Source organism: Bidens hawaiensis, unplaced genomic scaffold (genome assembly GCF_021521415.1).
Source record: "Bidens hawaiensis isolate Kalapana, Puna unplaced genomic scaffold, B.hawaiensis_p1.1 tig00022666_1, whole genome shotgun sequence".
In the NCBI taxonomy this organism is placed as follows: Eukaryota; Viridiplantae; Streptophyta; class Magnoliopsida; order Asterales; family Asteraceae; genus Bidens; species Bidens hawaiensis.
The window spans coordinates 202899-263846 of NW_027493533.1; the positions used below are offsets into that span (position 1 = coordinate 202899).

General features: G+C 35.2%; 1 pseudogene across 1 annotated transcript; it reads right to left on the bottom strand.

Annotated features, from left to right (window-relative positions):
• Positions 1-30981: 30981 nt before the first annotated feature.
• Positions 30982-57087, bottom strand: LOC143565950 (putative linoleate 9S-lipoxygenase 5; annotated as a pseudogene). The gene is made up of 9 exons (XR_013141157.1): positions 56880-57087; positions 34192-34481; positions 33880-34120; positions 33467-33805; positions 33263-33348; positions 33071-33178; positions 32673-32977; positions 32319-32582; positions 30982-31796 (listed from the first exon to the last, which is right to left on the bottom strand). The product of XR_013141157.1 is annotated as a putative linoleate 9S-lipoxygenase 5 (transcript).
• Positions 57088-60948: the final 3861 nt, after the last annotated feature.

The following is a 60948-nucleotide window of genomic DNA, read 5'->3' on the forward strand; positions in this document are numbered from 1 at the left end:
AAGATTCTTGATAGTATTGTTTGGGAAATGATATGAATTTTTGTGCTAACGATGGGTCAACACACGTAAGGTACCGTAGCTAATGTGACTATCAGGATAGTAGAGACATCAGATAATGACACAGTCAGGGTAATAAAGACATTAATAATGTCCTTGTTAAAGTTGATGGGAAAATAAGACCTAATGGAAGTTGGTGACAGTTCTTGCAAAACTAGTTAGGTGACAGTCGATGGCACTGTTCAAGGCTTTAGCATAGATGCGAGATAGGCCCTGTTAGTTCTGGTTAGCTCTCTAAAAGTTAATAGCTAATTATTTAACAACAGTTGGAAGGGTTGAATAATCAGAGAAGGATTCAGACCGTTATAGTCAGCAATGTTATAAGATCAGGTGAGTTTCTAGACCCTTTCATTTAATGTGTTTGGCATGTGTGCATACTCACGAGAGACCATCATGGTAATATTTTAAGCTTAGGCCCATAAGTTTATAAATGAGTAATGATAATGCACGGCAATGCTTTAAGTAAAGTTGGGACTATATTAGCTAACGTATTCTATACTTAGTTGTTAAGGAATATGTATGTGAACGTATGCGTATAGACAAGGACTACGAACCTTGAATGTACCGTGTGCATATAATGTGTGTGCATGATGTGTACATAGTAAAGGATTGTGAGTTCTAGTCCCTTTCAATGTTAACGTTTTTGGGTCTGCATGTGTATTTCTTTAATTAGTAATATGTGAGTGGTAAAATGTATGCATGCATTGTGTAAAGATATGAACGTTTAGAAATGTGTAGATATGTTTACATAGATGTGTGTATGGCATGTGTGTCTTATGTAAGACTTGGTAAGTTAGAATAGAAAATCCCTCTAACTTACTATATGAGGTCCAGCTATAGATACCATACAATGTTCAGTTATGGATACTACACGAGGTCCATTTATGGATACTATATGAGGTCCAGTATGGATACTATACGAGGTCCAGGTATGGATACTATACGAGATATAGTTAAGGATACTACACGGGGTACAATTATATATACTATATGAGGTCTAGTTATTGATACTACATGAGGTCCAGCTATGGATACTTTAAGAGGTCTAGTTATAGATCCAATATGCAGTCCACTTAGGGATACTTAATAGACTATTGAAGTGAGTATTATTGTATGTGCGTACGTACGTGTGTATGTATGTTTGAATATTGAATCGGTGAAGAATTGCATGTGTATCTTGGGATTCTAATGAGTGTGAATGTGTAACTATAACAAGTTATCTATTAAATTAAAACTCGCTCGCGTAGTTGACTTTTAGTATGCACTCACGTTAAGAGATACATGCATTTGGCTTGAGAGACACACATGGATGAAGAATCTAGCTAAAATCCAAAAAAGAATAATTGTTAATTGTTTTCGAAACTTCAAGATAAGAACTGTGTTCTGCTTTAATTAACATGAATGGTTAAGATTAAAGATGTTTTCTAAATTGAATGTTTTTCCATGAAAGTTTATATTATCTCTAATTAATTATGCTGTGTTTATAAGTAAATCCAACGCGATGTAAGGTGCTTGGGGTCGGGACTTTACAATGGTTCGCACTAAACTTCAAGTTTTGAATTAATTCTTTCATAACTAGGTTCATGCAATCTATGAGATATCACACAACAAGTTCACGCAAAACCTGGTGGTTATCGCAATGGACTAGATCTCGTACAAAGAGATCACACATAGTGGACTTTTTCTATTGTGCCCAATGTATCTGACATAATTGTTTTATAGGATTTGTAATATACCCGATTATCCAACCTGATTACCCGATACCATTAACCTATTCACTCAATTATATACCAGATGTACTTGAAATAATTTTTTTACAAGTTTGTTTTAAAAATACAAATATCTTTCCTCTGCCTTTTAGCTTTAAACATCGAGCAAAGACCACATTATTAAAATAATATGATCACATTTCGATAGATAATAACTTTGAAAAAAAAAAGGTTAGCAATTTTGTTCGATTTGGATATAATAACTTAAGTATGCTATTGCAATTTTTAGGATAACTATGCCATTTAGAGAGGACTCTCAAAAAGAAAGAGAAAACAGTAAAACTAGTCCTTTATGCTTGTATGTTTTTCAATAGTTGTCCTTTTGCAAACTTAATGACAGAAAACATTCTTTATGCTTAAAAACCATATCACGTTACGTCTTTTGGCACTAACCCCGGTAATTTTTCTCGTTAAATCTGGTCATGTGCAAGACACATGAGGGTAGTTTGGTAATTTTACGACTTATTTAATCATTAAAACTAAAATATATTTATAAAAAACATACACACACACTCTCTCTCTCCCTCTCCCGTACACTTCATCCATGGCTAACGGCTCAACCCCACGTCACTCCGGTAGCCACCGCCACCGACGAGAGATCTGAGTTTGACCGGCAACATTAAATCTTGTTTCAGATCTAGCCTTCAAATTGACAGTCGCAAACCAAAACTCCCCAACAAAACCAATTTGAGGCGAATCCATACCTGAGTTGGATCTTTGCTTGTGGGTTTTGACCATAACACCATAAAATGGTTGATAGGTTTCTGAGGCTGAACTTTCCGGCTCGTTTTTCAGATCTAATTAGGCGGCGGCGGTAGCGGCCATCAAGGGATGTGGAGCAGTGGAAGGGATGGCGATGATGAAGATGATGTGGTTGATAGATTGAATGGTTGATTCAGATCTAGCCTTCAAAGGGACGGCGGCGGTAGCGGACGGTGGATTTGAAGGACGGAAACAAGTTTGGTGCTGCCGACTTGTTTAATTGACCAAATAAATATATTTTAATTGACACGAAGGACGGAAACAAGTTTGGTGCTGACCGACAGCATTAATCTTTGCACTTACTTAAAACCGTAGCGGCGGCGGCGGTTGATAGGGGACGGCTGCGGTAGCGGCCATCAGCCGGAAAGTCCACCATCGTGACGGTAGCGGCGGTGGTGGTGATACATTGAATGGCGATGATGAAGATGATGTGGAGCAGTGGAAGTTGTAAAATTACCAAACTACCCTCATCTGTCTTGCAAATGACCAGATTTAACGAGAAAGATTAATAGATTTAGTGCCAAAGGACGTAGCGTGATATAAGTTTTAAGCATAAAGGATGTTTTATGTTATTATGTTTGCGAAAGAACAACTATTGAAAAAACGTACAAGCATGAAGACGAGTTTTGCCATTTTATCAAAGAGAAAAGTGCAGTTAGCAATATTTATAGGAGAAAATACCCAATGGGAATTTTGTCTAAAACTTGATGGGTATCCTTGAAACTCGACAGATAATTACTCAATAAATACTTAACTGGTTTTGAAGGGCTTCGATAATTAGATGAGTTTAGAAATAACTAAACATGTTTCAAACTTGACCCATGGCCATCCCATAACCCATTTATTCGAGATCCATTGGACCCAAATAGGAATTCTAGTTCTAGCTAGTTCGTTTTAAAAATCATTTTCTTAAACATACTGTGAAGATTGACTTTTTAAGGTTTTCATAACTCGTGAGTTTTCATGGACTATTCCCAAAAAGAAAGTATTTTTATTTGATCATTATCGCATACATATAACTAAACAAATGAACTACTTCACACATCCTGCATGTATTACATCAAATACTTTCACACCTAGGTCGTGGGGTGTGAATTTCATTTTACTTTCTAATTAAGCTTGTTATAAATTGATGTTCTTTCATTATTAGTCATATATTACATAGGTGAAAAAGTCGTTCATGACTAACCTGGTTGTGCTTACTCTTTTTCTTATATTTACTTCTGTGGTTATGAATACCGGTACCCTATTAATAACTTTACTAGTTTTATCTTTATATATCAAAGTTTATACATATAGGGAGGAAGTTCAAAACAAAATCAAGAAGTTACGGCCAATCGAGAAAAATAATACCAACCAATCTAGTTTTTCTAATTATTTTTTTTACTTCTTTTAACGATAAGATTTGGTAAGAAAAATATGCATTGAAGAAAAAAAAAACATGTGCTAACTTATTAAGTCAATTAGATGTAGCTTATGAAGTTACGTATATGTATCTCACACGAGATAAATGTATGTAGCGTATAATTACATATATGTAACTTTCTGAGCCATGTGTATTTTTTTTCCCACAATTCTAACCATATTATAATGATAAATGAGAAAAATAAATGTATAATTTGATAGTAATGGGTTTCTTGATTGCTATTTAAATTATAACAACTAAAAATATTTCAAAAATTGGTTGAATTTAGGTTAATTTTTGTAATAGATTTTTTATGATAAATTTTTTGTTTTAATATTTTTGTGTTGAAATTTTATACTAAATTTTTCCGTCTGAATTATTATTATTTTTTTCGCGTTGTATTTTCAATAAATAAAAGGGTAAAAGTTTATGTTTTAAAAAAAAAAAGATGTTACTTAACCCTACTTAAGAGGAGTCTCATATATTTATCTTATAGTCATTCGTTGTTACTATCATTCTTAAATGATGTAGGTGAAAATACAATTTTTAAGGGTTCCTAACTCTCTCTCTCTCTATATATAGAGAGAACTAATAAAGAATTATTTCTAACTTTTTTAAAATATTTTATATTTTATTCTTTTATTCTTTTAATAAGCTGATATTTTTTCTAAAAAAATAAATTAAAATATAATAAAACTATCAATGTAGTGCATATGTGCATGTGTATTGCATAATACAATAGTATTTTATCGTATATAATACAACACAATTGCATTATACAATTCATACTATTAAATATATGCAAATACAACGCTATTGCATGTATGCAATACATAATGTTACATATATATAATACAACACTAATGCATATATGCACTATATATATTTTTTATTTTTTTATATACTATAACAATATTGCACATATACAATATAAGTAATTGCATATATGTTATTCAAAACTATTGCACATATAAAATACACACAATAGCACATACGCAATATAAAAAAAAAAGCCGATGTATTCCTAAAAAATTAAATTAAAATAAAATAAAACTATCAATGTAATATGTGCATGTGTATTGCTTAATACAATAGTGTTTTATCGCATATAATACAACACAATTGCATTATACAATTCACACTATTAAATATATGCAAATACAACGCTATTGCCTGTATGCAATACACAATGTTGCATATATATAATACAACACTAATGTACATATGCACTACATATATTTTTTTATTTTTGTATATACTATAACAATATTGCACATATACAATATAAGTAATTGCATATATGTTATTCAAAACTATTGCACATATAAAATACACATAACATCACATACGTAATAAAAAAAGTTGATGTATTCTATATGTGCACTACGAGTTTTTTTATTATTTTTTTATTTTTATATCTTTTTATGGTGAAGAGTAACAACATATAAGAAGGATGAAAGAAAAAATATTAATTTTTTAGTTCTCTAGTTCACTCTCTAAAAATAAGTTCTCTCTTAAATCTTTCTATATATATATATATGGTTGATTTCTTTTGAGAACAACTTTGAGTTTTAAGAACTCGAAAGAATTCAACGTAACAATTTTTTTTGAATTTTTTACATATATGTAATGTGCGTAGGTTACATGTACGTAGAAAAATTACAACATTTTTACCCACCGAATCTACTTTTACATATGTGTAACGGACGTTTAAATTAATGTAATCATTGTACATATTTATTCTCTCTCCTACTTAATTTTTTAATCAGATTTAATCTCAATCACATAATCTAACATGTTTAATTAAATGTATGGTTATGAATGAGGTTTTTAACGTTCTTAAGAGTCAACCAAGTTCTCAAATTATCCCTCCCCTAAATATATGTGTGTGTGTGTGTGTGTGTGTGTGTGGAAAAGGGTTCAAATAAAAATAAAGAGTTTCCAAGGAATGGTAAGAACCATTAGGTTTTTGACATGTGACATTACAACGTATGGTGAAAGGACAATTCTAGGAAACTATGTTGGTCATAATTGTGAAGAGTAATTTTATGAAACTATGTCGGTTTTTGACAATTTTAAATCTCAACCATTGATTAACATGATCCAATAGCCATGATTTATTTCTAGTCTCCATAGGAAACTACTTGTTTTTAGGATAACCCTCCCATATATATATATATATATATATATATATATATATATATATATATATATATATAATTGGGATCATGTGAGACCCATTTTTAAGTTGAAAACTTTGAGAACCATTTGGACCACACAAAAAACTCTATTTAAGAAAAATTATAAATAGAAAAAACGCGAAAATAAAAAAAGTAAAAAAACAAAAAAATTTATCTTTCATCTCAGTTTCATAAAAAATAAAAAGAAATTAAAAAAATATCGATTTAGCAAAATTATTCATATCTATTATAATACTTATTTTTTAATTTTATATATGTTATTCTTTATACACATGTATAATTAAGATAAATGATAATGTATATATGTGTAAAATATGTAAATGAAGATTAAATAAAATATACGTACGTGTAAAATTACGTTTTTTTTAATCAAATTGGGATGAAGAATAAAATTTTTGGTACTTTTTTAAAATTTTCAATTTTTTTTTCGTTTCATAACTTTTTTTGAATATTTTTGTAAGACCCCGAATCCCGGAAATCCTACAGTTGGTAATCACATCCATAATTTCACAAAAATTTAAAAACCCAACAATACTTTGTATTTAAAACCAGTTCAGAGTAAATAACAGCGGAAAAATTTAAGTACTAAAAATCCCAAAACACGGGTACAGGTGTCCAAAATCAATTGTAAATAAAATATTCGTTTTATTTGAAATCTTTATCTCATTAAAATCGTTTCAAAGTAGTAAACAGCGGAATAGATAACATCAAAATTCCCAAAACCAGGGAAAGTGACCAAAATTAAAATTTAAATACTTATGGTAATAATTTAAAAGAAACAGTTTGCGTTATTAATTATTCGACTAGATGTGCCTTCAACCGTCCGAGTAGTATCTAGCACGTCCAAGCGGAAATCTCTAATCCTCAACCTGAAAGTCAATCTAACATACACACAAAGTCAGCTTGAGCTGAGTGAGTTCAAGTTTTCATAAACAATAATTCATACTTTATTTCAAAGCTATAGTTATAAACAATAGAGAAGGTATAAATAAAATAAATTATATATAATTCACCAAGTAATACAATCATCGTCGAACACACGTACACGGGCCTCTCCACCACGAGTCAAGACTCGAGTAATATATTTGACCCGGGCGCGATAAGACCTCAGCATGTGTTGCATAGAATATAACACTACTGCACATATTTGATACATACTATTGTATATATGCAAGATAAGGCTAATACAGACATCGAATGCATGTTAGTACGTCTGTGTAATACAACATTAATGCATATATACTCTACATTGACTTTTATTTTTATTTTATTTTTTTGCATATAATACAACACTACTGCACATATGCAATACATAAATATTGAATATATGTAATTAAACACTGCTAAACATAAAAATACATAGTAATACACATGTAATACAACTGTATCACAGTAATATGTATGTGCATATAACGTTTTTTTTTGTTCTTTTTTCGATTTTTTTGTGTGAATGGTAACAAAATATAAGAATAATGGCAAAAAACAGAAATTTGAAAATGTTTTTTATTTTTAATTAAAAATAATCATTTAAGAGTTTTTAAATTTTCTCTCTAATAATGAGTTTTCTCTTTATCTTCTCCTTATATATATATAGGGTGAGGATCAAGAGAAAACTCATCTTTAAAGAGAAAACATAAAAACTCCTAAATAATTATTTTTAATTAAAAACAAAAAAATATTTTTCATTTGTGTTTTTGCTATTATTCTTATATTTTCTTACCATTAACTCAAAAAAATTAAAAAAATAACCTGCTGTAATGCACATACGTATTACTTTGCGAAACCGTTGTATTACATATGTGTAGTAGTGTTGTATTATATGCACAAAAAAAATGATAGTAAAATAAAAGTCGACGCACATGTTGTATTACACATACGTATTAATGTATATTCGATATGCGTATTAGTCTTATATTGCATATATATATATATACAATAGTGTGTATCAAATATGTGCAATAGTGTTGTATTCTTTGCAATACAACACTTTTGCATATATGCAATGCACACTATTACACATGTATACTACACCGATGAGGTTACCGACAAGATTTTTTTTTTTTTGAACCGATAACAACATATAAGAATAATGGAAAAAAAGAAACTTCAAAAAAAAAATTTTTTAAGTTAAAAATAATTTTTAGGAGTTTTTAAGTTTTCTGTTTAGTAGGAGTTTTCACTTAATCCCACCCCTATATATATATGTATCTAATCTAACTATACTAATATAAGAAAATAATGAGGATGATGTGTCAATCTCACATTTATTTTTGGTTTAATCCTTATTCTCATTCACCCAACATGTCCATGGGTTATGGGGCAAATACCATTTTGACAAACGGGTTATAATTTCCTCTCCAATTCCTTAATCTCTCATCTTATTTATCCTCTCTATCCATGGGTCATGGGTCAAAATAATTTTGACAAATGGGTTATAATTTTCTTTCTAACTCTTAAATTTCTCATCTAATTTATCCTAATCTATCTAATCTAATTTAATCTAATGTAACTATACTAATAATAGAAAATAATGAGGATGATGTGTCAATCTCACATTTATTTTTGGTCTAATCTCTATTCTCATTCATCCTACCTATCCATGGGTTATGGGGCAAAAACCGTTTTGACAAATGGGTTATAATTTTCTCTCCAATTCCTTAATCTCCCATCTTATTTATCCTCTCTATCCATGGGTCATGGGTCAAATAATTTTGGCAAATAAGTTATAATTTTTTTTCTAACTCTTTAATTTCTCATCTAATTTATTCTAATCTATTGGTTATGAGTCAAAACAATTTTGAAAAATGGATTATAATTCCCTTCTAATTCTCTAATTTATCATCTCATTCATCATAGCTATCAATGGGTAATTAGTCATAACAATATTGACAAATGTTATATATAAAAAGATTTTTTTGAATTTGTAAATTTGAGACTCTACACTTCTTATTATTTGTACTATATATTTTATTTTCTTTTTATTTTTAATTTTGTTCATTTCTTTTAAATAACATGCCTTATTTATTTTTATTATTTGACAAATCCCGTGTAATACACGGGTTCAAAAGCTAGTATATATATATATATATAGGGAGAGGATCAAGAGAAAACTCATCTTTAAGGAGAAAACTTAAAAACTCCTAAAGAATTATTTTTAATTAAATATAAAAAAAATATTTTTAAATTTTCGTTTTAGCCATTATTCTTATATTTTGGTCCCCTTCACTCGAAAAAATAAAAAAAACAAAAAAAAAAAACCGTTGTAATGCACATACGTATTACTGTGCGAAACCGTTGTATTACACATGTGTATTACTATGTATTTTTAAGTTCAATAGTGTTTAGTTGTATATATTCAATATTTGTGTATTGTATATGTGTAGTAGTGTTGTATTATATGAAAAAAAGTAATAATAAAATAAAAGTCGATGTAGTGCACATGTGCGTTAATGTTGTATTTAACAAACGTACTAATGTGTAATTGATGTTTGTATTAGTCTTATATTGCATATATACAATAGTGTGTATCAAATATGTGCAATAGTGTTGTATACTATGCAATACAAACACTTTTACATGCATGCAATGCACACCATTACACATGTGCACTACACCGACGAGGTTACCACCAAGGTTTTTTTTTTTGAACCAATAACAAAATATAAGAATAATGGAAAAAACAGAAACTTCAAAACAAATTTTAAAAAAAAAGTTAAAAAAAAGTTTTTAGGTGCTTTTAGGAGTTTTTAAATTTTCTCTTTAAGAGGAGTTTTTACTGGATCCCACCCCTATATATATATATATATTTATATATATATGTATAGGGGAAGTATAGAATGAAAACCCATTTGAGTTGTGAAAACCCGCGAAAACCCTATGTAACATTGTTTTTTTTTTTGCACTCGTAATATATGTTGTAACATTTAATACAAAACATCAAAACATAAAAAAAATTGTTTTGCTATTTTTTAACATTTTTTTACTAATTTTTTATATGTTTTCAGGAGAGAGAAAAATTTATATTTATATTTACATTTTTTATTAACTTTAATTGTGGACCACATAATTCAAACTTTAATTAAAAACATGTGGTTGAAAATGAGTTTCTAGAGTTTTCACAACTCAAGTGGATTTTTATTTTAACCTAACCATATATATATATATATATATATATATATATGAGAAGTATAGTTTGAAAACCCTCTTGAGTTGAGAAAACCCGTGAACACCCTATGTAACATTGTTTTTTTTTTATTACATGTAATATATGTTGTTACATTTAATACAAAACATTGAAAACATAAAAAAAAAATGTTTTGCTATTTTTTTATATTTTTTTAGTAATTTTTATATATGTTTTCAAGAGAGAGAAAATGTAAATAAACTTTAACATTTTTTATTAACTTTAATTGTGAACCACAAGATTTAATCTTTAATTAAAAACATGTGCTTGAGAATGAGTTTCTAAAGTTTTCTAAACTCAAGTGGGTTTTTATTCTAACTTAACCCTATATATATATATATATATATATAGGGAAGGGTTATAGTAAAAAGAAATAGTTTTTTAGGAAGACTAAGAATAAATCATAGTTATTGGATCATGTTATCAATGGTTGAGATTTAAAATTACCAAAAACCGACATAGTTTCCTAGACTTATTCTTTTATCATAGGTTTTAATACCAAATGTCAAAAATCTATTGGTTCTTACCATTTTTAGGAAACTCTTTATTTTTATTTGAACCTTTATATTTGCGGTTTTTGCATAGAAAATTTTAAATTGATAAGAACCAATGTGATTATCATTTACTTAGTAAACCAAAAAAAAATAAAAAAGAAAGATATCATATATGCGAAATGATTAAGTGTTTCTTTCTTTCTATTTTTTTATTTCTTAAACTTTAGGTGCTGACAGTCAATCCGATAAACCAATTTGTATGCGAAGACAAGGATGTGAAGGACGCGTATTTGCGTGGTGTTGTAACGATTGGGCGATTGTCCTAAGTGTATGGATACCTATGAAGAATGTCGTGCAAGATGCAAATAAGATTCTAACAGTATGTAATTATATAAAAATTAAATATAATTTATTATAAGTTTGTCCTTAAATCTTATGCCTTTTTTTTTCTAACAGAGTGTTATGTGAAGTTTATATGTTTTTCTTTTTTTGGTTGTATTTCAATCTGGCACCGATAATAATTTGGCCCAATGATTTGAACGAACGTTATAATTTAGTAGTGTAGTTCTGTTTCGAAAAAATAATAAAAATAAAACAACTTTAAATAGTAAAATGTCGTGACTTTTAATTTCTATACGGGAAATTTGTTATTTGTTCAAACTGTTGTTTTTCTTATTCATTTACCAAAATAAGCAACAACCAAAATAGACAACTGGAGAAAATTATTTATCAAAATGGATAATTTAAAAATTATTTATTAGAATAGATTTTCCTTATCTTTTCTAAAGAACGGAATCCCTTCATCAGTACTATAACACATATCAGGGTACTCCTCAGCGTTACGTCTTCCATCTTAACATTATCAAAATTAGTATTCCGAGATGGAACACTCGAGTCAAATCTAACTTCTTCGGTATCCTCTACCTCCACATCCTCCTGTTTCTTTAACTCTTCCACATCTTCTTTATTTAAATTTAACAGAATGGCGATATGTTCTTTTGTTAAACTATGGTCAACAAACTTGTCTTCTTCAATATCAGCAGCATCAACCATGCTCATAACAGCCCCTTCTTCATCAGCAAACAATACCATTTTTACCTTTAATGTGTTCACGGGTTGAACCTCAGTCGAGTCATGATAATAACCAACGCTTGCCCACTCGACTCCCCCTCAGTAAGTACATGACCAAATGATGAAACACCCGGTTGCTGATCAAATCCACCTGCTTCAGGATCCTTGTCGTGATGTGGTCCTTCAGTTTCTTCAGGGCTCTTAGCACTCGATTCTTCCTTTGTAAAAACTGTAAACCTCTCATCATCTGCCTCTGATCAGCGCTCACAGTCTCTTGATATTGACGATCAGCATCCATCTGATTCTCTTGTAAGGGCACCAGATTCATCAACTGAAACATCTGATGTTTCACCGACAAATTATAAAAATTAGGATGAATCAGCTTCGTCGGCCCTTGAGGTCTATTGAAAGACATAAACGAGTAATCTGGCCTCTACATAGGTCTAAGGTGCTGTTTGTTTTTTTGAAAAAGGTCTACACGGGTTCTTTTGTCTGCGCCGTGCAGACCACGCGCAGACATTGCCATCTGCAGACTGTTTGTTTTCTCGAAGACGTTTCACTAAAAAAAACGTCTGCGCAAGCTCTTCTTGGTGCAGATTTGGCTCATCCACTTTTGAGATCTTCGAAGGTCGGTAGAGGGTTAAAACACCACGCCCTACCAACACCCACTGTCCACCACCACCACCGCCCACCGTTCGCCGCCACCACCATCCACCACCCGGCCACCGTCCACCACCGACTGTTCGCCACCACCGTCCACCCCCACCACCACCACCACAGTCAACCACCCACCACCACCGTTCGCCATTACCATCGTCCACCCCCACCACCCACCGTCCGCTGCCACCACCACCGTCCACCACCCACCACCACCGTTTACCACCCGTCGTCCGTCACCACCATCATCTACCACTATCGACAACCATCATCACCTTCTACCACTGTACACCACCACCACCCACGTTTACCACTTTCACCATCCAACACTACCACCACCCACTACCACAGTTTGTACACCACTACTAGTTTATTTTAGTAATCTACAGACGTTAAAAAATAAATAGTCTTCTTCTTGCAGACTGTAGAGTTTTGGTCCACCTCTTCTTCTACAGAGTTCTACAGATGTGGTCCGCAGACTGTAGACATTTTACCTCTGAAACAACAAATTGCACCTAACAGACACTGTTAAACTCGTAGCAATAGTCTATTGTGGAGAAGATGTAGGCATCAGAGAGTGAACAGATTGTAACACCGATCTTGGAATAGACAAGAAACGAGGATCGGTAGATGCCACTCTCATCAAAGTTACAATCGGTGTACTAAGAGAAGTAGTAACACCCGATCCCCTCATAATTCGTTTAGATTCCGGCCTATCAATAGCTATAGCCTTACCCTTCGCTTTCCGTTTCCGTGCCGTAGCACCATCATCACCACCCTGACCACCATCATCACCACCATCACCATTCCCGCCATGATCTTCACCACCTTCACGTTCAAAATCTGAATCGTCGTGAGACCAACAATCATTAGGTGGAGCTTGGTATAACTCTCTCGCCAGATGACCAATTAATCTCTTGTACTTTGGCCTTGTGTGTTCAGTCTGACCCCGATACACTTGTATTCTCCTAATAGTATATTCATTCATGTGTTTAAGGGGAATAATATCTGTATGATTCTTTGGGTCTTTAACCAAATCCGGCTGTAGATGATTGAGATCATTTGAAAAAACCTCGGATACATTAGAAACTTTTGTGTCTTAGTGGTGCAGTTTTCTTTAAGATGATAGAAAACCATCTCAAAGAAATTAAACGGTTTGTTAAGCACCAACACTATGAATGCAGATTGCAACATGATCCTGCATTGATCGAAACCTCCACGATGACCTCCCAAACAATGAATAAGCACATGTAAAAGATACTTGTATTGCTCACAAAGATGTTCTTTGTTGTATTGAGACTTGTTAAGATCACCGTTATACTTTACTTGTCGGAATAAGCCCTTGATCAGCTATTCATCAAACTCGTAGACATAATCATCATTTTCTCCAAATCCTAACACTTCCCGAATAATATCAACATCAACGATAATCTTATTTCCCTGGACCTCAGCAACAATATGGTTCACCCCCCGCAACATATCTAGCTGTCTCCCAAAATGGTCTTATAATACTAAAATATACCGGGAGATTTGTAGAGATAGCTCGATATATCCTTGATCTTCTCAAAAACATAATCACATCACCGAACATCCCTTGACCGAAGACATTCTGACCTAGGAAAGCTACGATATTGTGCTTCTCGTCAGCTACCCACGGATTACCAGCCGGTTCTTCTTCTTGTTGTTCTTATTGGGGCTCGGGATTAACAACGGGTTGCTCAACTTGCTGTCCTTGGATTATTTGAACCTCTTGAATCACGGGCTGATCTTGTACACCATTGGGAAGATTAACCTGTTGATTTTCAGCCATATCTGTACAAATGAGCATGTTAATACTTGCAATAGTTTTTAAAATGACCACAAAATCCTCATTCTCTATAACACTTATATTATAGCGAATGGAGAAATGTTCATTCGCTAAAGATAATTAGTGAATGGCTCATTCGCTACAAAAATCACATTCGCATCACAATCGCTACATAAGATGAATCCTCATTTGTTAGAAACACTAAGGAATGAGGTCATTCGTTAATCAAAGATAACGAATGGGTTTCATTCGTTACATATTTAACCAATGAATTAAAAATGATAGCGATGAACATGTATGTGTTTCATAACGATGTATTCATTGACTTGTAGGTCAAAGTCAAAAACAATTCGAACACAGAATGTCAAACATGTCATATGAAATATGAAAATCACCAAATCATAACTAATAACCTCAAAACTAGGATCATTACCATCGAAACAATATCGATAATACCCTAATAACGTCTAATTTGATTTTAATATCTGTTTTGAAGGTTAATTAGTCAAAATTAGTTCCGTAAAGGTTTAAGCATCAAAACCCTATGAAATCAATCCAATAAACAAATTGAAGAATTGATAAAGATCGGTTTCTACCTCTATAAACGATGATATTCCAAATGATTCTTATTCAAAATCTAATTTTGGAAAATTTTGCAAGGGTTTGAGTAGAGAGAGGGAATATCAAGAGAAACAGTGCTGAGACGAATGAGCTGCCATTCGCTCTCTTGAAATTTATATACTCCATACAATCTTGCACAGTTCCCAATAAACACGAATGGCTCATTCGCTAAAGGATAAGCGAATGACCACTCATTCGCTCTCATTCGTTAACCTAATGACGAATTGGCTCTCATTCGCTAAGTATATAAGATTTATAGCGGAACCGAATGAAAATTATAACGAATGAAGCATATTCGCAAAAGCTAACTAGCGAATGGCCACTCGTTCGTTACAAATTAATAGCGAATGAAGGCCAAATGTAGCGAATGAATGAATTACCATTCAAACCCTTGTAAAATCATTAAGTTACCCTTCAAAAACCTTATTTTGAAGCCAATTTTATAAATATTAACTTAAACACGTGGGTAAAACCATTATCAAGACGGTAAAATCCAAAAATTTTTTATCAATGTTTTCAATATGCATAGCTTGGTAATCGAAAATAAAGCAAAAAAAAAAAATCTTTTTGGATTTTCAAATTTTCAAGATCAAACACACTTAAAATCTTTTTGGCTTTTCAAAGTTTATATCAAAACACAATGAAAATATTATTGTAATATTTCAAATATTCAAACAAAAATAAAACGAAAAAAAATTAGATAACCAGTGCATATTTTGTGAGAAAGAACGTGACATGGGATCATATTAACTAATAACGTCCTAATCGACACTTCAATTTCGACATTATTATGCACATAATCCAATATTGATTGCATATAAAATTGTCCACTTTAAACTTTTCATATCTTTATATAGTAAATTTTCATATCTTTATATAGTAAATTATATATTTTTCCTTCTTAACATGATTAGCTGTGATCCATGCAAAAATAACAAATAAATAATATGTTAGCACATGAAATATGACGAGTGTTGAGAGTTAATTCTGACTGGTCATTAGGTCTTGATATGTTGATCATTCGTTAAAACATGCAAACTTAGGATGGTGTATGGCACGTGGTTAGCGAATAAACATGGAACATAGCGTTTGAGGGGCATGCAGGGGTAGCGAATGAGCATAGGATGAAAGCAAGATAGAAAATGAGCATGCATGTAAAGAATGTGCATGTCAAGGTCAAGCATAACAAGTTGGAGGCGATTGAGGAGCATTAGTAGCGAATGGGATGCATTGGTTAACAAATGAGTGTTGTAGTATAAATAGGTTTAGTTAGTTTCATTTTCAAAACAGTTCACTTTTGTGAGACAATAATTTGTACCATTACTCTGCCAAAAATTTTAACGAGCTTCAACGAGTTATTCTCTACATTTTATGTACGTGCTCAGTCGTTTTCGTTTACCAATTAGTACCAAAACGCAGCGAAACAAACAACGTGCGTTTTCGGTTTCTTATATCAATATCGAGTTCATTGATTCTGGACAGGAAAAACAAGTGGCATCGGAGCTTTCAGTGCTCGATTCTACGTCTAATCGCTGAATGTCATGTGAAACGGATCGCTCTAAGTGCTTCACTTTTGATTCCGAGTGTTCGACTTCTTCGGATTGAATTTCAATCTTATATGCATAAATCATTATTAAATTTGTGTTTGAATTTGTTTAGAATCAACATACGATCGATTTCGTCTTTAAATTTGTATTCAGTTTGATGTTCAGTGAAGTTTTTGAAGATTCTGACGAATTTCCGGCGAAATAACCATTTTTCCGGCGGGTGTAACAACTTTTTCCGGTGGTTTCCGTTTTTCCGATCACTTTAACAGAATCTTCCGGCGGCACTAAACTATTCCGACGAGCCTTAACTAACCTTTCTGGCTGCTTCTTGTTATGTTTCGTTTCGATTTAATATCGTTTCAGTTCAGATTCAATTGAGACTTAGATTCAATTCAATTAATTTTCGTTTTATAACAGATCTTGATATCGAAGTTCACGTGTGGAAAATTTAGTGTATATCCATCAGAATTGATAAATTGTTCATTCGTCTCAAACAAATCAGATCCGCATCAATTGAAATCAATCATAGCAATTCAACGATCATTATCCTATCATCTGATCAGTGTTTTTGTTATGATCCTCTTGTACGGTATTCGCTTTAACTCCAGCTTCGTGTTCGTGTTATTCAAGCATTCGTTGTTCATTTGCGTTTGGTGTTCATACGAGTGCTCTGATACGGATTCAGACTACGACTTTAACCATTAATTTGTGTTCATCTGCACGTTGTTTCTGATTCATACACTAATACACAAAATAATTGTGTTCATACGCTAAGTGTATCTAATTTGTAGACTCCCAGTTGTGGTTTTGGAACTCATATAAGTACATCAAAAGTTAATTGCAATTAGTTTTTGTGCGCATTTTTGGAAATTCGCCACAAAGGGGCAGGTACGAGTACAAGTTATAGTTTCCAGTCATTGTTCGGTTCAGATATGTGTGAAGTTAAAGATAATTTTGAGAAGTTTGACACAAGTTTGGGAAGTGACAACTCAGTGGTAGTTTGGTCGTTTGCGAAAATTGAATTTTAAACGAGTATTGGTTAAAGTTCAAGTTCAAATTATTCCTTTGGTTCGTCCGTTCGCTGTTGAATATGCTGTTAAAAGGTGCTGTTAAATGTGCTTAATGCTGCTGTTGATGCTGAAATGTGCTGCTGTTGCCGAAACACGTTGTTTTGTTACTAAAACGTGCCGAAACTGTTGTTTTTCTGATAAACGTGCTGAACGGCTGATAAACGAACTATTTTGTTGCTGAGACGCATTGAAAACTGCTGTTTTTGCTAATAAACGTGCCGAACTGTGTTAAAACGAGCTGATTAACGTGCTAACACATACCGAACTTCTGAGACGAACTAATAAATGTCCTATTTTTGCACTGATTTTACTGAATTTGCTGTTAATGAACTGCAGTTTGCTGTTAACATACTGATTTTCTAGTTTGAAAGTTGTTTAAAGTTTGTCGGTTGCTTGTCTTTGACAAATTAAACCCTTGAACTTTTAATCATGACAAGCTATTATTCCTTGGCTTCTCAAAATGCTTTTATGCTATAGATGTTAAACTATGATTCTAAGATCTGGTCTCATACAAACTGCCTGAAGCTTAATAATCTTTGTGATTTTCCGAGATGGAGTTTGAGATTTAGATCTTATTTGGAGGCAATTGATCCGGATTGTTTAACATGTTGGACAAGACATATGTGGGACCAATTGTTGATACACCTAACATTTAGAATATTATCAAAGATCATGAGGATATGTGTGTTTCTGAGTATAAAGCTTATGATCTTGAAGTAAAGACATATTCAACTTTGAAAAGGACATTACCAGAACGTATCTTTTATCAATTTAACCATATCAAAATTGCTGCTCCATTGTATCAATATTTAAAATCAAGAAGCATGGGTAATACCCAAGAGAGCAAGAAGTCTATGCTGAAGTTTCAGTATAAGAATTTCCACAGAATGCTAAATGAGACTGTTGAAGAAATGTTGACCGGATATTGTCTCTTATTGACCGTGATGGATCAGTATGAATTGCATGGGGATAAAATGGATAGGATTGATACTTTGAATGTTACTCTTCCAAAGTCATTCTCAACCTATGTGCTTAGGTTAATTGAAATTGGGTATTTCGAAACGTCGGATCTCAAATGCATCAATTTTGTAGAAAAATTGAGGGAGTGTGAACTAAAATGTAAAAGTTCATCTAAGCTAACCAAGAGCCTTCCTTATATGATTAGTCAAAGGCGTTGGAACAAACAGAGCTAGAAGCCAATATTCTTGATAACATAAAACCTGAAGCTACATCAACAATGACTGATGAGTTTTCCATTTCTTTAGTGGGATCTTTTGATTTTTGATGTGTTGTAAAACACTCGTATTTTCCGCACGTTTTATCTACGTATTATATTAGATTTTATAAGTTTTAACTCGTTTTAGATAGGTTTTACATACATTTATTAATCTTGTAGGTTTTGGGTGAAAGAAAGAAGAAAACCAGGACTTTTCGAGCATTTTACGAGCCTTTTACGCATACAAGTTCAAGACAAAGCTCAAGGCCCGACCCGTATGCATCATGGAGGCCCAAGACCATATTATATTATATTATATTATATAAAAAAATTAAAACCCTAATTAGCCTATAGGGCTGCTGATCGGATTTAGCAGCAACAACAGCAAGCAATAGCAGCACAACAGCATCAACAGCAGCACAACAACAGCACAACAGCAGCCAACAGCAGCACAACAGCTGCTGATCGGAATTTCCAGCAAGAAAAAAGAAAGAAAAAGCTTTTGTGTGCTAGGGTTTTGATCGTGTGACGGCTAGGGAAGGAAGAACAAGCAAGAATCAAGCCTCGGGATCGATTTACATCAGTTGTTACAGCAAAGAGCAGCCCGGAAACAACCAATATCCTTACATCTTTTTCATTGTTCATACACTTTTAGTTTCTTGCTTAATTGTTGAATTGTTTTGCAATTACTTGAGAGATTGAATTGTTTATGATTAGGATTGACTATTGGACAATTGTTAAGATGATTGGTATGAGTTTTATGGTGTTTTTATTGAGTGTTTGCTGCTGTCCAAAAATTATGCTCGGCTAAACTTATTAGTTCTACCTAGGAATGACGATTATTGTTAGTGTTTGATAGGTTTTATGGATTGTTTGATTAATGGACTTGAATTGCTATTGTAAAGTTTGATTTAGACATGAAATAGGTTGTGTTTAAGGGCTGGAAATTTTGGTGATTCATTGCATAAACCCCGTGTGTTGATTGATTAGTTTTGTATTGATTGATCGGTGCATTGTTTGATTCTAGACTTTGTGTTTAGGGTTTGTTTGCGGTAGGTACCACCGTAGGGTTTTGTTGCGTGATTATTTGGATTAATTACAGCGGTTAAACACCTTCTTTGAGACCGAGAGGTGATAAGAAGTTAGGGTTGTCTCATTGCCTTTGCATGCTAGAATAAGGATTGCGCGAGAGCGAGTTTGTTTCTTGTCAGGTTTAGGTGTTTGAGCGACTAGTTGATCTATTTTGGTTTAAGTTGAATTGTTCCTCTATCCTTGGTTGTGTAGTATTCATTACCATTAGGGTCGAGTGTTGGTGAGACCGAGAGGTGATCTAGCATTAGAACACGTTAGCAATTGTTTCCCGGTTTGGTCGTTTTAGCCGATTTTGAGTAGTTAGGGTTTGTTGTGTGAGACCGAGAGGTAATCCAGTGAGCCCGAGCGATCCTTAGTCGTGTCATCTTTAGGAACCGGTGTCTATATATCATTCAATCCATTAGCTTGTTAGGCCTACAATTTGATTCAGACCTAGGTAGACGTTTTTCTCCATCTTAAGTCAACACAGTTAGTTTTCCGTTAAGTTTTCTATTTTTGGTAAGTTTTGTTAGTTAATCCAGTTAGTTAAGTTAAAAGAAATCAAAAATCAATATAATATTATTTTAAGGTAGGTCTTGTCTAGGGTTAGTGATTTTTAGCGTTCTAACGTGTCCACGTGTTCGATACTCGGACTTCCTAAGTCTATACTACTTGCGATCGGTACACTTGCCGGTTGTGTGTGGTTTTAAGATTTTTGTTTTAATATTAAAGCTTAGTTGTGAGGGTCATTATTATAGGGTTATTAGACACACATCAAGTTTTTGGCGCCGTTGCCGGGGACACGGTTTTAGGCATTTTGAGAGCAATCCGAGTTAGGACTTATCTTTTGTGCTACTTGTAATTATTTTTTGTTTTATTTTACTTATTTGTTAGAATAGTTTAGATAATATTATTTATAATTATAGTTTTTATGCGACAGACTCCAATGGCGGGTTGGCGAAGATGGTAAATGACATGCAGACGAAGAGCAAGTTGTGTGAGATCTGCAGAGGGGAGCATGATACCGTTCAGTGCCCAGTCAGTTCGCAGGAGGAGGTCGTAGACTTCATAGGAAATCCAAACCGAAATCCAAATTCTTCCAATTCTTATAATTCGGGATGGAGAGGCAATAAGAACTCCAACTGGAGGAGCGGCAGCCAGTCCGGTTTTCAGCAGCGTCAGAGCCTATTTCAGGATGCCGGTGAGGGAGCGAGCAGTGGGGAGAAGAAGCCCACATTGGAGGAGATGATGGCGCAGCAAACACAGATGTTGTCACAGCTCATGGCACGAGGGGATTCCCGACACAAGGAGACGCAGGAGAAGTTCCGCGACCACGAGCAATTCATGAGGAATCAGGCAGCGTCAATTCAGAATCTCAAGCGGCAGATGGGGGAGATTGCCAGTCGGTTAAATGAGAGGCCGCAGGGTACGCTACCGAGTAATACCGAGCAGAACCTAAGGATATTCTTTCAAATAAGGAGAAGTTAGCTGAGGTAGCTTCCCTCCCTCTGAGTGCTAGTTGTTCTGCTATCTTACAAAGGAAGCTACCAGAGAAGAGAGCCGATCCAGGGAGTTTCACTGGAATAGACACATATACAAAAGATTATACAAATAATATACAGACGATCATGTGACTCGAGGCTTGAGTATGACCCGGCTTTTCATTCCAGTCCTGTCACGAGCTTAGTTAAACAAACAAAACCCCTAAGATGTTTCCCACTATAATCAGGCCATTTAAAAGGTTCAATTAGGTCAACAACCAAACCGCTCTTTCATTCTCAAAGGCTGAGCCTACCGACACACGATTACTGAGTCTAAACCGTTCGGTTACTATACATTACGTACGGGTTTAACGGGCACTGTTTTTATTTATTATATATATATTTTTGAACCCACCAAGAATTTATGAAACAAACACTACTCGGTAATAATATCATTTCCTGTTTAACGTAGAGAAAACATATTTCAAGGGACAATTTTTCAATTTTGAAGTGGACGAAGGGTGGTTAATGAATTTAAGAAAGCTTATGTTAATGATGGTTGGTCTATACTTGCAGACAAGATATGCAAGACCACCTCCTCAATAAATGTTGATAAAGATCCAAATGCAATGGAGATTATCATGCCTACCCAGGTGATTTTTCCTGATAAGCTTTATGAATCTTATGATTCTGTGCAAACGTCACCTGAGGTATCTTCTAAACCATCTAATTCATTTGTTTATGAAACTTGTGCTGAGAATTTAAATTCATCTGCTGTTAATGAAACTCAGAAAATTGAGTGTTCTCATTGTGGTGAATACAAGTCTAAAGTTGAATTAATTCGTCACCACAATGAGCAATTAGCATGTGATTTGACTATCATTCGTGATAACTATCGGCAAGTAGTTGAAATTGATCAAAAATCTAAAGATAAGATTGATGCCTTGTCCGTTAGTATTCATGATTTGAAAGCTGAAGTTTCCACTAAATTAAGCATTATTGAAAATCAGTTTCAAGGGATTTTGAGATTAAGAGCCAAAATCACCAAGCTTGAAAATAAGGTGATGGAGTTGAAGAATAAATTGAGAAAATTTAGAAATTCATCATTTTTAGTAAATGAAATCATTGAAGTTAATAGTAATCACCAAAAAAGTGGGAAAGCTGGTTTAGGGTTTGTTGAAATCCTTCCTCCTTTTCAAAATGATTACACCATACGACCAGACACGGTACATCTAAAAGAAGTGGACGGTAACTATCCACTGACAGTAGATCCACCTGTGACTGTGAGTGAGGTTAACGTTATCAGAAAGGAGAAGGCTAAACCAGTGGAACCAATAAAAATTGTTGAGAAAAGGTCAACTCCAAAATCTCATGTTCAAATTAATCTGGTTTTTCCTCAAACATATGATGATATTCTTATTGAAGATGTGGTTGAACCAATGGTGGTTCACAAGAATGAAAATATACCTATTGAAAAACATATTCTTTGTGAATCACAAACTCCTGAGAAATCAAAAACTGGTAAACCAAAATTGGTTCTTACACCAAAGGCATGTGAGAAGAAGGTTGTTTCTGAAAAGATATTAAAATAATTTTCAAAACCGAGTGTTTAGGGTAGAAACAAAAAGGTTTACAAATTAAAAGGTGTTGATAAGATGTTTGCTGATGAGCTATTTCGTTAGCTCGTATTAAACCTGAATGTGTTGAAAAAGTTTATGATTGTGGTAAACTTGTTTCTTTTGATTGTAATGTATCAGTGATGTTTATTGGGGAAAGGAACAAGATAAAATCAAAACCCCAAAAAGAATCTAAACCAGTGTTGTTTCAACAAAATAAATTTGTCAAATCTACTGGTTTTGATGCATTGAATAATTTTGCAGAGTGTTCAAATCTTGAATTTTTCCGAAAAAAATCAAGAGAAAATCCAACCCTCCACATATAAGCTTTTAACAGAGTCATCTTCGGCCCGAGTTTTTATGAGAAAGTGTTTTTATTGAAATGTTAAAAGGCATTTGATTGTTGATTGTCAAATTGCCAGATGAGTTTAACAAGATTTCATTAACTTTTGGGCAATTTGAGACGCTTAGACAAAAAGCTAAACAACAAAGAGTTTATTAATTCATTGTTAACATCTCCTGAAAAGTCTTATGGTGTATCTGATTTTAATTTTTTGAGACAGCAAGCTGATAATCCGTTACCATCTTGGAAACCAAAGATTCAATCTGCATGTACTAATCATCTTGAGGATAGTGGTCGACCTATGACTATGGTGTGGGTTCCAATTTCTCATTAATCATCTAGTTTTTATGCAGAGATATCCAAGAAGATCTATCAACATCATATGGATTGTTGCTAAATCAAATTTGTTGATAGTTGATTATCTCAGCATATTGGTTTAGTTTGATCTTATTGTTACTTGCAAAGATTTAAAATTCATAAAAAAAATTTTCCTACAAATTTGTTCATCCTTCAAACTTTTTAAATAAAATTTTTCTTTTTGGTGAACAAGATCTTAAAGAGATTTATCCATGTTGGAATATCGCTTTTTGTTTTTTTCATTATTTTTTCCCCAAATTTTTGTTATTGTTTATATTTTTAGGGGGGGGATTTAAAAATCCAAAAATAGTGTGTTTTAGAATAATCCAAAAATATTGTGTTTTTGTCTAAAAAATATAAAAATACAAAATTATGTTGTTAATTTTGAAAAATATAAAATTTGATAAATGTGATCCGATATATATGGGAAATGATAGTGCATTGACTTAGCAGGCCTAACACATGAATTAATAAGACTTAAAGTTGCCTTAAGCTCAAATATATGATGTGTATGATAGGCTTAAAAGATTGTATAAGTGCTAAAAAGATATAAACCAAAATTTTTGCCAAATCTAGTGGTATAACATCTTGATGCATAGTTAATATCTTGTTTTAAGTATCAAAAGGTTTAAATATTGTTGTGTGTACATGCGTTCATTTTGCAAAGAAATTCAGCTTATTTTTTTTTAATTTACAAAGAAATTCCACTTGATTTTTTCTTTATTTTTTCATAGGTCTTGGATCCTCTCTGCATGTAGTAATACCGATCTGAGAGTTAAGATATAAGTATTCTGCTTTATTTTCTTTGTGTTTCGTATAAAACTGTGTACTCTCTCCGCCCGATAATGCGGTATTATCCGAATTGATTGTTAAGGCCTTATACAATTTCAACTTATTTTATCTTTTTATTTTGTTAAAATGGAACCTTATCTACGTGTACAAATACCGATCTTAAGAAAAAATTTTAACCTTCTACTTTATTTTCTTTTTGTTATTTTTGCATTAGTCACAGCTAATCATGTTAAGATATGAAAAATGTATACATGTGAAAAATCACTGTATGAGATATAAGAATTGTGTTTGATAGATGGGGTACACATAAGATTTGTGCTTAATTGAACCTGTATCATAAAGTTACCGAAGGATCTGCATAAAGTTTAAAGTGGACAATTATATCTACAATCATTGTTGGATTATGTGAATAATAATGTCGCAATTGAAGTGTATTTAGGACGTTACTAGTCAATGTTCCCATGTCGTGATCTTTCTCACAAAAATATCAACTGCTTATCGAATTTTGATTATTGTTTGATTTTTGTTGAATTGTTTTTAGAAAAATACAAAATGATTTTAGGTGTGCTTTGATATAAACTTTGAAAAATCAAAAATATTTTGGGTGTGTTTTAGCATAAACTTGGTAAAACCCAAAAAGATTTTCTTTTCAATTTATTTTTGATCTTCTGACAAGTGATATACATATCCAAATTGTTTTGTCGTATTACATAAATTTTTCACCGTTACACATTCCTGTTCATACTATTTTGTTCTCAAATGCTAGATCAAGATAAAGCTTTACAACTTATTAATGAAAAGTGTTGATTGACTGGAGTTTTGACAGAATGGTGATATTCAATTCTTGTATATTCTCAATATGGTGATTATAAGTTAGGGCAGAGTATTCAAGTTAATGGGAAATGAAGATGCTGATCGTGTGTACAAGTTTGGTGCCTGATAAAGATTGGAGACGTACAGCTAATGCCAATGGGGAGTTTGTTAGTGCATTTTCTTCTGCATGGAATTACCTGTGTAAAGATACACGTGAAGATCAACTGAAAGCAACAAATACTAAAGCTTAAACGAACACCAGCAATTGTCAAGAGGGAGTTTGTTAGTACATGAAATGTGACAAGTGCTGAGAGTTAATTCTGACTAGTCATTTGGACTTGATATGTGGCTCATTCATTAAAACATGCAAGCTTAGGATGGTGCACGGCATGTGGTTAGCGAATGAGCATGCAACACAATCGTATGAGGAGCATGCATGGGTAGAGAATGAGCATAGGATGTCAAGGTAAAGCATTACGAATGGGAGGTGATTGTGGAGCATTGGTAACGAATGGGATGCATTGGTTAACGAATGAGTGTTGTAGTATAAATAGGTTTAGTTAGTTTAATTTTCAAAAGAGTTCACTTTTACGAGACACCGATTTGTACCATTACTCTGCCGAAATTTCTAATGAGATTCAACGAGTTATTATTTGTATCTTATGTACGTGGTCGGTCGTTTTTGTTCACCAATTAGTACCGAAACGCACCGAAAAAAAAACACCATGCGTTTTCGGTTTCGTAAATCAATATCGGGTTCATCGATCCTCGACGGGAAAAATAAATTAAAGCAGAAAGTTAAAATTTTCCCTTAAGATCGGTATTACTACACGCAGATAGGGTTCCATTTTAACAAAATAAAGAGATAAAATAAGTTGAAATTGTATAAGGCCTTAACAATTAATTCAGATAATCACGTATTATTGCGCGGAAAAGTCCAAGGCTTTATACGAAACACTAAGAAAATAAAGCATAATACTTAAGCCTTAACCCTCATATCGGTATTCCTACACGCGTAGAGGGTACAAGACTTAAGCGAAAATAAAGAAAAAATAAATTTAAATTTCTTTGCAAAATAAAAAGAAAAATATAAGCTGAATTTCTTTGCAAAAAGAACGCATGTACACAAAGCAATCTTTAAGCCTTTTGGAAATTCAAAACAGATATTAACTATGCATCAAGATGTTGTACCACTAGATTTGGCAAGCATTTATGTTTATATCTTTTCAGCGCTTATACGATCTGTCAAGCCTATCATACACATCCTTCAATTGAACTTACGACACATTTTAGTCTAGTTTATCCATGTGTTAGGTCTGCTAAGTCAATGCACCCTCATTTCCCACATTGGTCGGATCAATTTCTCAAATTTTATATTTTTCAATGTTTTTGTATATTTATATATTCAAACATAAATCACAATCTTTTTATATTTTCTCATATATTCTCCCCCAAAAATTAAAAAAATATAATGAAAGAAAATAAACGAAACACTGTACAAAGAAATAAAATGATTAACCGAGCTTTTGAATTTTAGACAAAGTTTTCAAACCATTTAGACCAAACAAATATGTAAATCTGGTTTTATCAAACGCTTTGGTAAAAATGTCAGCTTTCTAAAAATATGTGTGTATCTTTTTAAGATTAATTAATTTCTTTTCATAACCGTCGTGGATAAAATGGTAACGAATTTCAATATGTTTCGTTTTAGAGTGATGAACGCGTTAGTAATACATATCGCAGTAGAATTATCAATAAAGATGGGAGTATTAAGAAACTTCAAACCTTAATCCCGCAAGTGTTTTTGGATCCATAAAACATGTTAACAGCAACTCGAGGCTGCCGTGTATTCGGTTTTGGTGGTTGAAGTGGAGACCGTTGTCTGCTTCTTACACTACCGGGAAACAAGCCGGTTTTCTGAAAATTGACATCCTGCCGTGGTAGACTTGAAGTTAACCTTGCACCCACCATAGTCCGAATCTATATAAGTAGTAAGTTCAAAACTATCGTCCTTGAGATACCTTAACCAGATGTTATGATTACCCCTCAAATAGTGGAAAATACGCTTAACAGCCTCCAAATGAGTGACTCAGGGACTCGATTGATACCTAGCACACAAATAGACAGCGAACATTATATCAGGGTGAGTAGTAATTAAATACACTAACGAACCGATCATCGCACGAAATAGGGTCGGATCGACAATCTCCTCCAATTCGTCCGGTGACAAATTGTGACTCACGGGGAGAGGAGTTGAGGGGACTTTTTCGGCAGTAATCTTGAATTGGCCCAAGGCATCATTCACATACTTAGTTTGATGAATAAAGATTCCTGAATTCATCTCTCCCATCGAGCTCATCTCGAATTTCGTTTGCATAATCTTCTCGAATTCCTTGCATAACTTGCCATTTGTAGAGCCAAAAATGATATCACCGACGTATATCCGGACAAGGAGAAGATCGTCCTCCATCGTCTTTTAGAAAATAGTAGAATCCACATTCTCTCGCTTGAATCCACTATCAATAAGATGGTCAGCCAACGTGCTGTACCAAGCTCTCGGGGCTTGGTGAAGACCATAAAGATCCTTGTTCAAACGATAATCACTCTCGGGATTCTCAGGATCTTCAAAACCAGGAGGCTACTTCACATACACCTCTTCATGAATTTCCCCATTCAGAAAATCACTCTTAACGTCCATTTGATAGACCTTGAAATTCTTGAAAGCTACATAGGCCAAGAATATTCGTATAGCCTCCAGTCTTGCAACCGGAGTATACACTTCAGTGTAATCTATGCCTTCTTGTTGATTCAATCCTTGGATTACCAGTCTTGCCTTATTACGCACAATTAACCCATGGTCATCTTTCTTACACTTAAATACACAATTTTCAGGATCGCCTTCTTTACCCGAGCCGGTTTGTCTCTGAGATCCCAAACACCAAGTTTAACAAATTTTTGCAGTTCTTCTTGCATTGCTTCTACCCATGATGGTTCCTGAAGTGTCATAGAAACACTCGTCGGTTCAGTTTGTGAAAGAAAGCAAGTGTATTTGGCGATACTCATAATTCCTAATGCTTCTATATTGGCATAAACACACAATAATTGATCATCAACGACATTAAAAACTTGGTGTCTTGTACGAACTCCCTCATTCACATTACCTGTTATGTTGTCTTGGGGATGATATTAATGAATCTGAAGAGTCGGACGCTCAGGAACTTCAATATTTTCTTGTAAAATGATGAAATTTTCTTCAGCCGTTTCAGCATTCAAAGATTGGGAAGATTCTCCAGATTGTATCTCAGGAGCATCATGAGATTCAACAAACGGTTCAAAGGTATAATCTTCAAAGTCAGCATCTTCAGATGAAATAGAAACATCATCTAACACTTCTGGTTGATCATGTACAAGTAAATGTTAATGAGAAGAAGATCTAGGAACAGATAGAATTTCATCTTCCAGATAATCACGAACCAAATCTTCAGTTTGTACATCAACCGAGGGGGAGAAATAATTGAATAGACCATCATAAACAAACATCCAATCATGTCCCCTGTCAGCAAGTGGTGTGATGTACCTTTGACAATCTACATGGTACCATTCTTCAACGTACGTAGAAGAAAAATTAAAAACATGTTTCTTAGGAGACGTATACCCAAGAAAGTAACCTTCTATCGACTTCTCTTCAAATTTACTCGCATCTTTCTTTAGCATTGTACAAGGACACCCGAATAAAGATTGAAGGTTCGGGTTACGGTTATTAAGCAACTCATAACTTGTATTTTTCAGCTTCTTCACCGTGAGAACGTGATTCAATGTAAAACAAGCAGTGTTCACAGCCTTGTTTCAGAATTAAACGTGAAGCTTAGGATATGTTTGGTTGGAGGTAATGGAATGAAGGGGGAATGAAATGAGAGAAGGAATGGAATGGACAAGGGAATGAAATTGATCATTACCATTCCTTTGTCTTGTTTGGTTAACCTATAGGAATGGAATAAATTATTACTTTTTGTTGTTTGGTATAAAAAAAAAACTTGTAGGAATGAATTAGAAATAATAAAAGCACTCTAATCTAAAAATATTTTTTTACAAAAAAAAAAAGATTTGTAACGACGATGGTGGTGGTAGCTCAGGCGACGAATATGGTGGTATCGGTGGCGACAGTGGTGGTAGGCGGTGATGGAGGTGGGGGTGGGGTGGCGGTGGTAGCATTGGTAGTGATGGCGATGGTAGGGCAGCGGCGACGGTGTGGTGGCGGCGGTGACGGCGGCGGCGGTGACATAGGTGGTGGTGGCAGCAACGACGGTGGCGGTCAGGTGGTGGTGGCAGCAATGGCAGTGGTGGTGGTCGTTGTTAGGTAATGGTGTTGTTGAGAAAGTAGAGTGAAGGAGAAATTGAATGAAAAAAAAGAAGGGGGTGGAAAGGAATGGTTTTGATGGAATGGGATTCCATGTGTAATGGATTATTTCATTCCATTGAGCAACCAAACATCACATTTTTCATTCCCATGTAATGAATCATTTCATTCCCACTGTCATTCCCACATACCAAACGCTACCTTATAGTCTGCTAACATAGTTTAGCCGCCTCAATTATGGTTCGATTCTTCCTTTCAGCAACCCCGTTCTGCTGTGGCAAATAAGGAGCACTATATTCATTATGGATACCCCTTTGCATACAGAATAAATCCATCAGGCTGTTTTTAAACTCGGTTCCATTATCATTTCGAATACGCCTCACTTTTAACTTGTAAAGTGATTCGATCTTGGTGATCAAAGTTTGCACAAAGATGGTTGTATGTTCCTTCGTTCTCATAAATAACACCCACGAAAGTCTAGGATAGTCATCTGTAACGACTAAACAGTATAAATCTCCAGCAATACTCGCTCTATTCGTAGGATCAAAAAACTCCATGTGTAGACGTTCCAAAGGAGTATTGATAGAGTTGATTAGTTTCAATGGATGTGACTTCTTCTTTTGTTTCCCTTTCTTGCACGCAACACAGTGATTGGTCATTTTAAGGTTCTTCTTTTGTTTCCCTTTGAAATGTCTAAACATGGTTTGTTCAATGAGATGGGCTTGGAATCCGGCTGGACTTGAGTTCGGTTTGTTTATCAATTGATTAGGCATCTTTGGTTTTTAATAATGAGATTGGAATATTCAATTGAGAAGATAGTTTATATAAGAAAATTGTCGACAAAACAAAGGAGAATAGGTTATACACACGGTACAGTTTTTCTCACATCTTCAGCATCCAAATTTGTTCTTCACCAAATTCTTGGTCTTATCCGATTAAGCATTGAGTGTACCCTCAAATATTTTAATCTGAAAATGTTCTACACTATCCAAAAAAAAAAAATTAAGTTTCAATATTCAATTTATCATAACAGTGTTCACACGCGGTATGCTTCATCTTCGGGTATGTTTATTTATTCACATATTCATGACCAATAACCATGTTTTGAATTATTAGCGCAAACAAATAGCAGGCAAGTGATATTATTCAAACTGTTAAAAACCAGATGTTATTCATACTCAAATAAATATAAGAAATTGATATCATTTATTATATAAAATAAGCTACAAGAATCGGGTACTCGAAACCAGCCAAATCAAGTCTTGAGAGACAAGAATTCCTAGATATTTTTTATTATATAATCAAGCTTAGAGAGTTAAGAGGCATAATGGTAATTAAACTTTATTATATGATCACATCGTCGTACTGTTTGGAATTCCCTTCCCAGTAATTCCTTCTTCGCTAGTGGGGTAGAGTAGAGTGTAAGGTACTTTCGCTGGTCCAACCCGATTCTTCAGCTTTTCTTCATTGTTCATTGCTACAATTTTCTGCTCAATCTCTTTCAGCTTCTTCCCAAATCTCTGGAACGCGTTCAAAGGTTCTGCATCTAGTGTCCAGTCAGGACACTCCCTTTGTCCAAGATACACCTCATCCGATGAATGTCTTGACAATAACTCAATCAGCGCGATACCAAGAAGCATTTGTAGTTGAGGAGTGATGGTTTTCAAGAAAACATTATCAGGATTTGCTTTAAGTTCATCATACTCTGGAGTGTTTGGCTCAGGCATAAATCTTCGACTAATGGTTGGACGATTAGGGGCATAACCTGCATAAGGATATTGCCCGTAGTTTACAGCTGCATGAAATGCAGATGCAATCCATATGAATGTAGTGCAAATGTCAATCAGCTCTTGACGAGAATTCATTTCCGGCCACCATGCTTCGTGTTTCTTGTCACCATGTCCCTCTTCTCGTAGTTCCTTCCACCATGATTGAAGTTCCCTGTCGTTTTTAATCATATCATCACTGGTGTAGTAGAATTTACAGTAGTCTTCTACCCAAGATTTTATTGCTGACCAAATCTCTAGCCCGTCAACCGCGTATGGATAATCCTCAATTAGTAGTCTAAGTCCATGAGGTGAATCTGAATCCTCAACAGCCATGCCCCTGTGTGTCAAATATACAATTAAGTTCAAACATTAATATAAGAATATCAAAGTATGTTCACTAACTAAAATTATAATAAGTGACTTTTAGATTTCATGTAGTTGATTCAAAAGTAGCATATTCTTATACGCACCAACTAGGTAATGACTTTTAGTTTTCATGTATTTAGATATTAAGTTAGGGAGCACAACCAATGTAATACTTTGCTAAATTCACATTTTTACTTTTATGATTTTTTGCTAATTTTGTCACTTCTATTTTTATTCTAAAACATGAGAATGAGATATGTTAATAATTTTACAAGCTTCTGCTCTTTAAGTGATTAACTTAATATCTATTAAGTCAATTAGCAATTTCAAGATTTGATGTTACCGTTTACAAAAAATAAGATGAAAGGCAAAAATATGCAGAAATTAGTATTGATTACTTCCTAAAGATGTGTATAAACTTCTAAATAATGAACTACTACAAGTAGAAATATATTGTAACTCTTAAGTACTATGTTTTTCGAAAGATAAATACCTCTTCACAAGATCCACTGGGAGTGCTTGATCAGGGAACGTCCAATCCTTATAAAACACAGAAGACAATTCAATAGAATATTTTCCAGGAAACACAGTTTTCTCTAGAATACCTCCACCATTGATCAGAATCTGCCTCGCCAAAGCGTTGATATTCATCGTGTCACGGAAATGAGGATAGAGAAGCTTATAGATCGGATGGAGTATGCTTAGTTGCCTATTTGCTGCAATCACAAATGGCTCAGCAACTGCATGTGTGTTCAACCTGTGAACCATATTTGTTAAAATTAAAAAATATGAATATGACTAATAGTGTATCCTAAAGCGGTGTGTATATGTGATTTAGAAATTGTACCAGTGACTAACGAGCTGGTGAACCCCAGAATCGTTAACAGCTACATATGCTTTGGCCAACTGCCAAACTGCACCTTCCACTCCATTTTCAGCAGGGGTGTATACATTACTAACCGCGCCCAAAGTATCTGCTTCAGGATGTGGCAAGCTTAACTCGATCGCTAATGGTTTTAACGTTCCATCATTTTGTAGGAAGAGCAATGTTCGTGAAGCGTTAATCTTGCTTTTAGTTTCATTTATTCGCCTCAAGTTCGGCATCAAGGAATCATGATGATCCAGTATAAACAACCTATTGGCTATCAGTGCCTGTATGGCAGGAATTTGAAGCCAATGATGATTCAGTTTACCTCTTTAACAAATGCATAAGATTAAAATTCATGTATTTGTGAGTGATGGTACCTCATCTACTTCTAAACCATGTAGGTTTTCCTTAATGTGGTGTGATTTTATTGAACTGTTTTGGTTTCCATAGACTTGCACATCCAGCTTGCTTGTAGGCGGGAACTCCTGCCAAAAGAAAGAACACATATAAACATGTTTTAATGGATGTTTGGATCAAAATACTTAAGTAACGCAAAGGACGAATGTTACTTTTAGAAGACAAATTTTAACAGGGTTCACTCCAGCCAGCATTTCTCTTGCAAATTCCTTATCGGTCCTCCAAGCAGACTTATCCTCTGAGAAAACAAGAAAATTTAGTCCTTTGTTTATTAGAAATCTTGAAAAATAGTAGGCAATTATATTAATCTCTCTCAATGTGAGAACTGTATACTTTCTTAATTTAGAATGGGTTACCTTTGATTACTTGTGGTTTTGGAAATTTGGCAACTCCTGTATTATCTGTTTCTAGAAATTTTTTTAGCAATTCCAACGGAATGTTTTTTCGAATGCGATCTAAAGGGCCTTCTGGCAGCTTGAATCACCCTTCGTAAATATTCATGACATCTTCAAATGAGTCGAATTCATCACGGGTACTATCAAACAGTGCCTCAAACTCAGGGACAAAGAATTGAACGATAGATTTTAGTCCATAACCAAGAAAATCAGACAACTTCAAGTGTCCAAATCGCTCGTCTCTTGGAACATAAATGTTTAAGCTCCTAACAAGCGGCAACCTGCTCTCCGTTCTAGGATCTAAGCCATTGATCAAAGGTTAATATCAGTTTACAAAACAAACCGAGTATCATGACTAGTAATTCCATAATTACCTGATTTGGTTGGTGGTCTACCAGTTCTACCCCTACGGGGATACGGGTACTCTGAAGACCCTCCGAGAACTGGGCGAGCATCGTCAATGTCCTTATCAGGATCTCCCAAATCATTATAAAAAGCATAATCATAAACTCTGTCCCATTCGTCAAGCATCCCAGTCCCATCTCCTCGCAAGATTTCAAGCTCCTCTTCTCTATATGAACGTAGAATCTCGGGTGTCTCGCTAGGAAGATACGCCTGCCAGATCAATGTGATACAAATTAAGAACATATGTAATATTATGGCACACCTAATATTACGTAATGTACCTTATTGGTGAAGAAAACACGGTCTTTTTTGTAACGTTTCGCTGGGTAAACCCATGAATTACACACAAAATGGACTTCACCATGACTAGGAACATCTTCAAGTGTGAGGGTCTTGAGGTAAAATTCACTGTGGTGATGATTTTGGACAAGAAATGCCCCTGGCACTCCCATTTCTTCATCCCATTCAAATGATACTTTATATGATGATTCTCCAACTGTCAAAGGGGATATAGTGGTAATCCAGTCTTCCAGTATCGCCGGATTCCCTACCTTTCCTCTCAACAATCCTTCTGCAAAAGTAATTATATTATACATATATATAACTAGGTTGTTACCATCCGCGTTACTCCGGGCTGTTCTGTTGGTCGGGCGCTGCTTCCGTAAGCAGGCCCAGCTCCGAGAAAGCAAAAAAAAAATTTGGCCGAAGGCGAAAAATTTTTTGGGCCTTAAATAAAATGAGTATTTTGTTGGGTTTTAACAATTTAATTTTAATATGGGCTTCATTGGTTATAGTTTAGGTTGTGTAAAATACTTTTATATAAAAAAAGATTAAACATGTCTCAAATGAGAGTAGAACCCATAACCTTTTGGTTATGAGTAACACCTCTTTGTCACCAGACCAAGCTAATGTTTATGCTAATGAGTTTAAACACTAAATATACATATTGTTTTAATAAAAATACATATAATTTAAAAAAAAATTCGGGCCTAGCGGGGTGTCGAGCCTGTGGCCGTCGACCACCCAGCCCCCTATGGGCCGGCCATGTCCGTAAGTTGGCCCAAATTCGGTTGATATCGGCTACGTTCTTTTCAGTACCAAAACTAAACCTAAAAAATAGTTCCTCAAAATTTAAAACAAATTAAAAACAAAACATCATACCACCTTATTTTTTCGTTGCTTGATTTTGTATGAAATCTATTTAAAAAACAAAAAACAAAAAACAAAAAACAAAAGAAAACACAAATACAAAAAAAAAACGGCTTATGCAAGACTCGAACTTAGGACCATCCAACAACACCACCACAGCAACCTACCTTTTTGTTACTTTTGCTACTTTCAAAGGAATAAATACTTAAACAGGTTTCAAAATATTTAAAAAAAAAAGAAACTTAGTGGCTACCACATGACAGCCACTGATTGGACTTCACTCCCCAGCACTGTAGTAGCCTTTCTCCTTTAATATATAGTATAATTTATAACTTTGGTGCCGCTAAGCCTTTATTGGGTCAGGTAGCGGCACCAAAGTGATTCATATAATTTTGTTTTTGTTTTAATTTGATAATTAAACGGTTATTTGCCTCAAATCACTGATGAAACGCCTAGGATGGACAACTTTAGGTTTTCACTGACGCCCGGATTTTATCGACCTTTTAGTTTACTTAGAGTATCGTAACAAACGTAACCGAAACCGACCGCATTTACGTCCACTCACCGTCGCAATGCCCGGTAATAGTTAGGTTTTACCAACACCCGAGTTTTACCGACTCATTGTTGCAGCGCCCGATATTGACAATGCTAAACTCAACAAATGTCATTTTTTATATCTTAATCAATCGGGCCCACAGTAATGCACAGCTGCAACGTGACATAAACATATTCGACCTAGCTGATGCGTTCGGGTAAAAAAAAACTAGTTCATCATATTTAACAGGTTCTAAAAAACCATTTTGATTGTCACAAAAGACAGGGAATATGCAAAACATGATTCGAATGATAAACTGAGTTATGTTCTTTCAATATACACTAGGGCTGTAAACGAACCAAGCGAACACGAACAAGACCTTGTTCATGTTTGTTCGTTAAGAAAATAATTTGTTTACGAACATTCACGAACACTTACCGAACGAGATTTAATGTTAGTGTCCGTTCGTTAAGGAAATTAATGTGTTTATGAACGGTTCACGAACACAAACGAACACAAATAAAATTGGTAGGGCCTAGAGTTTGAGACCGGTGTATTCATCAATGTGAATAGTGAAAACCTGTAAACGAATCAAATGAACATGAATAAGGGCATGCTCGTGTTCGTTCATTTAACTTTAAAAGAACACGAACACTTAATCAAACAAATATTTATGTTCATGTTCATTTATTTAAAAATGGACATTTGTGTTCGTTTATGTTCGTTTTTTTAAATCTAAATGAACATAGCTGAACAAAGATAAACAAACATATATGAACAAATGTAAATGAACACAAATAAACATAAACGAACTCAAATGAATACAAATTAACAAATATAAAGGTTTTAAGCAGATGATCTATCTAAATATATTTAATTATTTTCTATTAATACATAAACGAACATAAATAAACAGACATAAATAAACATAAATAAACGAACGTTCATGAATATAAATGAGCGAACAGAACATGTGTTCATGTTCGTTCGTTTAATTAAACGAACACAAATTTTTGTTCATGTTCGTTCGTTTATTAAAGAAATGAACATAAACGAAACCGAACGTTCGGTTCGTTTAGAGGCCTAATATACACCAATTATAGACGTTATTTTCTATTTTTATTTTTGGATTTTTTTTTGTATATTCCAGCTTACGCCCGATGCCACCCACTACAAAATCCGACGTACATTATCGTACTTGTTATAATTCCGAATTTACAACCACCGCCATCATTGGTTTGCAACTTTAAGTGCGTTCCGTCAATAATCTATCGGTAATAAGTTGTCGGTTAGTAACCCTTGGGTAAGTATTGACAAATAGTATTACCAAAAAGTGGATACTATCATCGACAAACCACCCACACATATATATGTGAAGGGATTGATCCTTTTACGTCATTCCCATATGCCTATACGGCTTGTATACGCATGACTGACAAAGGAGACAAAAAAAATAGTTTTTTTTTCAACTTATACGACCGTATAGACCTATATAAGCCGTATAGGTGTTAAATGGCTCGTATTGTTAGCTGACACACCATAAAACCTATACAGTCGTATAGGGCTATACGACCTTATAGAAAGCTTTTGCCAAATGTTTGGGGTGCACTTTTATTTTTATGTATGTGGACCAGATGTTTATCAGTATCTTCTGGTCAAATGCTTTCTTGTTTGCTTAATCATTGATTGATTAATAGACAATTTATTTTACTCTAAAATATCATATTTAGCATAGCATGTTATGTACCTAATACATTAAAATGTAAGATATTAACGTATTAATATTTAAAATTGTGTCTGAAAAATTGTCTATACGCCCGTATAGGTCTATACGGCCATATTAACGTATTAATATTTAAAACTGTGTCCAAAAAATTGTCTATATGCCTGTATAAATCTATACGGCCATATTAACATATTAATATTTAAAATTGTGTCCAAAAAATTGTCTATGTGTCCGCCGTATAGGGCTATACTATAAACAGTGACTGGCAAGCTCCGACACAAACAGACATGATTCAGGTGTTATACAATCGTATAGCCCTATTCAAGCCGTATAAAAAAATGATATGAGAGGATCCCAAGTGATGTGAGAGGATCCTAAATTTTTTGTACTTGTACGTGGAACTACATTCCAATGGGCAAGCCATGGGCATCCCGTATCATATCACTAACACCAATATAGGATTCTCGCTAGCAAATTTAATATGTATAAATATCTAAGAGCATTCTCATCCAACCCCTTATATTATGTGAGGGGTGTTTTTATAATTTAGAGAGTGATTTAGGGTGTTGTGAATGAAGAGTTTTTATATTTTAGAAAAAGTAGTGATTTTTCTGTATATTTGAAAAGTTACTGTTCATCCCCTATAATTTTTTAATATATTTTGAAAGTGGTTGTGAGTGAAGGAAAGAAAAAAGGTAATGATAAAAGATATAAAAAGTATTATTTAATTGAAATGAAGAGAGAAAATAAAGTGAGTTTTAGTGTAATTTTTGGTTTGAAGATAGGGGATGGGATGAGAATGCTCTAAAAGCAATCATTATCGTATCCCTCATTTTTGTGAGGTAGGCTTTATGACGTGTTGAGTGATTTAGGGTGTTGTTAATAAAGCGAAAAGAAAATACAGTGATTTTTTTAATATATTTGAAAAGCCACTGTTCATTCTTATAATTTTTTAATATATATTAAAAGTAGTTGTGGATAGAAAAAAAAAGAAAAAGAATAATGATAAAGATATAAAATATTATTATTTAATTAAACAGAATAAAAAAAAGTAATGATATTTTAATATAATTTTGAATTTCAATATATAAGATACGATGAGAATGCTTTAAGCAACCGATATTGGACAACATCCAAATTTAAATGGAAACCGGATGGTCGTTTTAAATTAAAAATTGTAAAATGATTTCTAGGAAAATGTGCTGACGTGACCGTTAAAATCTATTCATACTGTCCCATTTTCTATTTTCTTTTATATCCATTATTACTATAGGGATATGTTATTCGTACACTCTTTGGTTATCCACACACCCTACATATGATCCTATAGGGGCTATACGATCGTATAGAACCCCACATTAAAGGATGTGTGGATAGGTCAAGGGTGTATAAATAACTAATGTCTTGCTATAATTAAAAAGGAAAATTGGTTTTAAATAATCCCAACCATCACCTATCGGCAAATAACAGGCCAAACTTTGCACTTGGCTGGTGGCGGTCGTAACTAAAGGGATATTTGTTTTTAACGGGCCGAGACTAACGGATGTTAACCTCGTTAGTGATTTGCTAACGTGGACCTTCTTCTCCGGCCGGAAGCCTGCCGGAAACCTGCAACTCGCCTCCATTCTCCCTAATATCATCACACCGTCTCTCTCTCTATCTTTCCCCTCATACGAAACCTTAACGACGTGTCGCCGTTATTGTCTTCGACGAAGTCCACTCTCGTCAATCGTGCATCATTCGAGGTAATTGACACTTCATTCGACTCGTTTTGACCCTCTTAACAAAAGTCCTATGCTTATTTTGTAGATTGTGTAACATTGATTTTGAATTTTTGAAAATAAGATCGGGTTTGGTATCTAGGGATTAGCCATGGAAGAAGATGTAATGTACTTCATTTTCAAATTTCCGATGTGTTTTGAAGAGGAATATGAGACGGTGTGATGATATTAGTGAGAATGGAGGTGAGTTGCAGGTTTCCGGTAGGTTTCTAGCCGGAGAAGAATGTCCACGTCAGCAAATCACTAACGGGGTTAACATCCGTTAGTCGCGGCCCGTTAAAAACAAATAGCCTTTTAGTTAGGACCGCCACTAGCCAAGTGCAAAGTCGGGCCTGTTATTTACCAATAGATGATAGTTAGAATTATTTAAAATCAAATTTTTAATTAAAAAAAGTGTTCTTAAAAATAATAAAAATTTTTCTTTTTCACATTTAGTTTTATACTAATGCAACAACATCATCAACCAACATGATGGTTACTTTTCAGACTTCACTGTCAAAAGCCTCGACATCCGAGCTGTACATAAGTGTAATTGATTTGAAATTAGTAATGGTGTTTAACAGCATTCCCCGCACCTCCTATAAGAGCATATGATATGGATACCATTTTAAATTTTTATTTCATAATATCACGTTAGCGTCGTATCATAGCCTAATCCACTTCAATTTCTTCTATAAGGAAATGGTCACTAATTTAGAGCATTCTCATTCAACTCTTTATTTTGTGTGAGGGGTGTTTTTATAATTTAGAGAGTAATTTAAGATGTTGTGAGTGAAGAGTTTTTATATTTTAGAAAAAGTAGTGATTTTTCTGTATATTTAAAAAATTACTGTTCATCCTCTATAATTTTTTAATATATTTTGAGAGTATGAATGAAGAAAAGAGAAAAAGTAATGATAAAAGGTATAAAAAGTATTATTTAATTAAAATGAAAAGAGAAAATGTAGTGAGTTTTAGTGTAATTTTTTATTTAGAGATAGGAAGCAGGATGAGAATGCTCTTAGAGCATTCTCATCCCACCCCCTATCTCCAAACCAAAAATTACACTAAAACTTACTTTATTTTCTCTCTTCATTTCAATTAAATAATACATTTTATACCTTTTATCATTATCTTTTCTCTTTCCTTCACTCACAACCACTTTCAAAATATATTAAAAAATTATATGAGATGAACAGTAACTTTTCAAATATACAGAAAAATCACTACTTTTTCTAAAATATAAAAACTCTTCACTCACAACACATTGAATCACTCTCTAAATTATAAAAACACCCCTCACATAATATGAGGGGTTGGATGAGAATGCTCTTAATGAGGGGTTGGATGAGAATGCTCTTAGAGCATTCTCATCCAACTCATTATATTATGTGAGTGGTGTTTTTATAATTTAGACAGTGATTTAGGGTGTTGTGAGTGAAGAGTTTTTATATTTTAGAAAAAATAGTGATTTTTCTGTATATTTGAAAAGTTACTGTTCATCCCCTATAATTTTTTAATATATTTTGAAAGTGGTTGTGAGTGAATGAAAGAGAAAAAATAATGATAAAAGGTATAAAAAGTATTATTTAATTAAAATGGAAAGAGAAAATGTAGTAAATTTTAGTGTAATTTTTGATTTAGAGATAGGAAGTAGGATAAGAATGCTCTACCAATTCCCTATTTCCCTCCCTTTTTAAATAAAATAACAAAACTTATATAACTAAAATTAATTTAAAATTTAACATATTTATATAACTAATTAATTAAAAATATTTATTTAACTAATAAATATAAACATAAATAAAAATATTGATTTAGTGTCTTTATAAATAATAATAATAATAATAATCCTATTAAAATCCTAAATCAATTCTCCTCCACATCTTCTCAACAACCCAACCCTATCTTCTCCCAATCTCCTCATCGTCTGCAACCGAACCCTATCTCATCCTTGTTTTGGCATGGCTGCAGAGGCGGAGGAAGAAGAACAGTGAACGAAGAAGAAGACAGGTGTGATTTGGAAGTGGGGAGATGAGAGGAGCCTAAATGAAAACTGAGGGGGTGAGGATTTGAGTGGCATTTTGGGCGGTGAATTTTCAATAAAATTTTCGCCGATGGGCGGCCCCGACTAGCACGTGGTGGTGTTCACGGCCGGCACCGCTCTCCAGGTCAGCATCTCAGCAGCAACCTGGCATCTACACCTGATAGCCTAATCATTTGAGAGAGTTCTCTATTTTTTTAGAGGATTAATAAGTAGTTGTGAGTGAAGTAGGAAGAAAATTTTAAAGAGATGAGTAAAATTTGAGTAAATTTGGAGAAATATTGTTCATTCTCTATTCCTTTTTTAATATATTTGAAAATGGTTGTTAGCGGAGGAAAGAGAAAAGATAATGATAAAGATGTAAAAAAGTAATATTTAGTTGTATATGAGAAAAGAAATATAGTGATTTTTAGTGTAATTATATAGATAGAGAAGCTATTGAAAATGCCCTAATGTGGGGATGGTAACAGGTATGACCTCAGTACTTATTCTGATGTAAAAAAATTGTATTGGTATTGGTATCGAAAATGTTTGGTTCGGTATCAGTATTGTAAGCAAAAAATTTAATAAATATCGGTACCGATCTCGAATTTTTCCGATTCGAATTTTTTTTTTAATTTGCTGGCAATCCCTTTTGCTCATCTCTAGTTTATAAGCACCGATGTTTAAACTAAAAAAATGCAACTGCAAAATGTAAAGTAGTTGGATATGTAAGGGGGTGTTTGGCCTAATTTATTTAACAATGCTTATAGCTTTTTTTTTCATAAAATAAGCTTAGTTTGGTGTTTATGCTTATAAGCTTATATAAGCTAATTTGAAGAAACTTATTTGAAGATGGTTTTTTTTAACTTATTTAAAGAAGCTTATTTATGTAAGGGTGTAAATTATCCATTTGCCCTAAAAATATTGGTTTAATCCATTTAACTCTATATCACTCTTATTAATTTTTAACAAATCATTTAGTAATTAATGCATATTGTTCATTTTAACCTGTTTAAAGCATAATCCATGGACCTTTTTAACAAACTTAACACCAGCGAGGAGTGGTTTAATGAATATTTAAAGTGTCATGTCATTTTAACCTATGTTGGACGTTAGATTATACCCCATGGCCTAAGAGGCAAATGGTGGATAACTAATAAGAGGCAACTTATTACAGTAATAATTTAACAACTCATTGACCCATAATTAATAAGAGGTAAATGGTGGATAAATATTACGTTGTTGATGCTGGATATCCAAATACTAGAGGTTATCTTGCTCCATATAAAGAAACCAACATTTGTTATCATATACCAGATTTTCATCATGGAAAACCAGTTGTTAGTCGTGCTCCTAGAAGGCATAAAGAGATATTTAACTACCATCATTCATCATTGAGAAATGTCATTGAACGAACTTTGGAGTATGGAAAGCTAGATGAGAGATATTACAACATATGCATGTCAATTATACCTACAAGACACAAGTGAATATCGTGCTAGCATCTATGACAGGCTAGATGAGAGATATGATTGCAGGAGATCTAACCAAACAAAGATGAATGTTATTGAATATTAATGTATTTTGGTAGAAGTTTTACGTCATTCTCGATATAAATTTATCCAAAAATGATGGTATAACTCATAAAAATAAAGTATATATGTAAAATATATGCTATGTGATAATATGTAACCATGCCCCTTTTGGTCATTTTACTAACATAAGCTAAATAAAAAAAGCTAACACAAACATTTAAAAAGAGCTTATCAACTTGTAGAATATAAGCTAATCCAAACACATATAAAAAGCTTATCAAATGATAGAAAATAAGCTATAAGCTCCTTTAAAATATAAGCATAAGCTAAAAAATAAAAGCTAGACCAAACACCCCCTAAATATATGAAGTACAAGTGAAGGAAACCGCCAATGAGTTTTTACTCAACTGGTGTTGGGTGGAAAGTGAATATTTGGGTTAGAGATCCCAGGGCTTCAATATATAGGCACAACACAAAACCCGGAGTATGGTTTGATTGTAATGGGCCTTTAGGCGATGGGTTTTCTTTAGAACAAGAGATAGTGAACTTGGGCTACCCAATTCACATTGTTTGCGATTGTGAGCATATAAGGTCGTTTTTTGTTATTGGTTACCCCAGATGACTGAGCTTTATTCGTTGTTCCCTAAAAACCAAGGAAACTAGATTTTGAGTCTGCTTTTAAAATGTTGAATATTAACTTTTGTTATTGAAGTATGGACTAACAACATGTTCAAACTGTACGTTATCAAAATAATTTCCTTCCCATTCATAAATTTTCAATATCGATACATATACACGTTAGTTGTAACCTACTTACTCTAACTAAGGAATATACATATACAATTATAATATATACATTAATTCACAATATAGTTTACTAAAATACTAGTTTACTAAGGGGCTGTTTGGTAGCCTCTTACCAGTCATTAAGAGGCTACCTCTTAATGGTTTATAACCTCTTTATGATTAAGAGATTGCTTTAAGTTTGAATGGTTAAGAGATTAACCATTCAGACTTAAGGCTACCTCTTAATCATTAAGAGGTTATGAACCATTAAAAGGCAGCCTCTTAATGGCTGTTAAGCGACTACCAAACAGCCCTTAAGACACCCCCAGTCTTAGCTGTAGGATCCCGATCGCAAAGGCTGGACTTAAATCTGACAAAGGTGCGAGGCAGGCCCTTGTTAAAGATATCTGCATACTGATAATCTACAGGAACGTGAAGAACACGGATGTTACCGACTCGAACTTTGTCTCGAACAAAATGAATATCAAGTTCAACGTGTTTTGTGAGTTGATGTTGAACCGGATTCTATGCTAGACAAAAAGCCCAGAGGTTATCACAGTAGACGATTGTTGCCTGACGAGTTGGAACATATAATTCAAGAAGAAAATTTCATAACCAGCTTGTATGGGCAACAATATAGTCACGCCATGGTATTCAGCCTCGGCACTAGATCTCGAAATGGTTGCTTGGCTTTTGGAGGACCATGAGACCAAATTAGTGCCCAAAAATATGCAATAGCCCGAGATAGATCTACGTGTGTCTGAACACCCTCCCTAGTCCGAACACCCTCCCAAAAATAAGTGGTGAGAGATGTGGAATGGGAGGCATTGATGTATATACCGTGGGATATGGTTCCACAAAGGTAACATAGAACCTGCTTTAGGAAATGAAGACGAGGTTCTCGTGGTGCATGCATGAAAAGACATATTGTTTACCGCATACGTAATGTCGGACCTTATAAACGTGAGGTACTGAAGTTCACCGGCAAGGCTTCGATAAAACGCAGGTTCGGAGATTAAAGGCCCGTGTTTGCACTTAATTCTGAGGATGTGTTGTAACACCCCGACCAAAGGCGGATTATACATCGGGGCGCCACATATTGTTTCATTACTCGTGACACTATTGGGTGTCAATATTTAATAAATATATTCATTCACGCACTCGCAACGTAAACACGAGATAACATAAATCAATATATTATAAGGCAAAATATTCGAACAACAATAACTTGTCTTGATACATTTTAATCTAGGTCCAAAAGTAAAAACGTCCTACGTGTCCACAAGCTCCAAATGTAGCTACAGCAAACCTGAACATGTGTTAAAATAAAACGTCAAACACTTGCGTGTTGGTGAGAAATCAAGTTTAATACAATACATAGATAACAATAAATCTGCGCGCAACATGTGTATGTCTGGTTTTCAACAAGGGTGTAATCCGATCGGGACCAACTCTAAGATTCATACTCATAGACTGCCAGTGCTCACAATTGAGCTCACAGACAAGAAAGACTGTGCAAGTGTAAACAAAAGAGAAAACCATAAACGATAGTTCTCCCGTGTTCATCTAATGGTACCATGAGAACTGCGGAATAGACCGACAAGACGGTTAATGATCCACACATACAAATAAACAGCCAAGTCTACGTCCTCAACACATGGGATACTGCGCGACTAAAGTTCATAAACAAGTTTAAGACTCTAAGTTTGTATGAACACATGAACATCCCAAAACATTAAAAATAAAAAGGGATTAGGTACGAGATTACTCACTTGATAAACGGTGCGGTGTAAGATAAAGCAAGAACCAACTCTAAACAAGCACAAGTTAACCTATAAATAAGATTATTGTTTTAATGATTTGATTTAAGTCTTGATTATAAGTTAGCATAATTAATAAGTAAATTATATATAATATATATTACCGGAAAAGCAGGGCAGAACAGGGAGGAAGACGGAGGCAGAGAGGGAGGCGGCAAAGAGAGCAAGGAGGAGGTTAAATTAAGTGTTTGTGTGTGATGTGTTAGGAAAAATAAGATTATTATTATTTATAGGGAAACCCTAGGGAACACAATCCCTAGAAAAGGGGAAAAGATCTCAAAAAGCAAAAGATTCCAAAAGCAAAAGATATCAAAAGATATGGCAGCTGCAGGGGACAGAGGAAAAGCTGACAGGTAACAGTAAACAGGCATGGGCGGGTCAGATAAAGGTACAGGTCAAGCATGGAAAAAGCAGATCTCAAAAGATAATGTCAGTCACTTTTCCTGCCAACCAATGGGGTTGGTGCGCATGCTACGCCAAAAGTGGCTTTTCAGACATAAGACAGGTTAGGTCAACAGCACAAAAGATAAGATATCAAGAGCAAACAAGCAAGTTAAAACAGAAGAAAGGACACAAGACAGCGCGAGAAAGCTGCGCGCGAGAAGGCTAAGGCGCGCCGCGGGAAGAATCACATTTCTTAGCGCGCCGCGGGAGGAACTACAATTCCTAGCGCGCCGCGGGAAGAACTATAATTCTTCGCGCGTCGTGGGATGAACTACGATTCTTAGCGCGCTGCGAGAAGAACTACAAATCCTTAGCGCGTCGCGGGAAGAACTACCGTTCTTAGCGCGCTGCGAGAAGAATTACAATTCTTAGCGTGCTGCGAGAAGAGTTCGTCTCGCGTATCGCTGGAACAGCTGGTCATCACGCAGGCTTCCTTGTAAGGAGTCCGGCGCGTGGAGCTGCGCAGACAACCTTAGGCGGGAAGAAACAAAGGACAAGGAGAGTTAGGAGAAAAAGAGGGAAACAAGGCTGAGGGGTTAAACAGGAGGGCGGGACGGCGACAAGGGAAAAGGAAGGCGGAAAGAAAGAGAGAGAAAGAGGCGGGAAGGAAAATATATTATTATTATTAAAAGTAAAATATAAGTATAAATAAATATTAAATCATAAAAGAAAGAGATCGGATAAGGGAAACGGGTACCTGGGTCGGGTCGGATCGGGGCAGATGTCACAGTCTCCCCTACTTTAAGAAATTTCGTCCCGAAATTTATCTCGAAGTAGGTTGCGCAGAGAACAGGTGCGGGTACTTGATCTTCATTTGATCTTCCCTTTCCCATGTAAACTCGGCTCCGCGCTTGGACTCCCAGCGAATTTTCACGATAGGGATGCGACTGCGCTTGGTTTGCTTAACCTCGCGATCCATAATCTCAACAGGCTTCTCAACGAAATGCATAGATTCATCAACTTGAACTTCATCAAGTGGAATGTGAAGGTTCTCGTCAGCTAAACACTTCTTGAGATTGGATACATGGAACGTTGGATGCACATTACTGAGCGCGGGCGGCAGGTCTAGTCTGTAGGCAACTTTTCCTACACGCGCGAGAATCTTAAATGGTCCAACATATCGAGGGGCAAGCTTACCTTTCTTCCCAAAGCGGACAACACCCCTCCAGGGCGACACTTTGAGGAGAACAAGATCACCAACTTGAAATTCGAGAGGTTTTCGCCTGCGATCTGCGTAACTCTTCTGTCGGCTTCTGGCAGTCAGCAGATGATCACGGATCTTGGCGATTTTATCGGTTGTCTCTTGAACAAGTTCGGGTCCTGTGATTTGAGCTTCTCCCACTTCGCTCCAACAAATCGGGGAGCGGCACTTACGACCGTAAAGTGCTTCAAATGGGGCCATACCGATACTGGAATGATAGCTGTTATTATAAGAGAACTCGATCAAAGGCAGGTGTGAATCCCAATTACCTCCAAAATCAAGAACACAAGATCGGAGCATATCCTCAAGAGTTTGAATAGTTCGCTCAGACTGTCCGTCAGTCTGAGGATGATATGCAGTACTCATGTCCAAGCGAGTTCCTAGCGCAGATTGGAGAGATTTCCAAAAGCGAGATATAAAACGGCCATCGCGATCGGATATGATGCTCAAAGGAGTATCATGACGGCAGACAATTTCCTTGACATAAAGCTGCGCGAGTTGCTCAACACGGTAGTTTTCACGAATGGGCAGAAAGTGAGCAGACTTAGTCAAACGATCCACTATTACCCAAATGCTATCATGTTTGCTTGCTGTCAAAGGTAACTTGGTAATAAAGTCCATCGCTATACCTTCCCATTTCCACGTAAGAATTTCTGGTTGTTCGAGCAAACCAGATGGGCGTTGGTGTTCAGCTTTTACCTTAGAACAAGTCAGGCATTTAGCTACGAACACAGCAATATCCTTCTTCATACCGGGCCACCAATAAGTAATGCGCAAATCCTTGTACATCTTATCAGCGCCAGGATGAACGGAATACCGAGATTTGTGCGCTTCACTCAGGATATCAGCGCGAAGATTCTCATCAAAGGGAATCCAGATGCGATTAAGATAACAGAGAATTCCACTCAGATTGGGCACAAAATGCGCTTCCGCGCCACACGCTAACTCGGCGCGAAGGTTACCATTACTGATGGATGCGCGCTGCGCGTCACGAATGCGCGATTCAAGGTTGCTTTGGATCGGCGCGAAGTGAAGCTGCGTGCGCGGCAAGATACAGTTAAGCTGGCTGGGTTTTCGGCTGAGCGCATCGGCTACCACATTAGCCTTACCAGGATGATACCGGATCTCACAATCATAATCGCTGATGAGTTCGTTCCATCGGCGTTGCCTCATGTTGAGTTCCTTTTGATCAAAGATATGCTGAAGGCTTTTATGGTCAGTGTAGAGGATACACTTAGTACCATAAAGGTAGTGTCTCCAGATCTTCAAGGCAAATACGACTGCACCAAGTTCGAGATCGTGAGTCGTATAATTCTTTTCATGAACCTTAAGTTGGCTTGATGCGTAAGCGATAACCTTGCCTCGTTGCATAAGAACACAACCGAGACCTTGGTTGGATGCATCGCAATACACGACAAAATCTTCATTACCCTCAGGTAACGCAAGGACAGGAGCTTCACACAACAAACGCTTGAGCGTCAGAAAGGCTTCTTCTTGCTTCGAGCCCCAAATATACGGTTTACCTTTGTGCGTTAGAGCTGTTAAAGGCAAAGCGATCTTCGAGAAGTTCGAAATAAATCGCCGGTAGTAACCAGCTAAGCCCAAGAAGGAACGGATTTCGGTAGGAGTGGATGGCGTAATCCAGTTCTTGATTGCTTCAATTTTGGATGGGTCGACATGAATACCCATCTTGTTCACAACATGGCCAAGAAACTGTACTTCATCAGACCAGAATTCACACTTGGAGAGCTTAGCATAGAGCTGCTCGGTTCGAAGCTTTAGCAATACCAATCGAAGATGTTGCTCATGCTCGGCCTTGGTCTTAGAATAAATCAGAACGTCATCGATAAACACAATCACGAATTTATCCAAGAAAGGCCTACACACCCGATTCATTAGATCCATGAAAACGGCGGGTGCGTTGGTTAAACCGAAGGACATGACCAAGAATTCAAAATGGCCATAACGAGTTCGAAAAGCAGTCTTCGGAACATCTTCATCGCGGATGCGCAACTGGTGATAGCCAGAGCGGAGATCAATCTTGGAGAAACAAGAGGCACCTTGGAGTTGATCAAAGAGGTCGTCAATGCGCGGTAAGGGATACCGGTTCTTAATGGTGAGTTTGTTCAACTCGCGGTAATCGATACACATGCGAAACGTACCATCTTTCTTTTTAACGAACAACACCGGAGCACCCCAGGGCGAAGAGCTAGGGCGAATGAATCCCTTAGCGGTCAACTCTTGAAGTTGGCTTGCCAATTCTTGCATCTCAGCGGGCGCAAGACGGTAAGGAGATTTAGCTACGGGGGAAGCACCAGGGACAAGATCAATACGGAACTCGACTTCACGAACGGGAGGGATACCAGGAAGATCATCAGGAAAAACTTCAGGGAAATCACGCACAACAGGGATATCGCGAAGCTTCTTTTCTTCAGCAGGTTTAACCACATGGGCTAAGAATGCAATACACCTTTTCCGCATGAGCCTTCGGGCTTCGGCGCAAGTCATAAGCTTAAGACCACTGGAGGGTTTCTCGCCGTAGATATGAAGATCACCATTTTCTCGAGGAATGCGAATCAACTTCTTGGCGCAAATAACTTCGGCGCGATTCTTCGAGAGCCAGTCCATACCAATAATAACATCAAAGCTTCCAAGAGGCATGGGGATGAGGTCGATCAGAAAATCGTTTTCGTTAAGGTTAAGCGTGCAATCCTTAATCACGGAGTTAATTAAAACAGTTTCACCATTAGCCAATTCAACTGAAAAATTTTCTTTTAAATCGTTGCGCGGTCGCGCAAGCTTCTGCTCAAACGCGCGAGAAATAAAACTTCGATCGGCGCCAGTATCAAAAAGTACAGAAGCATAAAATCCGTTAAGCAAAAATGTACCATTAACTACGTCATTATTCGCTTGCGCTTGGTGCGCGGTTATGTTAAAAGCTCGTCCACGCATCACTTGGTTCGAAATCTGGTTCACCGGATTCGCTTGCGTAATCTGAACTTGTAGTCTCGGGCACGCGTTCCGGAAATGACTGGGATCACCGCAGTTAAAGCACGATCTGGGTCGTGGGTTTTGGTAGGTTGGTTGTGGGTTTTGGTAGGTTGGTTGTGGGTTTTGCGGGTAGACTGGTGGTGTTGGCGCAATTGGATTGGCGGGAAGGACTCTACAGTTTTCTGCAAGGTGACCAGCGCGGCCACATCGGTTACAAAGTCGACATGGGACTTGAGGTGGGTGGTGGAGTCTACAGGTTGGGCAAAAGGGGTGGTTTCCTGTGTAGGGTTTCTTAGTTGGCGGGGCAGGGAGTGCGGGATTGGTTAGGGCATAGTTGTGGACTACAGGGGAGTTGGGTAGGTTGACAGTGGGTTATGAGCGTATACTGGAGGTTGGTAGGTGGGTTGCTGGACAATGGGCGGGTTGGTAAGCGCATAAACTTGTCTGCGCCTACGCTTCGGGTTGTTATGGTGTGAGGGTTCTGGTTTGGTTTCTGCGGGTTCAGGGACAGTTTTGGTGGGTTTGGTCTTCTCAGTTCCCCGCAGGAACAGGGTTCCTGCTCTGACATGGTTGTCGCTGAGCAAAGCGGCCAATTCGATGGCGTCAGAGAGGGTAACTGGGTTTCTGGCCCATACAGAATCTTGAATTTCCATGGGGAGACCCCCAAGGAATTTCTCTATGGCTCGGCGGGAAGGGGTAACAAGGTGAGGGACAAGCAGGCTTAGTTCATGGAAGCGCGTCGCGTACTCGCGCGCTTCGCCACTGTACTGCTTAAGATTCCAAAATTCCTCCTCCAGGCGCTTAACTTCGTTGGGAGGGCAGAATTCTCGCGTCAGAATTTCCTTGAATTCCTCCCATGTCATGCTAGAAGCAGCTTCTGCGCCACGCGCATGAGCTACTCCATTCCACCATGTAAGCGCTCTAGATTCCAGGACACTGGAAGCATATAGGGTTCGTCTGACTGGAGGGCATTGGGTGTGGAGGAAAGTGTTTTCTATTTTCTCAAGCCACTGGAGCATCACGGTGGCTCCTTCAAGCCCTGTGAATTTCGGAGGGTTACCCGCATTAAAGGACTTAATGTTGTAACCGGAGGTATTGTTTTGGCTCAAAGCTTGGGCTATTGCGGCGGCCATTTCCTGGGAACGTTGCTGTCTACGCCTGCGCGAGGCTTCTCTCCTCTGATGACGGCGAGATAGCGGAGGCATACTATAAAAGTTTTAGTTTGTTAATATCTTAGCGCAAAGTATAATTTTATAAAGCTTGGTTTCGCGGGGTTAGATACCATCAACAGTTAAAGTAAAACATGAATTTGAATGCAAACTCATTACAGATAACAAATTCGAATCGAGAATCGACAATTCATGTATCACCATGACTTTCCGAATTCTCAATTTAAAATGACTAGTAAACGAGTATTGGAGATTGACGATTCATGTATCACCATGACTTTTCAATCCTCAATATAAAATATACAAGAAAATGAGTATTGGAGGTTGACAATTCATGTATCACCATGACTTTTCAAGTCTCCAACCTCAGAACATAATCGTAAATGGAAATTGAAAATCAACTATTCATGTATCACCATGACTTTTCGGATTTTCAATCCCAACAAACGAATATGTAAGTAAAATCAATAAAAATCGAAATTCAGCAAAAATCGAAATATCGCGAAATAAAACATAAAACCATACGCAAGCATATTTATAAATAACGAGTAATTAACAATAAGCGCGCAAACATGAGATTTCTCTCATGCGCGAGAAGGGACTCTTAGGTATTTTAGGCCGTTACGTCTAACCACCTATCCTAAAGTCAACGAGCTCTGATACCAATCTGTAACACCCCGACCAAATGCGGATTATACATCGGGGCGCCACATATTGTTTCATTACTCGTGACACTATTGGGTGTCAATATTTAATAAATATATTCATTCACGCACGCGCAACGTAAACACGAGATAACATAAATCAATATATTATAAGGCAAAATATTCGAACAACAATAACTTGTCTTGATACATTTTAATCTAGGTCCAAAAGTAAAAACGTCCTACGTGTCCACAAGCTCCAAATGTAGCTACAGCAAACCTGAACATGTGTTAAAATAAAACGTCAAACACTTGCGTGTTGGTGAGAAATCAAGTTTAATACAATACATAGATAACAATAAATCTGCGCGCAACATGTGTATGTCTGGTTTTCAACAAGGGTGTAATCCGATCGGGACCAACTCTAAGATTCATACTCATAGACTGCCAGTGCTCACAATTGAGCTCACAGACAAGAAAGACTGTGCAAGTGTAAACAAAAGAGAAAACCATAAACGATAGTTCTCCCGTGTTCATCTAATGGTACCATGAGAACTGCGGAATAGACCGACAAGACGGTTAATGATCCACACATACAAATAAACAGCCAAGTCTACGTCCTCAACACATGGGATACTGCGCGACTAAAGTTCATAAACAAGTTTAAGACTCTAAGTTTGTATGAACACATGAACATCCCAAAACATTAAAAATAAAAAGGGATTAGGTACGAGATTACTCACTTGATAAACGGTGCGGTGTAAGATAAAGCAAGAACCAACTCTAAACAAGCACAAGTTAACCTATAAATAAGATTATTGTTTTAATGATTTGATTTAAGTCTTGATTATAAGTTAGCATAATTAATAAGTAAATTATATATAATATATATTACCGGAAAAGCAGGGCAGAACAGGGAGGAAGACGGAGGCAGAGAGGGAGGCGGCAAAGAGAGCAAGGAGGAGGTTAAATTAAGTGTTTGTGTGTGATGTGTTAGGAAAAATAAGATTATTATTATTTATAGGGAAACCCTAGGGAACACAATCCCTAGAAAAGGGGAAAAGATCTCAAAAAGCAAAAGATTCCAAAAGCAAAAGATATCAAAAGATATGGCAGCTGCAGGGGACAAAGGAAAAGCTGACAGGTAACAGTAAACAGGCATGGGCGGGTCAGATAAAGGTACAGGTCAAGCATGGAAAAAGCAGATCTCAAAAGATAATGTCAGTCACTTTTCCTGCCAACCAATGGGGTTGGTGCGCATGCTACGCCAAAAGTGGCTTTTCAGACATAAGACAGGTTAGGTTAACAGCACAAAAGATAAGATATCAAGAGCAAACAAGCAAGTTAAAACAGAAGAAAGGACACAAGACAGCGCGAGAAAGCTGCGCGCGAGAAGGCTAAGGCGCGCCGCGGGAAGAATCACATTTCTTAGCGCGCCGCGGGAGGAACTACAATTCCTAGCGCGCCGCGGGAAGAACTATAATTCTTCGCACGTCGTGGGATGAACTACGATTCTTAGCGCGCTGCGAGAAGAACTACAAATCCTTAGCGCGTCGCGGGAAGAACTACTGTTCTTAGCGCGCTGCGAGAAGAATTACAATTCTTAGCGTGCTGCGAGAAGAGTTCGTCTCGCGTATCGCTGGAACAGCTGGTCATCACGCAGGCTTCCTTGTAAGGAGTCCGGCGCGTGGAGCTGCGCAGACAACCTTAGGCGGGAAGAAACAAAGGACAAGGAGAGTTAGGAGAAAAAGAGGGAAACAAGGCTGAGGGGTTAAACAGGAGGGCGGGACGGCGACAAGGGAAAAGGAAGGCGGAAAGAAAGAGAGAGAAAGAGGCGGGAAGGAAAATATATTATTATTATTAAAAGTAAAATATAAGTATAAATAAATATTAAATCATAAAAGAAAGAGATCGGATAAAGGAAACGGGTACCTGGGTCGGGTCGGATCGGGGCAGATGTCACATGTGTCAACTGGAGTAGTGGTTGGTTTGCACGTTATCATATTTGCTCGTGTTATTATGTCTTCTGCATATAATTCTTGAGATTGGAATAAACCACCTTTCTGATGTTTAACTGAAATACCCAAAAAATGATTAAGGCGACCGAGGTCAGACATAGCAAACTCCTTCGAAAGTAAGTTGTGATGCCTTGTAATAGAGATGAAAGTGACGCGGTTAAGATGATATCATCAACATAAGGAAGAAGATTGGCTATATTGTCACCCTTTTTGTTAATGAAAAGTAAAAAATCTGATTTAGCACCTGTGAATCCACATTTATGAAGATATGATTAGAACCGTTGAAACCAAGCGCGAGGTGCTTGCTTTAATCCATACAACGACTTTAGTAATTTTCAAACACGTCCTGGTCGGTTTGGGTCCTTAAAGCCCGGCGGTTAGAACATATAAACAATGTCTTTTAAATCCCCGTGTAAAAACGCATTTTGACGTTCAATTGATGAATCGGCCAAGATCTTGTTGTGGCGAGACTGAGAGCAGTTCGAATAGTTGTTGGTTTCACAACGGGACTAAAAGTTTCATCACAATCAATACCAACTCTTTAAGATTTTCCGTTTACCCAAGTCGCGCTTTGTAACGTTGTAATTGTCATGCGACGTTAAATTTGTGTCTAAATAACCACAAACAACAGATGACATTGGCATCCGACGGCCTTGGGAATAATTCCCAAGTGTTATTGTGCAGCAAGGCACTATACTCATCATTCATGGCTGTATTCCAATTAGGATCGGAAAGGATGGTTAGGTGTGATGTTGGTAAGGGTGAAACGGTAGTTGTGTGTAGGTTGAGAGGTATTTTTGGTTTGGTTATACCAGTTTTAAGGTGGGTTATCATTGGATGTGTAAAGATAGGTGGTGGAGGGTCTGGTGGTGTGCGAGCCATGGAACGTTAGTAAAGTGCGGCCATAGGGGAATGATACTTTAAAAGTTTGATTGGTAATATGTTGTGAAGATAGGTCGCAACGTGAAGTGCTTCGACCCAAAAGTTTTGGGGTAAGAAGGCATGATTGAGGAGTCTCAACATGATTTCGTCTGGACGTTAAATCATGCGTTCAGATTTCACATTTTGTTGGGATGTTTGCAGACAAGAGAAATGAAATTGTAACCCGTTAGAGTTGGAAAAAGTTTTGAAGTGGTGGTTGCCAAAGTCACCCCCTAAATCACATTGAAACGATTTAATATGGACTTGAAATTGTATAAGAATAAATTTATGAAATTTGGTGAATTTATCAAAAGTCTCAAATATAAAACATAGGGGATAAATCCAAGTGCATTTATTTTTATCAATTAAAACCATATAGTATTTGTACCCATATTTGCTTGGTACTAGTGAAGTCTACAAGTCACAATGAATAATATCAAATAGCAATAAAGTTTGTGACATGGACAAGGAAAATGGCAAACGCTTACTCTAGAGAGTTGACAAGATTGGAAAACAAGTTCACGACCACGTCTATTACAAACAATAAATTTATTTGAAATAAGAGGATTAAAAACAGGCTATCCGGGGTGTCCAAGACGATTATGCCGAAAGTCTTGATCATGTGACAAGTGAAACGTGAAAGCAGTGTTGGTGAGTGGGTAAAAGTGGCAATCACTATCATGCCTCATTAGGATCTTCCCTTTCGTAAAGTCCTTAACAGAAAAGCCAAAATGGTCAAATTCAATAGATGTCCAATTGTCAATATTGAATTTGACAGACACTAATTAAATCTTTAACAATGTTAGGGATATAAAGGGCGCTTTTAAGGTGATGTGGTTTGGTGGAAGTAAGAATTGTTCTATTACCTTATCCGAGGATTGGAATACGTTGTCCATTTCCAACAAAAATAGATGTTATTGAACTAAATAACAAAGGGGAATTAAGTTTACCTTGGTCTCCCGTGATATGAGAGGTAGTGCCCGTATCCATGCATCATGGACTGTCCTTGTTGTGAACGGTTTTGAGGTTTTCAAATTTCTTTTCGCCAATTGAAGAGTGATTAACGAGGATGATAGGTTTGATATCACAGGTAGAAAAAAGAAAAAGAAAAAATAGAAGTCTGTGTGATTAGAAACTGACCAAAGTTGGCTAGCAAAGGGAGGGAACGACGAGGTTAAAGACGTTATACCATGTAGGTTATCAAAACAATTCCTTCCCATTCACAATTCCAATATGGATACATATGCACGCTTGTTGTAGCTAACTTACTCTAACTAAGGAATATACAATTATAATAAACTAGTCTTTTAACCAGCGCGTTGCGTCAAGACAGGTCGGTAAAACTTGGACAGTAGTAAAACCTAAGCATTGAGGTGGTAAGTCAATGCAAATTCGGTCGATTTTGGTTATGCACGTTTTTGTGCCGGTACAAAACCAAAAATAAAACAAAAGTTATAAAAATTAAGGTGAACAAATGAGGCAGCGTCAGTCAGTACAACTCAAACGTTGATAAAACCCGACCATTGTTGATCCCGGGCGTTAAGGCGATCAGTCTATATTACGATGCCGCAACTAAAACAAAAAAAATCGACATTCGATTGATTTTCGTTACGGTACTGGAACTAAAACAAAACAATAACAAAAAAATCAAAAAAAAAAAAATCCTTTCCACTGCCAGGGTGTCGTAAAGTGGCTCAATAGGATCCCTGCGACACCAAAATTCTAAAACATATATAGTAATTAATATATTAATTGACAATATAGTTTACTAACTAGTTGACCATGACAAACTAGCTTTTACACCTCTTGAAGACATGACAGAGTGTCACATTTTCAATATATTTGTATCGTGAATTCTTATCATCTACCCTCAGCCTCTCCCAATCCCTCGTTCTCTCACCTAATTGTTTTTACTCTTTAATTTAAGTTTATGAACAACCAAAAACATGAGTTTGAAAGCTCTTCATTTCATACAAGAAGATTGTATTAAATGATGACAAATACTCACAAGAAGCTATATGCAAATGGAAGGTTGTACGGACGAAGAAAACTCACAAGAAGCTACTCAATTTTTAAGAGGTTGGGTTTACTCGGTAAAGACCGACCCCAAACGAGTTGCGTTTAGGGTTTTGTACGGGTCACCCGAAAGTTGCTAACTCTTAGTTGCAAGTTCGGTTTTGGCCAATAACCAAGATGATAACCTCAAGAAGGTGGTCTAAATGTTAAGTTAAGCTTGAAGCTAACCTGATAATTGATGGTCGGGATGAGTTGCACTAATAAGTTGCAGTGTGACATTTTTTCCAGCGAGCTCGTGAACTCGATCCAAAACCGATGCACTCAAATCTTCAACATCCAACAGATTCTTCTTTATTAAAACTACTCTTCCTCTGATCATCTTCATTTTCTTCTTTGTGCCTGATGAACAAAGCTTGAGGAGTACTTGCATCATTGCATGTATGCATATATAGGATGCCAATGAGTTATATAAAATATAAAATGAAAGAAAGCATTAAAGAGGACACCAAAGCCTAATATTATTGCTGTGTGGACATAAACAGGCTTTTGATAATGTCACGTATTCTAATTCTACTATTCTAGCAATATGTAGTATGTTTTATTTACTTATGAAACAAGAGAATGGTTACCAAATAATTCAATTCAAGGAAGTAACTTTTTTCATCTGTCATGATTAGGAACATTTATTTTCAATCGATTATATACATTTTCTTTTCTTTATTCGTTTTAAAATATGTGTTCTTTTGTATGATGAATTAAGTAGAAAAGAGAGAACAGTTTATCAAAAATCAATAACTATTATAATTTTTAGTTAGTTTATGCCATTCTTCTTTCTTCTTGGGTGTTCAAGAAAACCAAAACCCAAACAGAAACAAAAACCACCATATATGTAGTATCTTTATTTGAGTACTTAGTTTGGATTCGGATATGAAAACTATTAAAAACTTAGATTATTCGGATATTTGTTTAACCTAAATAAGCAAGTAACAATTTTGTTAGTATAATTGTTTTTAGTAATAACTTAATAACACATTAGATACCATAAACTAGGAGACTTATTGCTGTGTGGACAAAAAAAGATGTCAACTGGTTAATGTTACGCATTCTAATTCTCGCAATATGTAGTATGTTTTATTTACTTACTAAACAATAGGGAGCAAAAAAAAGGATGTACATCTAGTTTGTGATATCTATTGTGTTTAATGGTTCTTAATTGTTATTACTAAAAACCACTTTACGAGTTTGTTAAGATGAAATGTCATTAAATGCTACATTGTTCATTTAGGCAATTTCGTACGTGCTTACGCGCAAGAATTGGACCACAAGGAAATAGCTAGTTTCTTCTTTCATAATTTTAAACATTTAGTTATGACGGAAAATGATGCATCATGTATTACGAGTATACTTGTACAAATTAGTAATTTGCTCAATAATTATTATAACTTTTAGTTGATTTATACATTCTTCTTCGGCTAACTTGTTATCAAAGTTAATTTATTTTTATACTAGCTTTTATCCCTCGTATTACGGGGTTGTATTATGTTATTCATTTATGATATATATATATATATATATATTGGATTTTAATTTTATTTAGTGTAAATAAGTTAATAATATATTTTAGGGTTTAATGATTAAAGAGTTTTATAAATAAATGAAATGCAATAACCCGGTTTAAAAGCTTTCTAGGTTTTGTAAGACCCATTACCTGCTTATTATTATTATTACTATAAAATTGTTTCTTATAAAAAAATATCTTTAAAAAAAATAGATATTAACTTTTAGCATATCCCTATTTTATAGGATTTTCATATTAAATATTTGGTATTATTAATTTTTAATTTAATGAGATTTTATAACTCGTTTAAGGGTTATCTGATGAGACCTATACCCATGCATTTGGGTAAAAAAATGCATGAAAAATCTCCATTTACAAATAAAGCAATCTGGTGGTCTAAGAGAAGGTGAGAAACAACCATAGAGCTTTTAAATGTTTGATTTATTTATATTTAAGCTAAGATATTTTCAATTAAATCATAAATATTTATCAGTAACATTTTAAATATCGGTATTTTTTGAAAGGATTCTGGTAATCAATTCGCCTTACGCTTTATATAATTTGTATTTTAATAAAAAAGATTGTAAGTGAATTAATGTAAAAGAGGATATCAGCGTTTAACTCATGTATAGTGTAACATTTAATTAAAAAAAAATTTAAAAAAGAAAACATTATTAGAACTATCAATGCGAGTCCTTGATCTTCATGATACATCGTGATCATAAGATGGAAACCGAGGCATGTCAACTCACACTTATATAAATGCAGTAAATGCATAAATGTTGTGTGAGCGGCTAACTCATAAACAATCTAACATATGTGAGACTGGGATGGTGACACACCTTATCTATTTGTTTTTATAAATGTTGAGTTAGCGGCTAACTCATAAACAATCTAACGTATGTGAGACTGGGATGGTGACACACCTTATCTATTTGTTTTTTTGTTCTTATAGCATTTCCTTAATATAAATTTTGATTTTTCTCAAATAAAATGTAATCGTTATTTACAGGGCCGTTTTCGAAAATTTATATGCCTCGGTCGAGCCGAAAAATAAGGCCCGTATACTCTAACGAGAAACGAAATAATATAAGCAAAAACAAAAATTGGTCTTATGTAAATGGTTTTTTATTTGGTTTTAACAATTAAAAATTTAAATGGGCTTACTTGGTTATGGTTATATTCAGTTGACTTTTGAAGATGATATCGACTTTTATTATTTTTAAAATTAATAACTATAATAATTGCTTAAAAATGATTACCAAATTGTATTAAAGAATTAAAAAAAAAATCATTACCGCTTACTAGATATAACTCATGATCTAAGAATAAACCCAAATGTCCGTTTAGTTGAATATATGATCAAGGATCCTATCTTGGGATAATTCAAATGACAACTTCTTGTGATGCGATTTTATGGTTATGTAGTTTTCTGTTCAGGTAAATACGATTTAACACAATTGGTTTAAGTATGGTTTCCAATGAATATAATTAGCTTTACCATTATGTATGTTGACGCATGTATAATGTTTGCAAATAAGTGGTTATACAAATTTTAAGTTGTTTTAGAACAGTGAATATATATATATATATATATATAGGATCAAGATCATGTGAGAACTTTTTGAGAATTGAGAACTATAAGAACCATTTTGGACAACAAAAAAACTCAAAAATAAAAAAAATCATAAAACAAAAAAAAACATAAAAATAAAAAAGTAAAAAAACCAAAGTTCTTATTTATCATCTCGGTTTCTAAAAAAAAGGTAAAAAAAAATTCTCTGTTTAGCTAAATTATACATATACATATATGTATAATATGTACACACATGTTTTTTTCCTATACACATATGTGTAATTTAAGGTAAATGATAATGTACATATGTGTACATCACATAACTAGAGATTAAATGAAAGTATACATATGTGTATAAGTATAATACGAATTAAAAAGAAAAAAAAACGGTTTTTTTTATTATACATATATGTATATAATATGTACACACATGTTTTTTCCTATACACATATGTATAATTTAAGGTAAATGATAATGTACATATGTGTATATTACATAACTAGAGATTAAATGAAAGTACACATATGTGTATAGGTATAATACGAATTAAAAAGAAAAAAAATCGTTTTTTTTTACTTTTTTTTAATGAAACCGGAATGAAATATAAGAATTTAGGTTTTTTTACTTTTTTAAAATTTTCGGTTTTGTTTGTTTTATAATTTTTTTAGAGGGTTTTTTTAGTGGTCCAAAATGGTTCTCAAAGTTCTCAATTTGCCAATGGTTCTCTTAGGATCCTTACCTATACACACACACACACACACACATACATTCATACATATAGGGGTGGGTTAAAATAAAAAAAAAGATAGTTTTCTAAGAAGACTAAGAATAAATCATAGCCATTGGATCATGTTAATCAATGGTTGGGATTTAAAATTACCAAAAACCGACATGGTTTCCTAGAATCACTCTTTCACAATTATAACCGACATAGTTTCCTATAATTATTATTTTACCATAGGTTTTAATGTCAAAAATATATTGGTTCTTACCATTCTTAGGAAACTCTTTATTCTTATTTAAACCATTTTCCATACATATCTAACTAAAATATTAAAACAAAACCAATTTGTCCACTTGTCATTCTCCTAGAGTGTCCAGCTTAATGTTCCATGTCATCTACTTTCCATGTTTATAATTTTCACATAATTAATCAATTAATT